General features: G+C 36.2%; 4 protein-coding genes across 8 annotated transcripts; 2 read left to right on the top strand and 2 right to left on the bottom strand.

Moving 5' to 3' along the window:
* Window positions 1-5,057: 5,057 nt before the first annotated feature.
* Window positions 5,058-5,573, bottom strand: LOC136068033 (uncharacterized). Its single transcript, XM_065774654.1, has one exon. It carries the CDS (start codon window positions 5,571-5,573, stop codon window positions 5,058-5,060), a length of 516 nt encoding a protein of 171 aa, XP_065630726.1.
* A 1,897-nt stretch (window positions 5,574-7,470) lies between these two features.
* On the top strand, window positions 7,471-14,041 carry LOC112023499 (nuclear transcription factor Y subunit A-3). Of its 5 annotated transcripts, none has more exons than XM_024056100.2 (6): window positions 7,471-7,948; window positions 11,077-11,459; window positions 12,078-12,118; window positions 12,263-12,334; window positions 12,705-12,860; window positions 13,326-14,041. In XM_024056100.2, the coding sequence occupies exons 2-6, from the start codon at window positions 11,210-11,212 to the stop codon at window positions 13,686-13,688; spliced, it is 882 nt and encodes a 293-aa protein (XP_023911868.1). In that variant the 5' UTR covers window positions 7,471-7,948; window positions 11,077-11,209; the 3' UTR covers window positions 13,689-14,041. The 5 variants fall into 5 exon arrangements, with proteins under 5 accessions (XP_023911868.1, XP_023911869.1, XP_023911867.1 ...); XM_024056101.2 differs by having other exon boundaries at window positions 7,473-7,948; window positions 11,261-11,459; window positions 12,078-12,187; XM_024056099.2 differs by having other exon boundaries at window positions 7,473-7,948; window positions 12,078-12,187.
* Window positions 14,042-32,922: 18,881 nt separating this feature from the next.
* LOC112023522 (phospholipid:diacylglycerol acyltransferase 1) lies at window positions 32,923-40,242 on the bottom strand. The gene is given in 16 exon segments (XM_065774671.1): window positions 32,923-33,042; window positions 33,187-33,237; window positions 33,429-33,515; window positions 33,518-33,619; window positions 33,622-33,678; window positions 33,681-33,857; window positions 33,860-33,913; window positions 34,509-34,619; window positions 34,622-34,766; window positions 35,805-35,827; window positions 35,830-35,946; window positions 35,949-36,089; window positions 36,092-36,126; window positions 36,704-36,987; window positions 37,207-37,429; window positions 39,237-40,242. Coding segments are annotated over 14 exon segments (2,037 nt in total). The 5' UTR covers window positions 39,725-40,242; the 3' UTR covers window positions 32,923-33,042; window positions 33,187-33,237; window positions 33,429-33,435.
* A 23,115-nt stretch (window positions 40,243-63,357) lies between these two features.
* Window positions 63,358-64,588, top strand: LOC112023525 (protein Brevis radix-like 4; the record flags this gene model as incomplete). Its single annotated transcript, XM_065774670.1, is given in 4 exon segments — window positions 63,358-63,843; window positions 63,965-64,094; window positions 64,180-64,360; window positions 64,363-64,588. Coding segments are annotated over 3 exon segments (530 nt in total), but the record flags the coding sequence as incomplete, so codon positions are not given.
* Window positions 64,589-65,243: the final 655 nt, after the last annotated feature.

The raw sequence follows: 65,243 nt of genomic DNA, 5'->3' as shown, positions 1-65,243 counted from the left end.
TTTTTTTTTTTTTTTGTTTTTTTTTTTTTTTTATGTAAGGGATTGTAATGCACTTTCTTTTTAATTAATGAAATTGTTCTTCTATTTTCTATCTTCGTCATACATGTTATGAAATTTACTATTATTGCAAATGACTGACTTGTAGTTAAAATAACATAGGCAAACTTAACAATAATATCATATTAATGATGCAAAAAATTTACTCCAATACTGGAAGAAACTGATTGTGTAAGAATTATTAATAAACATTAAAAGCGATGAATGATATGAAGATCTTACAGTTTTTCTCGAATATTTATGGAGAATACTTCTGAGCACTAACTTTGTATTGAGTGTGTGGCCGAAGAGATTTATCATAAGCTGGCATTTACTCAAATAAGTTTAAACACTTAGGAGGATCGTAAGGGAGTGTTAACTAACCAAAATCATCTAGTCCGAGAACTTCAGGCATGATTGAATTTAAGTTTAAATACTTAGGAGGTTCGTAAGGGAGTGTTAACTAACCCAAATTATCTGGTCCGAGGACTTTAGGTATGATTGGATTTAAGTTTAAACACTTAAGGAAATTGTAATGGAGTGTTAACTAACCCAAATCATCTGGTCCGAGGACTTCAGGCATGATTGGATTTAAGTTTAAACACTTAAAGAAATTGTAACTGAGTATTAACTAACCCAAATCATCTGGTCCAAAGATTTCAGGCATGATTGGATTTACGTTTAAACACTTGTCCAAAAATTTTATATAATAAATTGGCATATTGATTAAAGAAAAGGTTTGATTAATAATAGTACCTTTTGAGGTTGTTTACATTCCAAGAGCGTGGTATTACATGACTATCTAAGTCTTCCAAAAAATATGCTCCAATGCCAGCCCTTGAGGTAATACGATATGGCTATTCCCAATTGGATCCTAACTTTCCCCAAGCGGGGTTTTTTGCAGTGTCCACAACTTTCCTGAGCACCAAGTCACCAAGTTTTAGAGGTCTTAACTTTACATTAACATCATAGCCCTGCTTGAGCTTTTGTTGATAATGTGCTCATCGGACCATTACATTTTCTCTCTTTTCATCAATTAGATCCAAACTCTTCTCCAACAGCTCACCATTGCCGGTCGGACTGAATGAGCTGGTTTTCAGTGTTGGGAATCCAGTTTTCAGAGGTATGACAGCTTCAGCCCTATAGGTCATCGAAAAGGGGATCTCTCCAGTAGACCTACGAGGCGTAGTTCTGTATGTCCAAAGTACATGCGGCAGCTCTTCTACCTATTTGCCTTTTGCGTTATCTAGTCTTTTCTTTAGTCCATTTATTATGACTTTGTTAACAGCTTCTACTTGCCCATTCCTTTGGGGATAAGCAGGGGTGGAGTATCTATTCGTGATTCCCAACTCAACATAGTAATTCTTGAATGCTTTACTATCAAATTGAAGGCCATTGTCCGAGATGAGGGTATAGGGAATTCCAAACCAAGTGACAATATTTTTCCAGATAAACTTCTTTGCATCGACATCCTTGATGTTGACTAGAGGCTCAACTTCAATCAATTTGGTGAAATAATTTGTGCCGACCAGAAGGTACTTCTTATTTCTTGCGGCCTTAAGGAATGGACCCACTATATCTAAGCCCCATTGAGCAAATGGCCATGGGCTAGATAGTGGATTAAGGACTCCACCTAGATGATGTATATTTGGTGCAAATCGCTGATATTGATCGCATTTTTTAACATATTCATGGGCTTCTTTCCGTAGATTCAACCACCAATAACCTTGAGTAATGGCCCTGTGAGCCAAAGATCTACTTCCAGTATGACTTCCACAGATTCCTTCATGCAATTCTTTCAAAAGTGATTCAGCTGCTTCAAGATGCATGCATAATAAGTATGGTCCTGAGTAGGAGAGTTTGTACAATTTATGGTCCTTGGATAACTAGAATCTAGTTATTTTCCTCCGAACTTTGTTGGCTTCCAGCTTCTCTTCAGGCAAAATATCATCCTTCATGAATTTAATTATAGGATCCATCCAACTGAACTCGACTTTGATTTGACGAACTTGAACAACCTCACCCCTTGTTTCCGTAGGCTTATGTAGGTTTTCGACAAGGATAACTCTAGGCAAATCTTGCGCTGAGAACGTGACGAGTGTGGCCAAAGAATCAGCATGTGCGTTTCCACTTCTGGGGATGTGCAGTAAGCTAAAAGATTCAAACTCTGATTGCAAGCATTTAAATCGGCTTAAGTACTCCTGCATTCGTTCATCTTTCGCCTTAAATTCTCCTTGCACTTGTCCGACGACTAGCCTTGAGTTCGAGAACACTTCCACTAACTTTCCTCCCATCCTTTGCACCATAGCCATTCCCATTAGTAAAGCTTCATTCTCAGCCTCATTATTTATGGCCGTGAAGCTTAATCTTAGCGATTTTTCAATAACGATTCTTTCTGGAGATATTAAAACTATCCCTACTCCAGATCCTTTCTAGTTCGCTGCACCATCTACATATACTTCCCAGGATGAAGGGCCTTTTTGGGAGATTATGCCAACCGATTTTCCATCCATGTCCTGTGTTGGTATCAGTTCTTCTAACGAGGGCTTAGTAAACTTAGCTACTAAATCTGCAAGGACCTGCCCCTTTACGGAGGTACGTGGCATATACTTGATGTCAAAAGCCCCTAGGATAGTGCCCCATTTGGCTATTCTCCCTGTGTAGTTAGCACTTCTGAGTATGGTTTTGAGTGGAAGTTGGGTAAGAACAACCACTGTGTGTGCTTGGAAATAGTGAGGCAACTTCTGAGTGCCGAGCACTACTACCAGGATTGCTTTCTCTAATGGAAAATATCGAATCTCTACCTCATGCAATGATTTACTCACGTAGTAAACTGACCTTTGTACACCTTGGTCCACTTGTATCAACACCAAACTCACAGCATAAGGGGCCACGACAATGTAGGCAAACAAGACCTCATCTGGTTCAGAACTAGACATGATTGGCGGCCGAGCTAAATAGTCTTTAGTTGTTGGAAAGCCAAAGCATACTCTTCAGTCCACTCGAATCCTTTCCATTTGTTGATCAACGAAAAGAAAGGTTTACACCTATTTGCTGATCGAGCAATGAATCGGTTCAAAGCAGCAGTCATTCCCGTCAGTTTCTGAGCTTTTTTAGGATTCTGAGGAGCTTGTAAATTGTTGATGGCCTTTATCTGATCGGGGTTAACTTCGATTCCCTTGTGAGTCACCATGTACCCCAAGAATTTGCGTAACCCCACACTCAATGAGCATTTGGAAGCTTTTAAACGTAGCTTGTACCTCCTTAGAACTTCAAAAATGTTTTCAAGATCCTTTACATGTTTAGAGACGATCTTGCTTTTCACCACTATGTCATCTATGTAAATCTCGATACTTTTACCTAGCTGTGGCTCAAACATCCTCGTCATCATTCTTTGATAGGTGGATCCTACGTTTTTCAAACCAAATGGCATCACTTTGTAGTGGTAGTTCCCAATAGGGGTGACAAAAGTAGTTTTCTCCTAATCCTCTAGGGCTAATGGTATTTGATGGTAACCTTGGAAAGCGTCCAGGAAACTTATCCGAGGATGGCCGACAGTAGCATCTACTAATTGATTAATTTTTGGTATAGGGAATGGATCCTTAGGACAAGCCTTATTCAAATCAGTGAAGTCCACACAAACTCGCCATTTCCCATTCTTCTTCTTCACCACCACCGTATTTGCTAGCCACGCAGGATAAAAAAAACTTCTTTAATAGCCCCAGCTTGTTTAAGCTTTGTCACTTCTTCTCTTACTGCATCAGCATGTTCCTTGGATGGGCGCCGAGGAGACTGCTTCTTAGGAGTAATCAATGGATTAACCTTCAAATGGTGACATATGAATTCTGGATCCACCCTTGGGGCTTCGTAGGCATTCCACGCGAATATATCAAGGTTTCTTTTAAGGAACTCTATTAGCTCTTCCTTCTCCTGTAGAGGTAGCTGAGATCCAACTTGAAAGAACTTTTCTGGATTATTTTCGATAGTAACTTTAACTAAATCTTCGCACCTAGCGCCTTCGGCTGTATCTTCGATGGGCGATGCTCGAGGATTTAACTGCTATAAACCCCTTTCGGCCTGGGCTGAAGACTCAGTTTCGGGCTTCTGCCGAATGGCAGCCACTAAGCACTGTCTGGCCACGGATTGATCTCCCTGAATTTCACTAACCTGTCCCTCAGATGGATATTTAACCTTCTGATGTAGAGTAGAGGAAACAGCCCCTAGTGTATGGAGCCAAGGTCTAGCTACAATTGCAGTATAGGGCGGATATACGTCTACAACAATGAAATCCACCTCTACTACTTCTGCACTAGTTTGCACAGATAATCGTATTTATCTCTTCAGGGTAACAACTCTTCCTTCAAAACACACCAGGGGAGAATTGTATGGTTCCAAATCATCGGGTTTTAAGTTCAGTCCCTTGTAGAGATCATGATACATTATCTCTACTGCGCTTCCTTGGTCCACTATAACCCTCTTCACATCATACCCTCCAATTCTGAGGGTGATCACTAAAGTGTCATCATGGGTTGGATGGTCCCAACCTTGTCTTCATCCGAGAATTCTAACATCGGTTTGGTACCTGATTTAACTCTCTTCGGACCATGACTAAAGTCTCCTGCAGGTAACCGGGCCACCGACATAACCTTGGGTGGTGAGGATCCTGTTCTCCCCGATGCTACGAAGATGACATTAATAGTTCCTAAAGAAGGCTTCGAAGAATCATCTCTTCGGGGCTCCGAGTTTGTCTGACCTCCTCGGCTTCTGGAATGATGCAAAAGTTGTTTCAATCGACCATCGCGGACAAACTGGTCCAAATGATCCCACAGGCTCCTGCAATCCTCTGTGGTATGCCCGTGGTCCTGATGGTACTGGCAATAAAGGTTATGATTACGCCTCTCAGGGTTTCCCACCATCTTGTTTGGCTACTTGAAGAATGATTCATTCTTGATCTTTTCCAACACTTGATGTACTAGCTCTTTGAATACAGCGTTGACAACTTGAAGATTTGCTGATCCTGACTACTCAGAAAAATCCCTACGCTGCTTGTTATTACTGTATCTATCCGACTTGAAATCTTTCCTCTCTTGGGGGATGACCTTATCTTTTCCCTTTCCTTGCTGCTGATCTTCCTCAACTCTTTTATACTTGTCAATACGGTCCATGAGCTGACACACGTTAGTAACTGACTTACCAATTAGGGATTTCCTTAAACCATGTTCAGTAGGGAGGCCGAGCTTGAACGTATTAAGGGCCACTCCATCACAGTCGTCTTCCATCTTATTGAACATTTTCCAGTACCTATTTGAGTATGTTTTCAAGGTCTCTTCTTCTTGCATGCTCAAAGATAACAAAGAAGCTAAGGGCTTAGCCACTCTTCGGCAGGTGACAAAATGAGAACCAAATGCTTGAGTGAGTTCTCTGAAGGAGTTAATGGAATCTGCTTTCAGGCTATCAAACCATCTCATCGCAACTGGTCCAAGACTGGAGGGGAAGACTTTGCACATTAAAGCTTCATCTTTAGAATGGACCGCCATCCTTTGGTTGAAGTCGCTCATATGTTCTGTAGGGTCTGTCCTCCCGTTGTAGATAATAAATGTCGGCTGATGAAAACGGCAAGGAAGCTTTGCCTGTTCGATCCTGCGCGTGAAAGGCAATTTGGAGATTTGATTCAAAACTTTGCTTATAGCATCATTCCCTATACCCCCATGTGATGGACTTGGTGGTTGGCGTCCGTGATAGTGCTCTTCTTCGTAAGAGAAAGAATCACTAATTGGTGTTTTGGTCCTACGTCTGTAAGAGACATCCTACTCATCGTCAGAGTCATCCTCAGAGTAAGAAGATGTTCGCCTTTTCTTTGCATGGCGCAACTTTCTTTTCAGCTTGTCAATCTTTAGTTGCATGTTCTTGTTTTTCTCTGCATGAGACACGTGACTGGTTTCGATCAGTATGCGTAGTGTGTACACTACCTTCACGATCATGTCTCTACTCCAAGTTAAGAAAAGGATTAACGTGCTGGGATGCTTTAGATTCTGTTGGTTGTTGCCCTGGTTCCGCCATCATCAATCGTTGCTTCCACTCTTGCTCAAGCTCTTCCCACAGACGGTGCCAATTGTAGGGTCAAAAATTGTAACTCAAGCCCAAAACAATGAATTTATAGAGAGTGGGTGAAAGAGCTGGGCTAGTTGTGAATTTAGCAACTGTTAACTATGATATTCAGGGATGGGCTAACATAAAAACGCACTTAACAACTAAAAATATAGATGTCTGAAGAGGTATATTATTGATTGAACAGTGAATACAATTCTTAGAGCTACAGTTAAATCTTCTCCCCCCTTCTTTAGAGACCTTTCTCATTTATATAGTCTTCTTCTAAACCATCTTCATCGTACACTTGTTCTTCATCCAAGCAATCACTTAAGTACATGTCACATTAGCTATCTTCTTTAGTTCTCTAGGAGTGTTGGTAGTTGAAGTTTTACTGTTCAGGGGTTTTCTTCACATAAATGCGGCCAAAAAAGTTGTTGCAGTTCATTAAACACAGCGGTAGCAGCTTTTTCCTTTAGATATTTATCCGTTCTTATCATCTCTATACATGCTTGAAGTTTATTCTTATCATTGGAATTGTCAGGAAGATCACTTGAACCCAGGTACTTGATTGATCGAGACTCTTTATATCCTAAAAGAATACGCTCTTCGGCCCACTGATGATTTCTTCGGCTTGCCCTCCTCGATCTTTTCCAAGTATATTTCTCCCATTTGGAATCATTTTTAATTATTTTCTTCTTTTCGGACATATAGTAACCAAAAAAGAGGCCCTAGGCCCAATACACAATGCTGGTCCCCCCCCCCACTCCCACCCCAGATATTATCTTTTTTTTTTTTGTTTACTATTGAATTAATATGATTATTAAATAATTTCACAAATTGATATTATCTTTCTTTTTTCTTTTTTTTTAACAATTGAATTAATATTACTTCAACAATTGTAAAATAAAAAAAATAAAGAGTAGGGTTTATAGACTTATTGAAAATAAAATCCTATGGGCAGGCAAAAATTCAAAAAGAGGAAGGGCATTTCCGAAAATAAAGCTACCAAATGTGGGCGAACTACAACAAAGTTCAGATAATTTTTATTATTTCTAAAATCTAGTACTACAGTGAGGGAATAATCACACGCGGTCAATTAGCGCGTGAAGAGTACGGCCAACAGCAAAGAGCCAAAAAAGTGTTTAAAGTAACCTGGTCCGAATGTGACGTAGCGCGTGTGCATAGCGCGTGGGATTGTACCGCATAGTAAAGGGCGGCTATAAGAGTAAGAGAGAGAGTGTGGACAAGGCCAAAAATTAAGGACGCGTTTGGACGTTAGCGTGGGGCCCCAGTAGTCAGAAAACGACGTTAAATTAAAAATTACAAGCAAAGAGCCAAAGAAAGAGAACTTGCACCCAACCAAAGTACCAAACAGAACACAGAGAGAGAGAGAGAGAGAGAGAAATGGGAAAGTTGGAGAAGATGTAAAGGTTGTAACTTGTAGTGGTAGACCTGGCTGGCAATGGTGGGTGAGAGTGTTCGTGTTCGTGTTCGTATGTGCTGTGTACTGTTCATATTGGAAACTAAATATTTGTGACTTTGTTGAGTGAAGAGTCCTTTCTTTGTGGTTGTTTTAGTTATAGACTTATAGCTTACACAGCAAAGCCAAAGATCAAGGAAAGAGAGGGACTTGTACGGACATAGATTATAGATACAACCAAAGACATCCTAAGACATATCTAGTTTGAGAAAGAAAAAGAGAGAGAGAGAGAGAGAGAGAGAGAGAGTGTATTGTGGGGGGTTTCAAGAGAGGAAACATGTCCAAGTTCGTCCCAACACCACTGTTCTTTGCTTCTTCTTCATGTCTTGGTAGATCCTAAAGGTCTCTCTCTTTCTCTTTCCTTCTTTTTTTTTTTTTTCTCTCTCTCTCTCTCTTTCTCTCTCTCTCTCTCTCTTTATTTTTACTTATTATCTTGTCTCTCCACTATGCATCATTTGCTATAACTCTCTTTGCTTTTGATTCTTTCCTTACTTTCTATCTCTAGCTAGTGTTTTTTTTTTTACCCACTCTCTTTAATGTACTTTTCCTCTTGTGCGAGGTTCAGTTATTGGCCTAGAATCTTAGTGGGTTTCTTTTATTTGATGTTTTATTGGGTGCATGTGGGGTTTTAGATCGTAGTGATAATGATGATGATGGTGGGAAAGTAGTTCTTGGTGAAGTTGTTGCTATTGGTTGTTCTGACTGTAGAGTTATGCTTTTGGAAGTTTTCTTTCTCGGTTTCTGGTTGTGGGTGTTTCATACTTGAGCATTTCCATTTCTTGAAATGGGTTTTTGACTGCATTTGGTAGGTGTTTCCTTTTTCTCTTGTTCCCACAGGATTAGAAATTTTACCTACTTTTTTTTTTTTGCTCTCTTTTAATTGTTTGCCATTTTTAGTAATGGGTTTTTGTGTATGTCCCTTTTGATGTTTGATCTATTAAGGTTAGGCAAGCCATGAATCTCTCTCTCTCTCTCTCTCTGTCTTCTTCAATGACTGAGCTCCAAGGACTCTGAAGGAGTTATATATTGATCTAGGTGTCTCATGTATTACCGTGATTCATGTGATGAATTTGTGTGATTGAACTTGCCTTTGAGTTTTGTTGTGTGTCTGATTGTTTGGTTTCTACTTTATAGAAATTAAACCTCTCCAGTCTTCAGGGATCTATGCCTCAAAAGGTTTTTATTTTAATTATGTTGCGTACTTGCATGTAGACCTCGTTAGTTGTTTCTAATATTTGACTGAATGTAACTCTGACGGCATTCCTCTCAAGGTCTTCTAAAGCTAGGGTTTCTTTTGTTCTTGAAACATAAAACAACCAAGGTAACTTTGTCACCATGACCTTTTTATGGCATTTCATGGATTTTGAGTTACAGTACGGAATTTTGTAGTGTTAATTTGTAGCCTGTGACCAAGTTCTTACTTGAATATTAAATTATGCATGTATAGGATCATGGGTGATCTTTGACTAATTAACTTGGTGAGCACATCCAATTTGCAATTACATGTTGTTTGATAAATGTTTTCAGTAACTGTTATGATTACGGCTTGACTGCTTCATTCTCTTTCCACTGTAGAGAACTTCTATTAAATAACAAAAGTGGCTTGGTTCTTCCTAATTGCATTAGATATTAAGAAGAGATGTTAATGAGCTTCAGCTCAAATGGCACTTCCACCTCCCTTAATAATGGGATGGAGGGTAAGATTGTTGGTTCAAGAGGCATAGTGTGTGTCGGTAACTTACCAATCAAATAAAGATATTAAGAATGGATGTTGATGTATATTGGAAAAACTTATGGCATGTTTGGATGTTTAAAAAAGGAGGGGGAGTAGAGTAGAGGGAGGGAGAGTAATGCAATTACCTTATTTGGAAGTTTTTTAAAGAATGAGGGGGAGGGATTTGGAGGAGTTTGGAGGGGTTTGGACTCCCTCTAGCCCCCCAATTTTAATTCCCTCAAATTGGAGAGATTTGGAAGGGGAGTAGAGTACATAAACTATTGACCAAGTAAATTACCTAATTTACCCTTATTATATTAACAAAATTATGCAAGGGGAAGGGCTAATTACTCCCTTCCCCCTTACTAATTTTAAAAACATCCAAATAAGGTGGAGGTGAATCATTCTCCTCTACTCTCCTCCCCACTGCTCCCCTTCCTTCTACTCCTCTCTACTCTCCTCCTTCTCTAAACTTCCAAACAAGCCATTAGATTAGTAAAAGGCAATATGGTCTTTATTCTCACGATGTGGTAGTGAATGCTGAGGTGTGTTTTCTCTTCTCTCTTGGGACTTTGTCAGATTATGTGCTTGCATTTCTACAGTGCTGGTATAATGCTAGGGTCAGCATAGTAATAAAACCCCTATCAAATTTATTTATTTTTTTATAGATAAGAATATGAATTAACCAGCGATTTAGTGTAAATTTTGACATTGAATTGTGGTTGTATTAAAGGAGAAAAGGTGGTTGAAATTGAATGAATTTATGATGCTTTAAATAAGATAGCTGGTGTGGTGTTTATTCTTGAAGCGTGTGTGTGCTGGTCCTACTGGAATTGTGGGTAAAGCAATAGTTTCTCTATGTGATAATTTAGACATGACTTATTACAGAAAAAGCCAAAGAGGGTGTCACACAGTTCCAATTTTCATGGTATGTGGTATATGGAATTCATGACATTTCACTTCCTCAAGGAAATGAATTAACTGAAACTTGTAATTGTTGTTGTATCTGATTTAGGTGAATTTCTTGAAACTATATATTGTGGCTTTGTAAAATTTAAACAAAATAAATAGATATCTATATTTCTTAATTAGATAAAATGGGAGAGATAACAGTGAATAGTGTTTGGGCTGTAATGGGTTTTTTCCTTATAGGATTTCTGTGTGGTCATCATCATTTTTCAGAGAGCTCAAATGGGTTATTTAAAGACACCACCAAAATTCTAACGTTCAATTCTGTTCCTACAAATTAGGATATGAACGTTAAGCATTCCCATTCAATCCACAAAATGTTATTCATTCATGATATGTTGGGTTTAATTGATAAAAGTAGTACAATTGGAAAGAAAAAGATCATATATGGATAATGAGAAAAATGGCTAACAGTGGCAAACCTTGATAACAAATTCTTTGTTATTAAATGAGGATCTTACTGCTTTGGGAGTTAGGAGATTCTAATTTATAGGATTGTTTTCCTTACCATGAAATCATTTTATGTGTAGTCAAACATTAGGTATGGCTTAGGTTACTGTAGTAGAATACAAGTGGTGCTCACTTTCAAAATTATGGGTACTAAATCCGTAAAGAAGAAATAAATTAATGCATTCAATCCTCTTCTTGAGTGCTTGGAGGCTTTATGTTGATGTGTTCTTGAGTCCATCTTTTCTATTTTTGAATGATTGCAAACATGTCATTACATGCATGTATTTACATGATTTTATGAAAATTACTCATTGACTTTTGTGTTTTTCATGAGTAGCTAATCTCAAATTGAGCCAAAGTAACCTGCTCACAGTTAAGGATCTTTTGGCTTTGGCATCAAATTCAGAAAAAAAATTTGACCGACATCTAAACTTTCCCAAGAAAAATTCTTGACAAAACCTGTTCATGCAATGCCCCATCTCACTGTTAAATGCTCATCGTGGTGGAATTCAAATGAACAGAAAATTCCATCGTCTTCATCCAAGACTGCAAGCTTGAAAATGGATTCTCCACCACAACAAATTCATGAAGCAAAACATTTAGGTCTTCAACTACCAGACCAGGAATCATCCACAATTCAATTTACTGGTCAGTCTCACCATGAAGTGGGTGCTGTGGGAGGGACCAATTCTCAAGGTCAATGCATTTCATCAGAATCAGGTATTTATTCAATTGATTCCGTGATTCTGTTCCACATTTTTTGTATAACCCTTGTGAGGTGCAGACTTTTACAGTGATCTTAAGGTGAGGCAGAAAATAAGAATTCAATTATTTTTTGCTAGGTGCAATTTTTCAACAAGTTAGGTATTCTGGAGACTAAGAACTACATATACAAAAGATGTCTTTAAACTTGCTTTAATGTGTGTATTGTATGCTATTTTTTTTTTTTTTTTCCCTGTACTTTCTGTTCATTGTGAAAGTTGGCTAGCAAGTGTCTTCTGAAGAATTGGTTAGGAAATTTTATTTGAAGCAAATTAAATAAAATATAGATCTCTATTACTAGAGATTTAAACCATGATAGGTTTACACATATGGTTCAATAGAAATTTTGGCTTGGAAAGTTCAATTGAAGTAAATTAAATGAAATAGGGATCTACAGCAGAACAAGTGTTGAAAGCAGTACCTCCTTTTATCCTAATCTATATGGTCATTCCTTGCATATGTCATGTTAATGTTCTATGTTTTTATTTAGATCTGGGGTCATAAGGGTTTCTTTTTTGCACTAGTCTATTGGTAGGCTAGCCTAACATGTGATGAATTGTTTATATATGTATCCAGATCAAGATGAAGGTTGTGGCAATGCCAAAGGTCAAATGAAGGCAGGTTTTTTGTTGAATAATTCAGATTTTATGTTCAATCCCTCACAAGTTGCTCGTAGCTATTCAATGGTAGGTTGAGTTGTAGACCATGGAACCTTGTTTGTAGGCTATGCTGTAAAACTCATGCTTCTTCTCCCATTTTAGGCTCGTGTTCCATATCCCTATGCTGAGCCATGCGTTGGTGGGTTGTTGACTGCTTATGGACCACAGGCAATTGTAAGTTCCACTAAGTTCAATGTTTGAGGATCCCTTTGATCTATGTATACCAATCTTCTGCCTTGTTAATTTTATCTTGTGGAGAATACATAAATTGGGAATCTGTATACTCTAATTTGCTAGATAGTGTTGGAATACATGAATTAGCACAAAGCTATTATTTTGCTATTTTCCATGTTGAGGCCAACTCTGACTATTTTCTTTTTTGGATCAGTACAATTGCAACTCTGACTAGGGACAATGGAGCTTTATCTACTTTATTATTAATCTGGGCTTTGTCTTAAACTGTTTTTTCCTTTCACGTATTTGTTGTGATTTTTACTTCTTGATATGATATGTATGATTGAAAATTAACCGGATTCGGCTGCAGATGATGGGGATGGCACCAGCACGAGTCCCGCTGCCACTTGATTTTACGGATTATGGACCCATTTATGTCAATCCAAAACAGTACCATGGAATCCTCAGAAGGAGACAGTCACGTGCAAAGCTTGAGGCTCAAAACAAACTTGTCAAAGCTCGAAAGGTATGTATGTCCTTTTGCTGCATTTGGTTCCTTGTGGAAGTGTATGTTTTAGTTTTGGAAAAATCTGTATGATCTTTGCTTTGAATCTTTAATGAATTGATAATTTGCTTGGGGAAAAAGAACAGATAAAAATTACACCTACTTCCCTTGAGGTTTCATAAAATGAAACTGTGCAAAATGACATCTTTCTTAGGGTTTGTATAAATACAACAAAAAAGTATGCCCTCCCACGGTGGCTTACTGAGGGATATTCAATTTCTTTTTTAATAATAAATATTCCTACTTATTTACAAATGTCAAGGGAAATGTCATTTCATCCATAACCTCAACGGGTGGGGGGTGTCATCTCCTATATAGTTTGGTGTCATGCATTGATTCATCTGTTGTATTTATACAAACCTGAAGGGTGGGTGAGAGTATCATGTTGTCCATATACTGATCTTCATCCCTTTCAATTAAATGCAGCCATATCTTCATGAGTCTCGGCATCGTCATGCATTAAATAGGACTAGGGGAACTGGTGGACGCTTTCTCAGCACAAAAAAGGGGCAAAATCCTGATCCAACCGCCACTAGTAGCAACCATTATGTCTCGGACACTGAAAATATATCAGACTTTGATAGTAGTCAATTTGGAACCCGTCAACATGTTGGTTCCATTACAGCCTGCTCTGACATCACTAGTGTCTCCAATAGAAATGGTAACAATGCCTATCAGCAGCCGGGTCACAGGTTCTCAGGCCTGTCTCCCCACTTGGGTGGAGCCATGCAATGCAATGGGAGCCTTGTGCCCGGTGGCACCCAACACTGTGCTTCAGTCGTCCGGTGAGGATACACTGTGCTTCAGTCGTCCGGTGAGGATATTGGGAAGTACACGATTACCATTTCACTGGTCTGGCAATTCATCCTTGGCTTTGTCACTTAACTTTCTATATGCTATTATAGTATGCTTGATTTCAAATTGCGTAAGAGACGCCACCATGTACTAGGTTTATTTATCTGCTTCCTGCCTCTTGCGTTGCATGTATTGTGAGAATAATCACATTGGTGTAAGGAGAGGCTGTGCTTGTAATCCTACTTTGCTAATACGTCACTTTGGTTGTTACTATGTAACTCTTTGCATAAATGGGAGATCATCAAACGCAATATATATATGATGCTTCCGGCTATATTCTCCTAGAAGGCTAGAAATTTGATCTATTTTTTTGCGTTTTCATACCATGTATGTCCATAATATATCATCCTCTTTATGTATGCTACAAATGAATTATGTGAGATGTACATATGAATTAATCTACGTGCGTGAGAGTGATGCATATGCATGTTATGGTACGTCGTCTCATCGTATAACGATTTGTATCAATATTTTTTAAGCCTTAAGTATTAGGTAAAGGAAGAAAAATATAATTGCATATATGATATGTTTCCGATGATTAAACAAATGTGTGTTTAGTTTGGGTTATATCATATGTGAAGTATATATAATTTATTTGTTTATAGTACACAGGTTTTTAGGGATAATTATGTTTTTTTTAAGCAACAAATTAACAAGAAAGCAAATCCAAACCAAACCAAACCAAACTAAACTAACATTTGTGTGCTTAATGTTTTATATAACAGAATCGTAATTCTCATGAAGAAATTGGCCGGTTTTGCAAAGATCTGCCGGCCATGTAGGGAATTATTAAAAGTTATAAGACCAAATTAACAAAGAAGAATGTAACAAAGAGAAAGAAAAGAAAAAAGGGAATCTTATCTTACGAAAGAGAATTATACAGGTCATAAAGGGTTGCACCAATCCTCATAGAAAAAAAATAAAAAATAAAAAATAAAAAATAAAGAGAAGGAAGAAGAAGAAGAAGAAGAAGAAGAAGAAATGCACCAACATGGATTAAAGGTGACATCACTTTTAATGGCCTACGGCTCCCTCCCTAAGAAAAGCCCCCAATATGCGGGGGCAATAAGTGAATTCTATTTTATTAAATATATATTTCTTTTGTGACATTAAAAATAAAAAAAGTTGTACCATTTTTTTTTCCACTTTTATTCTAAAAAGTATGGAGGACCTCCAAAGGTGTGCAGATTGTAGATCTAAAGGAAAATATTTTTCTGTTCAAGTTTGCTTGTGAAGGAGATAAAAAGAGGATCCTAGAGCTGGGGCCTTGGAATATTGAAGGTTTTCCTCTTGTCCTTAAACAATGGCACCGGAATATGTCAATTGAGGATATGGATTTCTCAAGTATCCCTCTATGGGTTCAAGTGCATGGCCTTCCCATTGAGTATATGTCAAGGATAATGCAAAGGAGATTGGGGCTCTAGTGGGAGAGGTGTTAGAGGTGGATATCACTGGTAGTGGGAGAGTTTGTATGAGCAAATTCCTAAGAGTAAAGGTTGAATTAAAGGTTGAAGACCCATTAATGAGTGGATTTGTTCTAGATAGAAACACATAATCGAATCTTTGGATTCGGTTTAAATATGAGAGAATTGTAGAGTTTTGTTTCAAATGCGGTAGGCTGGGTCACTTAAAAGTAAGATGCCCTTGGGCAGATGTAGAAGTGCAATTAAACCTCAAGGAACCGTTTGGATTTGGGCCATGGTTAAAGGCAAAATCATCTAGTAAAAGAACTTCACGGTGGGTGGAATTCATTGCTGATAGTACTCAATCCAATGATGAGGAAGATGAGGGAAGGAAGGAGGCAGTAGCCTAGGAGCAAGAAGAGCGTAGAGAGCATGCGCTGCAGGACGCTAGAACCAAGGAACAGTCAGGCATTAGCATAACCCAAGTAGTTGGCTCGAGGAATAACCTGACAAGGTTTGAAAATCTAGATGCTCATGTCACTTCAAAACACTTCTCTCTAAGCCACTACCCAAACATTCCCACCTAATCCCAACCAGATATCCAACCACCCAACCAGATATCCAACCAAACTTTAGAGATCAAATCTCTCTCAACCAATTCCCTGACCCCACAACTCTAAACTCACTTACCCCCATGGAAACAGACTGTCCAGATGCAACCAACCCCTTCCTATTAATCCAATTCGAGCTTAGTACAAATTCCCAAGAACAAAACAACCTAATTATCCCAGTTCTTGAAAACCGCAATACTTACCCCGAAATGAAACATGATTCAACTACTGAAGGTTCCAGACTATCTCAAGAACCCTTTGGGGGGGGGGGGGAAGCCCAGCATTGTGTATTGGGCCTGGGCCCCTTTTTTGGTTAAGGTATGTCCAAAGAGAAGAAAATGATTAAAAAAGATTTCAAATGGGAGAAATATACCTTGAAATGATCGAGGAGGGCAGGCCGAAGAGATCATCAGCGGGCCGAAGAGCGTATTCTCTTCGGATATAAAGAGTCTCGATCAAGTAAGTACCTGGGAGGTTCAAGTGATCTTCTTGGCAATTCCAATGATAAAGATAAACTTCAAGCATGTATGGAGATGATAAAAACGGATAAATATCTAAAGGAAAAAACTGCTACTACCGTGTTTAATGCACTGCAGCAACTTTTCTGGCCGCATTTATGTGGAGAAGACCCCTGAACAGTACAACTTCAACTACTAACACTCCTGGAGAACTAAAGAAGATACCTGATATGACATGTAATCAAGTGATTGCTTGGATGAAGAACAAGTGTACGATGAAGATGGTTTAGAAGAAGGCTATATAAATGAGAAAGGTCTCTAAAGAAGGGGGAAGAAAAGATTTAACTGTAGCTCTAAGAATTGTATTCACTGTTCAATCAATAATATACCTCTTCGGACATCAATATTTTTAGTTGTTAAGTGCGTTTTTATGTTGGCCCATCCCTGAATATCATAGTTAACAGTTGCTAAATTCACAACTAGCCCAGCTCTTTCACCTACTCTCTATAAATTCATTGTTTTGGGCTTGGACTACAATTCCTGACCTTATAATATCAATTTGTGAAATTATATAATAATCAATAAGTTGTGGGCTTCTCTCAAAAAAATAAATTACGGTCTTAACAATTGTGAGAAAAATTTATGAAAATTATTGTATTTGAATTGTGAAACATTACTCTTTTAGTTTAGTATTGAAGTTTAGTTTAGCCTTCTTCTTTTTTTAACATGGTATATAATTTTATAAAATATTTTTTAATCACGTCCAATTTATTTCTTTAAGCAAAATAAGTAATTAAATAATATATGTATATATACACACACATAAAAAATGTCAAAATACAATAAGAATTAATAATAAATAATCATAATTCTAAGTAATATTAGTTAGATATGATAATATTAGATCTAATTGATCTTGAATTTAATTTAATATATTTAATTAATCACTTTTTTTTTTTTTAATGAGATCAAATATGGATGGAAATTAAAAGAATATTGTTTCCCTTCAATTAAAGGGAAATCAATTAAACATTTAGGGATAAGAGGATTAAAAAATTTTGGGAATAAACTTACATTTTGTTATTATGGCCTAATATGGGAATGGGAGAGTGGTATTGTGACTTGAAAGATATGCGGTGGGACTTCACCAGCTTGCCATAGGTAACTATTAATTACAAAATCGAATTGTAACAGAAAATATAAACTATCTTGTTTTAGTCTCATAAACCTAATATAGAAAAATAAATGTGGATGTATTGGACTTTTTGGTTAAGTCACAAGAGAATTAGATCATTTGAGTCTTGTTTTATTATATTTTGCTATTTAATTGGTTAAAAAAAAAAGATTGTGAATTATAAATTATTATAGAAAAAATTTCAAAGAGATATTTGGTGACCGACCGTAATTTCAAATACTACACTTGGAAATCATATAAATTAAATTGGGGATGACCCGCTTTGGCCCTTCAATGGTTTCTCATGTATATTTGGAAATAGGGAGGGAAAGAAAAAAAAGGAAAGAGATGATGCTCCTCTTTCCTTTGTTTGGTTTGCAAAGAGAAATAAAATGAAAAGAAAAATGTATGTATTTTGCTTTTATGCCCACGTGAGATGGATGAAAGTTATGGTAAAAATGGGACAAAATTGGGAAATGCCCTGTTTGGGTAAAAATAGCAGCATAATGCCATTTTCTCCAAACTATATAGGGAAATGCCCCTCTTTTGTAACTCGATTTTCTCAAAATCGAGTTATAAAAAAAAAAAAAAATTGGAGCCCTATAGCAGCGTTTTTAAGGACTTATAGTGACATTTTCAGGATCTATAGTGACGTTTTGTAACTCGATTTCCATAAAATCGAGTTATAGACAATTTTTTTAATTTTTTTTACCTATAACTCGATTTCTTATAAATCGAGTTGAAAAACGCCACTATAGGTCCTAAAAACGTCACTATAGGCTCCTAAAAAACGCCGCCATAGGGCCTAACTCGATTTTGCAAAAATCGAGTTACAAAAGAGGGGCATTTCCCTATATAGTTTGGAGAAAATGGTATTATGCTGCTATTTTTACCCAAACGGGGCATTTTCCAATTTTGTCTGGTAAAAATGTAAATTTAGGGCAATAAAAGTCAAATATGTTATGTGTGGGCTCTAACTTTTTTATTCCATTATTTCTCTTCAAATCTGTCCAAATTGGGTCGATTGCAAAATGCAAGCCTACGAGATGTGCTCTCTTTGCCTTCCTTTACTCCCCAATTATCCAAACAGATTAACGGAGGAAATAATTGTTTTTCCCCTCTTTTTCCCTTCTCATCCTCAATTTCAAACACAATGTTATTGCTACAATTTTTTATGACTCTCTTCTTTCTTTCTTTCTTTTTTTGTTTTATGTTTTTATAGCTCATTGCATTGCAACGAAAAAAAAAACATTATAGGAGTTTTATTAAAAATGAAATAAAAGACAATAAATTATGTATCAATTAAATCCTTCCAAGTGAAAAATTATCTTATGAGATAGTCTCATGAGATTTCTTTCTCACACTATGTGTCACGTGTGAGTCTAATATGTTGTGAGAGATGTCTCATGAGATACCTTATCCTTCTGAGGACATATTTAAGAAATAAAATTATATGTGTATATATATATATATATAAAAGGAATCATATACTAAATACAATGGGATATAATTTGACCCCTTAAAAAATTAAATAATAATTTGATCATGTCATCACGTTCTTGGAAATCTATATATTTTATTTTAATCATAAAAAGTTCAAAACAAATAAACAATCGAGATTTCTTTCTCAAAAATAAAATAAAATAAATGATTTAGATTTGAATTTTGAGATTGAATGCAATTATAAAAGTAAAGGGAATTGTTGTCCTTTTTCCATTCTTTTTGTTCTATTTGTCTCCTTTTTATTTTTCTTATATGAAAAAAAAAATCTAGTTTTTTTTTTTTTTTTTTCCATTCTTTTTGTTCTATTTGTCTCCTTTTTATTTTTCTTATATGAAAAAAAAAATCTAGTTTTTTTTTTTTTTAAAGAATAAGTTAAATCTTTTTTTTCACACATTTATCATAAAAGTTATTAAAAATTATATTTATTTTATATTTAACAAATAAGCTACCAAAAAACTATATGATACCTAATGGACACTTCAAATTTTCACACACCCCTAGTGAATGGTCTTAGACTTGTAGGCTTGAAGTTGCCCATTGACCGAGCTCACGAGCCATTGAGTGGACAGTCTTACCAGGGGCGGCTCCACTTGGAGCGCAAGGGGTTCAAATGAACCCCCTAAATTGAACAAAAAAAAAATTATTATAATATTTTTTATTTTATTTTTCTTGTTTTGAAACTTAAAATAAAAATTTGAACACCCTAACCTTAAACCCAATTGAAATAAACTTAAATATAAGCATCTTAACAATATCTTGACCCTTTTAAACACAAAGAAAAATTTCAATAACAAAGCAATTTGATCTAAAATCTGGGAAAAAAATTTAATTAGCCCAACAACAAAAGTAGAATTTGCTAATCTTAAACCTTAGAAAAAGCTCATGTAAATCTTAAGAAATTTTAAATAATTCAATCATTAGTGGATGAATGATTGTTTAACTATATACATTAAAACATATGTAGCTAGTAGGATTGATAATGAAGATATCATGCAATAATTTCAAAATACGAAAAATTGTAGAAGACAATTGTAAAACTTTAGTATTAAAGATTTTTTGTTTGTTTGTTTTTTTTTTTGGATGTCGATATATTTAATTTATCTTTTGTTTAAAATTTTGTATAATTTATGTTTCTTATTAAACCCTCTAGAAAATAATCTTGGAGCTGCCATTGAGTCTTACTCTTACTAACTCTATTTAAATAAGCAAAATTCGAAATCTAGGGTCTGTTTGGATACTGCTTATTATTGAAAACTGAAAACACTTCAAATTTTCACACACTCCGAGTGCATGGTCTTAGACTTGTAGGCTTGTAGCTGCCCATTGACTGATTTAATAAGTCATGCGATTAAAATTATAAACTAATAGTCTATTCAATTGCTACATAACACATGGTAAGTTATAGGAAAATAACTCAAAACCGTTTGACCCCAAACTTTCAGATACCCTCCCAAATGAACATTTTTCTCTTACAAATTCTCAAAATATTTTATTACGGTATATTACTCATGCAAACAAGGAATGTACCTTAGATATGTTCATGGAATTTGATGCATCTAATACTGTGTTAGATTATATTACTAATGCAAACAAGGAATGTAATTAGAAATTTTCATGGGTTTTGATGCATCTAATACCATGTTAGATTATTAAATTTGTTTTGATGATTTTGAGGAAGATGCCTTTTATGCCTAGTGCCAACTGCCAGCCCAACCTCACAAACTATCATATCATATCATCTACAGATGAATCAATTTACTTAGCATACAATTACTTTAAAGAAAAAATATAATTAAATATTAAAAAAAACTTAGTTGTGTCTAAATCATATGTAACATTTTGGATTATTAAATTGATCTTGACGTTTCTAAGGAAGTTTGGTCATTTTTACAAAGTTTTGGTGCAATTGAACCTCAAGTTCAATTGGTGAAGGTATCATTCTAATTTACAGGCTGTGCTAAGCAATAGTGTGTTGGATTGTAGGTGTGAATTTGGAAATCGCGTTTTACACGTTTTCCAACGGGTGCATCTTTTTAGTGGGTCCATGAGCACTATTTATTAGACTCATAAGAACGAAAAATATAAATTAACTTTAAAATTGGGTCCCACAGTATTATTCACACATTTAAAAATTATTTTGTTACAATGTTTTCAATTTTAAGCAATAAACGGTATCCAAACAGACCCTAGGTTTCGAATCTTGCTTATTTAAATAGAGTTGGTAAGACTACCCACTCAGCGTCTCATGAGCTNAGGTTTTTTTTTTTTTTTTGTGGGGGTGGGGGGGGGGGTGGTGGATTGATAGAGGAATGAGTAAACAATTTACAATTGATAGATACAATGTCATTTGGAATGAGTAAACAATTTACAATTGATAGATACTGACGAAAGGATTATATTGAAATTTGAAATCAAAATCATTTTCAAGGGCATTAATGACAAGTTTTCATAGTGACAATAGAAAGGACCCAAAGTTATAGGGTGTAAAATTCATTTTTGTCAAAAAATTAAAATTATTAGGATGGCTTATACAATTTGAAGGCAGTGGCACTGCCACATTTATGCCTCAAAAGAATTTCAAAATATAACTTTAAAAAAAAAATTGGTAAAAAAATAATTTACACCTGCTAACTTTACCCAAAAATTATTTTGGCTCTTTAAGCCTAAAGTTTGTCATTTTAGTTCAATAACTTTACGCAAAAGTCATTTCAGTCATTTAAATTTGAAATTTGTCATTTTAGCTCAGTAACTTTTCTTAAAATAATTTTAGCCCCTTAAGGACTCACTTAGTTAGATAAATTTGCTCAAAAATCACTAAAAACAACCAGTTTATGGTACTAAAATAATTTTCGGCAAAGTTTTTTAAAATGATAATTTTCAAACTTATAAAACAAAAATAATTTTGGAAAAAAAATTATTAGATTAAAATGACCAATTTCAAAATTAAAACATAAATTTGCTCAAAAATCACTAAAAACAACCAGTTTATGGTACTAAAATAATTTTTGGCAAAGTTTTTTAAAATGATAATTTTCAAACTTATAAAACAAAAATAATTTTGGAAAAAAAATTATTAGATTAAAATGACCAATTTCAAACTTAAAACACTATATGCACACTATCAATCCATTGTCAATTTGAGAACTGAGACATTATCTTTGAACTATATTCATGAACATTCGAAATCTATCAACACGAATTTTTTTTTTTTTTTGACATCAATGATAGAAAACATGAATTTTTTTTTACTAAGAGCATTCTCATCAGCTCTCTCAAATGTGCCAAATACCAAATATTTGGCACATTTGGCACACTAATCACAAAAACAGACCCTCATCAGCTGTGCTAAATGTCTCAAAATTTTGAAACATGCTACAGTACGCTCTCAAATATGAGAGCGTACGGACAAGAATGTCAAACACTGTTTGGCTTATTTAATTCGTTTTTTCTCTCTCCTCCTATCAAATGTCTCTCTCCCATCTCACCCGTCTCTCTCTCTCTCTCCGTCTACAACCCATCACTCTCTATCTCCGTTTGGCATTCTCATCTCCGTCTGGCCACGTTGATCTCGCCATCACCAATCTCGCCACGCTGATCTCACCACGCCAAGAGATAGACCGCCCAGGCTCGCCACTGTTGCTTGCCGTGTGTCGTGGGTGAGATTTTCTAGCCATGGATGGTGGGCTTTGCTCGTCGTGGGTCTGGGTTTTGCCGTTGTGGGCATGGGTTTGTTGAATCAATGTTTGAGGCTTGGGTTTGAATGGGTTGTGGGTCTTGGCTATGGTTTTTCTGTTTTTTTTTTTTTTTTTTTTTTTTTTTGGCTTTGGTGATTGGGTGGGTTGGGCGATGGGTGGGCTCGGATGGGCAGTGGTAGTGGTGTGCTATGGGCAGTGGTGGTGGTGTTATGCTGATTTTGGTGGTTTGGTTGATTTTGGATTTTAGCTATGGTGGTTGGTGGTAGTGGGTTGGTTGGTTGATTTTGGGTTTTGGTTATGGTTGTCGGCAGTGGTGGATTGTGGTGGTTGTAGGGGTGAGCTACTATGGACAATGGTGGTGGTGGTGGTGGTGGTGGGCTGTGTAGTGTATATTACTATTTGAATTTTTTTTTAATGATATTTTAATGTGTGTATATATTATTTTAATGTTTAGAATAGAATAATAGAACATCTGATAAATGGTATGTTGTAAAATGATGTGCTAAAATGATAAAGTAGGTTTTTAATGTGTTAAAATGACATTTTTTTAGAGAGCTGATGAGAATGCTCTAAGCCATAACTTTTTCTTTAATTATCTATTTGAAATAACTCTAAAAAATATATTTAATGTAAGTTCCTGACATAAAAATATAAATTAAATTTGAGAAATTAATTTAGATTGTAATAATTATTTATTAAAATTTTAAAAAGTTTACCAAAAAATTATATTGTGAAATTACTAATGAGAGAGAGAGAGAGAGAGAGAGGGAGAGACGTGCATCCCGTTGGGTTTAATAAGCTTTTGCTTTGGGTCGGTGCCTTGTGGGCTTTAAGGTAATAGGAAGACTTGGGCTATTTAAATAGATAAAAAAAAAATATGGGCTGGCTTACAGGCCCAACAAGGGAAAAAGGAAGAAGAAAAGAGAATTGTAAAAATGGCACGTGAAAGACAAGCATTGTTATATGGTTCACTAGTCTATAACAATTAACAAAAAGTGTTTTGTATTTCAAAAAAAAAACAAAAAGTGTTTTGAATGGACATTCATCAATCAACTATGGACAACAACTACTACGGGGTCATTTTTGTCAAAAAGCTTGGTATTGTGACAAAACCAAGCTTTGTCTTCAAATTAATTTTGTGTAAGACCTTTCTCAAAAAAAAAAAAAATATATTTGTGTAAGACCATTCCCATCTCTTTAAAAAAAAAAAAAAACAAAAAGCCAAAATAAAACATTTTTTCTCGATTAAATGTTGGCCCCATAAATTTTGTATACGGGGGTCATTAATAAATTTAAATTAAGAAAAATTTAATAAAAATAAAATTTGAATATATTGATAAAAAAGACGCAAATACATAAAGTTTTAAAAATTATTTGTACGAGTTTTTCATATTTTGAATTTGTTTTATGATAGTTTCATTACTAATGTTATCAGCTACATTTTTTTTTCCCCCAATATACACAACATAATAATTATTAAACTACTGATTTCTCTTTCAATTACCAATATCTTGCCTAAATAAGTAACAATATAAACAAAATGCATCATCCTTTTTTATGATATGTTCCAACCAATATTTTTGTTTTCTTTAAATTAATCAGGATTAAATCAATGCAATGCTCCACTAATTTCTTTTTTAGAGAAATCATGGCTAAGTGGTTAACAAGAACATCTTTGTAAATATGCTTTTTTTTTCCCTCCTAATAATTAGGATGAAAAGATGAGACATTTTTTCATAGCTCAAGATCTAAAAGAAGATTATTCAAGGGAATACGAATTTTCTTAGAAGATAAATTTTGCAATAAAAGTGATTTCCTTATAAGAATTTTGTCCATAGTGCTAACAAAAAAATAAAGGGTAAACTATAAGTTCATTCAACATGTTCAACTTAGGCATTAAACGGTTACATTAATCATGTTTAATAAAGTATTGAGGTATTATTTTAGTGCATATGTATATGTACAAGATGTATCACATAAATCTGATAGATTAAACTAAAGACTAAAGCAAGCACTAATCAATTAGCTATTGGAAAATATGCATTTTGAAAACAAAATTTAAAATATCACAATTAAACATTTGATTTGGGCTTTTAGGCTAATTTGTTTGTTTGAATTTTTTTGGAGAAATGCTATGCCCACAATGTTTTTACAACAAATCCTAGTTGGCAATTGTTACTGGTTCTAATTTACATATCACTATTTTTTTTTTTTTTTTGCCTACCGGTATAACCTGCCACTTAAGATTTGTTATGAAAGTGTTGAGGAAATGTTGTGAGCATAGCATTTCTCGTAACTTTTTGGTTCAATCTTCAATGGGCCAAAATTTTGGAGATGTCAAATTTTATTTTTAATGGGCAAATTTTATTTCAAATGTTTAAGTTTTTTTTTTTTTTTTTTTTTTTTTTTTTTTTTTTTTTTTTTTTTTTATGGTGGCTAAGTATTTTTTCTAGGGTGGTCAACAACTCATATTAATTTAGAATTCATTTTTTAAGGTATAAAATTTATTTTTTTCCAAGTTCAAGACCACCCTCAATTATATATTGTGCCGCCCCAATTAAATGTCACTTTATTTATTTTATATAATCATTTTTACAACACACCTTACATTATATTTCTTATTTTACAATACATCCATTAAAATAATATATTTTTCTTCTAAAAAAATTAATACATATTTTGCACCTAACACAAGTCTTGCATGTTTGAGATTGACATAAAAAAGTTAAAAAAAAAGAAGAAGAAGGATTTTACTTGTTTAATTAAGAGGGAGACTGAGTAAGAGAGAGAATAAAAAAAATAATAATAAAAGGAAGAGAGAATGCATTGGTTGAGTATCAAAATTTTTTTTTTTGGGATATATTGGTTGAGTATCATCTAAAAATAGATGATACTATGGCAATATTTTAAAATTTGCTAAAGGAATGGAGGACCGGATGCAAAGGCTCTTTTTGCTTCTTTATTTTTTATTTTTAAATTTTATAAAATGAAAATCCTTATGTATTTTGCATTTTATCTAGTTTTAAAGGACCGATTGAGAATGTTCTGACAAGTAACAACCACCAATGAGTGTTAAACAGATTGAGATCAAGTGTAATGCAATTATTCTTAATGGCTGAGATTGAAATTTAAAAAACAAACTTTCAATCTCAATTTTTGAATTAAAAAAATTTAATAAAACAAAGGTAAAAATAAAATAGAAGGTCGAGGGTAATAGACTAATAGTACACCATGAAATATCCTAGATATTACACGTGATCCTAATCTATAAAAATTAAAAAGAAAAAAAGAAAAAAAAAAGAAGGTAGACTAGAATGGATACATCATGGTTTTCAAATGTTAAGTGATTTCTTACTAAATTTTTTGCATGAGCATTATTTTATGTGTATCGCGTAATCTCCGTCTCATATATATTGGATAATTACAATGCCAAATTGTTTGGGAATTGGAATGGTAAGAGCATTCCTATCGAACATTCTAAAAAATTTAGCATTTACCATCTCAAAAACCAATATTATAACATATAACACATCACTTTACAATATCCCTTACATCAAAACTTCTAATTTTTAACACTTCATTTAAATATTCTTTCTTTATCATTTTTTACTCTTCCTCTCTCTGTCTCTGGCTCTCTCTCCTCTGTGTCTCTCTTTCTCAATCTAGCGCTGCCGGCCACCATATTCACCCACCCATATTACAACCACCACATCCACCCACCATCACCGCAACCACAAACAACAGCAAAAAAAAAAAAAAAAAAAAAAAAAAAAAACCTCCACATCCAAAGCCACCGAATCAAAGAATCACCCCAATCAAAGAATCATCCAAATTATCCAAATCAAAGAATCACAAAATCACAACAAAGACCCAAAACCACCCCAATCAACCCACACCTAGCACCCAAAGCCACCCGATCAACCCACGAACCCAGCCATTGAAATCAAGAACCCACCAAAATCAATCAAAACCACTGAAATTAAAACTCATCGATATCAAATCACAAAACCCACTCACCGAACCACCGTAGAGACCCACCACGAACCACCGTAGAGACCCACGATCCACAAAAAACCACCGCAACCCAACCACACCCAGCATTGCATCCCGGCCACAACCAAGACCCACGAACTCGAGATGCAGAGAGAAAGGGAAATAGAGAGGCGGAGAGAAAATGAAAGAAAGATCGTGAAGGAGTGGACGGAGTGCACGAAAGAGACAGTGAAAAGGAAAGAAGGAGTGGACGGAGAGCATGAGATCGGCGGTGGCATTGGGTATGGAGATAGTGTAGAGATCGGAGGGTAATAGGAAAAAAAAAAAAAAGGAACAAGGTTTTTTTTAAAGAATAATTGTGAAAATTAAAAATTTTATTAATTAAAAAAATTGAGTTCCTTTCCTTGTGGAAGAACCTACGTCAACTACCCATCAAATCCATCACAAAGCTATTTTAAAGAAACTTAAGAACGTAAAATATTTTTGGATAATTTGACTGAATTTTAATTAAAATCATGATCACTACACAAATATAAATTTTTGTGAAGATAGTTATAGTTTGTGTAACAACCCACTTTTTTCCCTTTCCTTTTCTAATGGTCGAAGTCGTCCTCCTCTCTCATTTTGTAATAGCCCAACCACAAGAACGGTTTCACTTTTTGTTGTCACACTTTGAATTACCCCATTGTCTTCTTCTTCTGATGAACTGACCTCAAAGAAAAATATAATATGGATGATGCTAGTATATGTTAACCTGAGTGTCTTGATGGATATGGGGTCAGATGGTGCCATTTCGGGAATTCGAAGAACCATAGTCCACGTCTTTCGTTCCAGACTTTTGATCTTTGTTAACGTGTGTACCATACTCGTAAGGAGTACCCTACTGGGCTGTAAGACACTACCGGCATATTGAGCTTTAATATAAAACTCTGTTATCATTCTTCTTTTATTGGTGTTTAATCATTTAATGCTTTCGCAATTTTCTGCTTCCTTTGAGTGCTGGCAACATCAAAGATGCCTTGGTGTGAAAGCATATATAGGTCAAAGATGCATATCAATTTTTTAATAAATGTACTATGAGAATGGGAGTTGATCTCATTATATGTTATGGTATGACTCCCACCCTTTCACTTTGTTTCTTACTTCATCTTTTGCTCAATTGAAGCTTTGGATTTTTATTTCCTAAAAAAGTGGGGGCTCAATTAAAGAAGCTTAGGATTTTTATTTTGATATACCTTTTTTAATGTCCTTCCAGAAACCTAAAAGCTTTTCAAAAAGTAAAAGAAAAAAAAAAGAAAAAAAAAAAAACTCTTAGGTTCTTAAAAGCTAAAAAAGTTGACTTGGTTGATGTTTATTATATGATATACCCTTTAGTGATAACTGATAAGGATAATATATATGATTGTGTGTACCTTGTGCAGTTACAAATATACAGGTCATATATCTTTTTAGTAAATAATATTGACATTATTCACACAGATTTTGGTACATGATTTGGGCCAATTGGCACTGCTGCGGCTCTGTCCTCCATAAATATAGGTTAGTATGAGTTTGTGTCCTCTCAAATGCACTTGAGTGTAGTACCTGGGAAATGAATTTGGCTTGATGATGTTATTGCATAAGGGCATATTAAAGTGAGAAAATTCATTGGGAGACTATATGTCTATATGCAATTAGAGAATGATTTCTTATTAGTTGGTTGTGCCTTTTATTTTGGTATTGTATTGGTTTGTTGTTGTGGTCTTATTGGATTTTAAAGATATTGTTATTGTTTATTTGTTGTGTTTGTGGCTGGATTTGTTTAAATTTTTTGGAGTTTAGTTGTGTTGTTTCACTTGTTTGGTTGTTGAGAAAATTTGGGGATCATTTGGTTTTATGACAATGACTTTGAAATCGGCAATCACCACAAAAAAAGTAGTTTTGGGCATACTCATATGTGATTTTTAAAGATATTATGCCTCCCACCACTTTTGTTAAGTGGAATGATGACTTGACTAGGCAGTATGTTGTGTTGTATATGATTGATTTGTTGTTGGAGAGACACAAGATTGTGTCACCAATTCATTTGCATGAGAGATTATATAGTTGTATGTTTTAGGCTAATAAAAATGTGAAAATAACATTTCTTGCTTGCTTGAAGCTATGACATCCCATCCATCCTATCCGAAAGGATGAGATCATTGAGTTGATGTTAGGCTAGGGTACCGTAATAGGAGAATCATTTTGAAACACATCTTCTTCCAAACTTGCTTCCCCGGTTCTGGAATCAATCCTACTAAACAAAGAGGTTTTCTTCAAAGGGTATGCAAAAGAGTGGGGCTAGGATTGGTTTTTCTTGACGCATGGAACTCCTTTTAGGTTCAAACTTTTGGGGGTTCAAGCCCAAACCTTCAATGTCTCCCCCTTAAGGCATCAATTGGGTGTCAGATTTGATTCTATCAAAGAAAAAGAAGAAGTACAATCTTTGATAGGGCATCCAAAAAAAAAAAAAAAATTCCAGCTGTCTTAGAAAGTATGCCAAAATCAATCTAAACCCACACCACAAATCTAAACTCATAACAGCCACCCACATCTCAGATCTAAATCCACCACAGCCACACCACAAATCTGAACCACACACACATACCCATGTCTCAAAAATCAAAACCCTATAACCATATCTCAAATCCAAACTCCGCACCCATAAGATAGAGAGAGAAAAAAAATTTTGATCTTGCCAAGGAGATAGAGAGAACTCTGCAAATCCAGTGGAGGGTAGAGAGGTGCAGTGAGAATCACCTAAGATGCTTGGCAAATCTAGTGGAGTGTGTTGTGTTCATCGTAAAGAAGAAAGAAGAAGCACCGGTGTGAGGAGTTAGAAAAAAAAAAAAAAAAGGAAGCTATGGAGAGAAAGCAGAAGTGAGGAAGAAAGAAAGCAAAGGTGAAAGAAAGAAAGAGAAAAAGAAGGAGACGTTGGTGTCAAGAGTTAAGTGTGACAATACAATGTAATGGGTCCCACCATGTGAATATAATTACGAAAATGCCATTAGAAACTGAGTTTTGGAAACAGAAAACACCTAAAATGTGTTTTTAGTTTCCATAACTCATCACTCAAAAATTAGAAAATTGAGTGATGGAAGCAAAAACTGGAAACAAAAGCCAAATACACTTCTCAGTCGTGGGTCCCACCATTTTTGAGTTACGGGTGATCGAAATAGAGTTATGAGTGATGGACACACAAAAACCAAACAGCCCCTTAGTGCTTCGTAATTGTAGCAAATTTATGGCCTTTGATTTATAATGTTTAATAATGATGCCACCACCAATTTAAAAAAATTAAAAAAANAAAAAAATTCCAGCTGTCTTAGAAAGTGGTATAATCTTTGAGTCAAACTTCTCATGAAGATGATATCATATAGGTCCCTAGCAATTTTGGAAATTTCTCAACAAAATAAGCTTACCGGATAAAAAAAAAAAAAAAAAAAAAAAAAAAACCAGCACCAATGTACCGCAACAAAACACATAATTTTGCTGCAATTTACCCATCTAGCCATGTGTTAAGTTGGGAGTAGTGGATCATGCTAGTCTTATGGTCAAAATGGGCATTTGCCCCTTTCGCCTAAAAGATGTAGTAAAATGCCAATGTTCTGAAACTATCTAGCAAAATGCCCATATTTTGAAACTCGATTTTTAAAAAATCAAGTAATATGAGAAATTTTACATGGAACTTGAGTTCCATGTTTTTTTTTTTTTAAAGTTTGATTTCTCATAACTCGATTTTCTAAAAATCAAGTTTTTCATTGAAACTCAATTTTTAGAAAATCAAGTTTAAAACATGGGCATTTTGCTAAATAGTTTCAGAATATGGGTATTTGTTGGAAAGTTTTGGCGAAAGGGGCAAATGCCCATTTTTGCCCTAGTATCAGCGTACCACGATGAAACACATAATTTTGCTACAATTTACTTAAGTGTTGAGTTGGGAGTGGTGGATCATGCTAGGACCAATATACCACAACAAAACACACCATTTTGCTACAATTTACCTATGTGTTCGTGCTAGTACCCAGTGTACTACAACAAAACACATAATTTTGCTACAATTTACCCATGTGTAGACAAAATGGAAAGTTATATTAAAAAGTTGTCGGTTTTATTGTGATATTGGCATTATTCTTATAATGTTAGGTCAGAGTTTGGCTCCAAATTGGAACTATCTTTTCTAATCTATTACCGTAATTGGAAAAATATAATATTATCCCTAAGTTATTAAAAAAAAAATCATATCACTAACACATAGATGGTATCTTTAATTGCCAAATAGTAGGTCGGAGTAAAATAACTTTAAATATGTTTGAAACCAAACTTTTTCTATGATAACATTTTTGTTACATTGACTAATATTTTACATCAAATGATACTATATAAGGACACAATATTATTTTATTTTTTTAATTTTAAAAAATCTATATATTTATTGATGACAATCTATGTTAAGTTGTCTCTAATACTCTTAAATTTAAATATTTAATATGAAATGATTTCTTTTTGGGGTATTTTTCAAGGAAGGTGCAAACACTAATAATTTTATCATCACCTTTGTTATTAAAAGAGAATAATCTAGCTAGCATCTTTTAGCATTTTCAACAAAAACATCTAGAATTCAAATCTTATATCAAATCCTATATATATATAGAGGTTAGAGTTACCCCCTAAGTGATGTTTTTTATCATCACCTTTGTTATTAAAAGAGAATAATCTAGCTAGCATCTTTTAGCATTTTCAACAAAAACATCTAGAATTCAAATCTTATATCAAATCCTATATATATATATATATAGAGGTTAGAGTTACCCCCTAAGTAATGTTTACATCACTCAATAATTTGTTATAGAATTCATATTTTGAAAATCCCACCATTGAATTACATATTCTATATGTTCTTAACAATCATGCCAATTTTCATGTCAATTGGATATTATTTACCATTTGATCCATCAACTCATTTTTTATGCATTATTTTAAACTACAAAAACTTGAATTTAAAAAATTGATTAATGACATGGTTATTAATTTTTTATTACCTTGAAACTTTGCAAGTATGAAGAATATATCAAGATAATGTAATCTGACGTTAAATTTATCAAAATTTGCATCTAATTAAAAAATATTGAGTAGTTGCATCAAATTTATCAAAATTTACATCTAATTAAAGTTACACTAGATATAACTCTAATTAATATTACACTACCCAATCTTATTATAAAATTCATAGTTTGAAATCTCATCGTTAAATTACATGTTTTACATGTTCTTAATAGTCATACCAATTTTCATGTTAATTGAATGTTATTTATTATTTAATCTATAAACTCAACTTTTATGCATTATTTTAAATTACAAGAACTTGGATTCAAACAATTGATTAATGACTTGGCTATTAATCTTTAATCACCTTGAAATTTTGCAAACATAAAGAATATATGAAGATGTAATCTAACAATAAATTTGTCAAAATTTACATTCAATTAAAAAATAATGAGTGGTATAATATTGCTTAAAATTATACCAAATGTACCTTAAACTTAATCCATGTATATATATATATATATATCTCTTATATATGGCTTGCTTAAGTGGCAGTAGCGTTGAATAGATTCAACCACATCTGATTCATTGCCTGTTAAAGGATTTCTAACTCAACCCTTTAAACATAACCATACACTATAAAAAAAATAAAAAAATAAAATAAAAAAGAAAAAGAAACCAGCCAATTGGAAGTAACACCAGACAAAAAATGAAAAGCAACCAGGCCCAAGACCCAGCAAAATTTGGCAAGAAATCATATGATGTTTGTAGTCAAATTACACACCCGTTTTCAAGGTAAAAGATGTCTTACAGTACAGTTGGGTCACACTCACACATACCAACAAGGAATCCACTATTTGTTCCATATTTCCTTTCAACAATCATGTGATTCATCAGCCTGAAGTCCAGCAAATCTCTGTAGTCTGTATCATTAACCTTATTAGGCTTCGTGTGAAGGCATTAGAGCATAGGTGATTCAGTCTAAAAGAGAAAAAAGCTGTCGCCAGCCAGAGAGAGAAAGACCCACAAATAATTACAAAGTAACATGCACAATTACAGTACGTTTATTGACAAAAAAAAAAAAAAATGAATATCAAAAATTTCGGGACCTATGGACTCTACAAGTTAGTGCACCGAAAACAACAGGGAACCAGCAACGTGGGATACCAATTCATAAATCAAACTCGGTGCTTCCTGAAAGAATGCAGACTACACATACAACATTATATATATATATATATATATCTATGCATTTTTGCTTCAGCAGCCAGCACCTCAACTCTTAGGCTTCAATGAGAGCAAAAAAGTGGTCTGCTTCAATTGCCGCCGCTAACATGGGAAGCAGTACCTCATCAGGTCCCTTGAAGCATAGTAAAAAGCTAATATGCTGAAACAAGGTGGGAAGAAAATTAAACGAATGTATGGTATTAAGGGCAAAATATAAGAGTATGAAAATGGAAAACAAATTTACTGAGATGCTATGATTGAGAATGTAACACCAAGGACAGAAACAAAAATAGAAGTGGATTACCTCAATATATTGTGTGTCTTTTGATTATATTATATTAGTCAAGCATGATTTCTGCCATTCAGAGAAGATAAGGCTTCAGATTAATGAAAACAATTCGTGTAATCAAAGACCTAAAGCTCGAGAACTTGGGATAAGGTTTATTTTTAGGTTGAATCCCAAGGTTAAATAAATTAAAGTTGCATTCAACAATATATTGCTTCAAACATTTAGGGAAATTGTATCGATAAACTTCAAATACTCACCATGAATCTAGAGTTGTAAGTTGATGTTTTCGGACCATTTGAAAATATCAGAGTAAACTCGATCCCCACCCAAGTCCTCTCCAGTGGCCCTGCTGCTACTCTTATAATATCTTCTATCAATGCAAAATTACCCATAATATCAACATGGGCACCACTTTGGGTGCCCCGCCCTCTAGAAAATAGCGGAGGGCATGATTGTACTCCCTTATGTAAGTATGAATGCCTGAAGGATTGAAACGGGTTTGTCCCGCCAACCTTTAGCACACATAAAACCTGAACTTAAAACAGGCACAGTTTCATCTCCGTCAACAGAAAAAACACCACCTTTTAGACAAGAGTCCTCACTTCCACCCTCTGCTGAGGTATCTATCTGAAATGGAATGTAACATTCTGATGGAGGAGTTAACTTGTACACATATGCTCTTTCCGTGGAACTCCAACACCATACATAGAGTAGATTTCCATGTCTGGAGCATTTGTAATCTGCAAGGCAGTACAGAAGTTTAATCAGCAATATTAAAGGGAGTTCACTTGAACTATAGCCAACCTAGAACAACTAAAGAACGTTCATTGCTATTATAGTGATGAATAAACATATCATATAATCAGCCTAAACATAATATTTTAAGATCAAGAAGAGATGGAATTTCCAACACATTAGATCATTTGCAAAATTTCAGAGATCAATTTCTCCAGTAACTATAATATAAGATGGATTTTAACCCATTTTCCCAAGCTTCTGTACCAAAAAGAGGAGAACCTTCCAACTAGATTACGTAACTCTTTTTTTTGTTTTGTTTTGATAGGTAACTAGATTATGTAACACCATGCTCAATGTGTCTACAAACATATAAATAGATATGCATACATGTGCATATTTATATACACACACTGCAGAGAATGATGCATGCTTGGCTAATTAAAAGCCTTAACATTGATCAGTCACATTGGAGCACATACTTTGTACAACTTAAATAGCACATCATCAAAAACATTTGAAGAAAAAAAATTATGTCAGGACAATTCATTGCTCATAAGAAACAAACCGCTAAAACAACAAAGAAAAGTTGAAAAACTCACTTTGTTTCTAAGGGTTTGACCAATATTTGTAATGTTGGTATTTAGGGTCATCCAAATTGTCAGCAATTCCATATGAAAAATGAGCGTCTCCACGTGCCATCATCTTGGGGCAACATAACGAAGCAGATCCAAAATTGACCCAGCTGTGTAAACTTTGTAATCTGCAATAGCTTTTACACCCTCAATACCCATTTCATGGTACTCTGTCCATACATCACACTTGGTTGCATTTATAAGGTTACTACCCTTGAAAGCATCCTGCCAGTAAGCCAATAAAAGAGAAAGTAAGCACATAGAACTCCAATCAATATACTTCAGACAAATAACAATTGCTAGTCTAGGTAGCAAATGCCTCAAATTAGTGAGTATCTCAGGGCAGATGTACAATATTTCAGTTACTGATTACTAAAATACAGTTAGGAATTTTTTGATTGTTTATTTATTTATTTAAAAAGCTTGGACTCTAAAGAAATCAGCACTCGTAGAGTGCAAAAAACAGTAGTCTGCCTTTCATACGATTGATTGTGCATTCTAGCAAATGATATGTGACAATACAGGCTTGCATTTGAAATAACAAGAAGAAAGCATTAGTCCTCCACATAAAACATAGGAAAAACAGCAGTCTATCTGTGCATAATCTTGCAAAGCAGTTGCATCACTCCGTAGCTACAAAATCTTACCTAGAAATTTGATACTAGAAAGCAGATATAGTGTAAATTACAAAGTATTGATACAGATGAAATGGATCAATCAATAAGACTAATTCCTTGCATGCAGACTGGTGGACAGGAATAAAAAAACCCTTCCATTTAAATAATTAATTTCATATGAACCATGGGCTATCTTATGGCTCATCAATCATATGGATGTTTTTTTTTAAATAACTTTTCAGAAAATAAGCTACTTGTTAAAAAAAGGAATGACTCGTTTCTTGCTACCTATTTATTCCCAGACATAGTCATCTCATTCAATCAACTAGACCATCTTCTTGATTCTCATTTGTGAGATTCATTATTATTATCATCATTTTTTATGCATTCTACTAATTTTTTGTTTAATAAACTACTAAAGTATCCTTTTTGTTAGTTACAATACACCACACTTTTTCTATCATCCTCTTGTTCTATATAAACTTGATTATAAGTGTATAACCTTTCACAGGTGGAGATAGAAATACACTTTGTATACTTTTTAGGTATGCACGCGCACACAGAGGCAGTGGGGGAGAGAGAGGAGATATGTTTACTTTCAATGGAAAGAAACTTATAGCAATCAAACTAAAACCCAGAACATTACCCTGAAATCCACCATCTCAATCTCGAGGAATGTATCTCAGCTACATCTTTCCCAAATGAAATGATCCTCCCATAATTTACTCTTTTTGTAGAACCCAGACCTCCCTTTCCATTATGGTCTGCAGTGTTAGTATCATTATTTTCAATTTCTTTGCACTACAGTTGAAGTATCCTTCAGGAGACCAATCAAGGCCACCCCAAATGGTATCCCCGCCTTTTGGTATCATTGACATGGTTGAATCCCATGTACGGGTCATCCGCATCATATGTTGTAGAGTTTGAAGACAAAAACATCCTTATCCAAAACACCTGGTGCGAAAGCCCTGTTTAAGGATTAGCAGTTCATCAAAAGCAGAAAAGATGTATGGAAACATGCATGCCAGTATTGGTGTCCAGATCTGAATTTGGGTGTTCAAGTAAACAATATTTGAACACAAAGTTACCCAAAGATGAGTCAGAATTTTGGAGAGCAAGATGAATTTTATCCGGACAGTAAAGCTTAAAAAAAAAAAAAAAAAAAAAAAAAAATCCCTTTAACAGAAAAACATCTCTCTTTTTATTTCCTTACAACAAATTTTTTTTTTGGGGGGGGAGGGGGGATCAGGAATCAAAAAAGATTCTCCCAGGCAATGCCATGAGAAAGGATGTTTGCAAATCAAAGAATACAAAAAACATTGATAACTTGGACCATCAGCTAGAATGGAGTCTTCATGCAATCTTTATCCTGCACCAAATTCATAATAAAAGAAATTGGTGCCACCCTATTTCCTTTGAAATGATCCTATACATGCTACAAAATATTCTTTGTTTTGAAGTAATTCCGAAACTGAGGTGATTAAGACAAGAAAAGAAAAGATTATGACCTAGTCCTATTCATATCATGACAGTTGAAATATAAACCTGGCAACAGCAACATCCTTCGCTTCAATAGAGAAAAGTCCAGAGACTGCTTTTGGGACGCCTAGAAAGGGTGCACCAATATTCATCACTGCTTTGATATGCTTAGCACACCAATTCGACCCGCCACCACCACCCATTGGAGCTGGTGCCTCAACCCATTTCATGAAATGCAGAAAGTAGATAACACCCATTGAATGTGGAATAACAACCACCTTTTTTCCTCCATTTGTAGCTACCATGAGTTCTATATTGCTTTTTATCCTGCTTAGAGATTGGTCTCTGACCTGATCAATCCAATTAGGCAGCGAATCATAAGCAGATTTGAGACAGGATGTATACTATACTACAAGAAGATGACAAAAACTTCTGCCAATACCAGATAGTTAAATAATGATTTTTTTTTTAATAATTAATGAAAAATTACATAATGAAATTTTAGCAACACAATTTGAGTTGGTGAAATTTAAGTCCAGGAAAAATTAACTCGTAATTGAAATTTGTACCTCAGTGTTTTGAAACGACAATCTCCAATCATATGCAGCCATATACATGGTTTTCTCCTCATATCCAATGCGAGCCAAATTGGCAATTAAGACTGCCCAGACAAAATAACCTGGTGCAAAGTAATCAGCCGCCACAAGTCCAGATACAGGCCTCACCCTTATACCAGGAGAGTCCAGTCCAGTTTCATTGTCCAGTGACATGTGCTCAACCCAGCATAATGGCCTGCAGAAACAAAACACACCCCTTAAGGACTCACTTCCATGGTTCCATTAAGATAATCGCAAAACTTCATAACAAATGAGCAGCAAACTGATAAACATTCAGAATATAGGCATATTTAGCATGATTTAATTCTACCTGGTGTCTTATTTTTTTGATAATATAATTCTACCTGTTGTTAATCAATCAGGAACAGATATAATTGGTCAATTTAACGTATATATCATGGATCAAAAGCAATATGAGGTATAGTTAGTCCACTTTCATATATCTCTAATTAAATTTTGTGCTTAGTCGAAGGAGATTAATTTCTTATAAAAAAAAAAATTAAAAGAAAAAAGTTCTGTCTTATTAATTAAGCAAGTTCATGGCAAGGATTATGGTCCATTGATCATGCACTTTTCCATGCTAAAACGCTATTTTAAGGACACCATCTTTTGCCCACAAATTTTCTCAATTAATGCCAACTCCTATGCCTCAGAAGTACTGCTTTATGCATTCAAACAATTTTATAGGATACAGCCACTAAATTTATGTGGAACAAATGCATACACATATAAGATAGTATGAAAAGGGTTGAAGGACAGATTTCGCAAGTTCACAGTCGATAATCAATCCATTTCAAGCAGAAACACCAAAAATATTCAATAAAGGCTTGAAAATGGTTAAATTGGGTCTTTTAGAGGGCAATATGGCAGCTTTAACAATTAGGCCATTTAGTCAATAATGGTCCATCATTATCTAATCGCCCCATATCCCGTTTGTTTTTTAAGGATATCTTCTAAAAACTTATCATTTACACAACACCTTCTGGTTCAAAAATTGTCAAATATTTCAGACCTAAATCAAATATTATTAACACAAGTCAGTCTCCAGCAACCTCACCAATTTCCGTTATAAGCTAAGAACAACATGATATAAACTATTGCATTCTTACAACCACTCGATCAGCTATAAATACACATTCCTCAAATGTCATGATCTCAGACCAATACATGACTTATGGTTGAATTGGCTAATGCTTCATCTTATAGACCGCATCATTCACCTCCAAATCCAGCTCATTTCAAATTCATCAATCACTTAAAATACTTCCCCGAAACATGCCTTCCCATAAAACGAAATGGCATTGCACAAATAAGTTCTAATCCAAAAGAAAAAGTAATACTCCCACACTTCTAGCATCTTCATTTTAGGTTTCTTCCTTAGAAAAAAAAATCACCCAAAAAAATAAAAAAACCATTTTCTTCACTTGCCTATGACAATGATCCAAGAAACACCCAAGTTTAAGCAACCTCACCCCCTAACTTCTCACCTAAGCAAAACAAACATAACCCACTTTTGCATTGTTATAATAAATAAATAAAACACCCTTTGAAGTACCAAACTCACTTCCCTCACATGTCACACTAATGGAAGTTCCAGGCCCACTTGGCCAAATACACTAGCACATGTGCATTTATACTACCCTTTAAGTGTCCCTTTGTATAAGCTTAAAAAGTTAAAATACCATTTTCTAGCTTATAAGCTCAACTCTTGGTTTTTATATATAATTTTTTAAAATTTCAAATTTTCTTACATTTTCAGCAAAAAAAAAAAACTAAATAAGTTATTGCCCACTTTAGAATCTATTTATTTATTCAAAAATCTCATTTTAAGCTATATCCAAACCAATTAAAGTACAGTGCTTTTCTGCAAGCATAATAAAACTCTATACCAAAATTCTCATCACAAAGCACAAAAATTACAATAAATTAAAAAAAAAGAAAAAGAAAAAAAAGAAGGTGCAGAAACCCGAAAAGGACCTTACCTTTTGTACAATTCACCAAATGTGCCACCCCAGAGTCTCCTCCTAAACAATCCCTCGGCGCACTGGTGCCCCTCCCACAATTCGAGCCCGCCGGTGACGATTCCGGGCACGAAAACGACCGGATGTTGCGCCGTTAACCCTTCCTTCCTCAATTTGACGCCGGGAGGGTCAGGCAACGGCCCCGTTATCGCTTCCGTTACGTACTGAGGAAACGAAGCTGGCATTGCGTTGTACATGAATAGCAAGAACCACCAGATCGAGCATATGCACCCAATGAACCAGCAACAGCTGTCGACGCAAGTCCATCTCCTCGAAGAACTTCTTCTTCTCCTTCTAGAACTTTCTTCGCCTTCGTGCTTTTGAATAAGCTTCTGTTTTTTGTTATCGCTATCAACAACGTCGTCGTTTTTTGAGGCGGTGTCAATCTGAGGGCCTTCTGAGTTGTTCTCCTCGGCCTTCGTGGCCTTTCTCCGCCGCAGAAACGACATCGTTTCGCTCGGGGTGGGGAAAATCAAATAAAGTACATAAATAGAGAGTTTTTTTTTTTTTTTTAAATAGAAATTTTGAGCTACGTTGCTCCGGCGGAGTATCTGATCAAAACCCTAGGTTTCCCGGCGAGTGAAACGTGGAGGCACGGGATTGCCTGGGGGGTTTTGTGATTTTATTTTGTTCGCATTGGGAAGGGAGGCTCTGGAGGTTAAAGTATCTTACGTGGGCCCTGGAGGAAAACCAATGGGTTGACACGTGTCTTTGTACCCTGTGGGTTCAGACGGTGGTCAGCGAATCGGAGGGTGGAAAGTGGGTGCGTTGGAGTTGGAGATGATCAACGGTGAGATAGTAGGGGATGGGAGGGGTGGGGAGAGTGACGATGTTGTGGCGGTACTGGATAAGAGTGGTGTACTCCAATAAAAATGGTTGGGATGGGTTTTTGGCTTTGGTTGGTTTGGCTTTTTGGAGGCCATCCTAGCGTGTTCCTTTCATCAATAATAAAAATAGTAAGTATTCTAGTGGTTTCCTTTCCTCTAATGGTATTAAAGCTGCTTCATGCGTCATGGTGCATGCCATGGCCTCGTACTAAGGAAAATTATTGAGGAGTCGGTATGTACTTCTTCCTCTCGCATGGCTCTCTCACTGGCGGCTCTGCATAGAGTTCAGGCGGTCACGGACCACTTGACCTGAAAAAAAAAAAAAAAAAAAAATTTATGATGTATAAATTTTAAAAATTTATAATTTTTTTACTCTTAAAAAAACTTTGTAACAATTTTAAATTTTTTTTAGGGCCAACATAATTAAATTTTTGACAAAATTTGGCAACAAACTTAGTATCTATTTGGATTGGGTGTCTGGGGCGTTTGCATTTCCATGTTTGCGTTTTCCCTTTTTTTTTTTTTTTTTGGTCGCACGCGGCTAAGCTTTTAGAGACAAGGCACTGCTCACGCATTGTAACAGCATTGTTCACGCGATGTAGCAACAATATTCACGCACTCTTCATAGAACCCACATTCACTTTATTCAAAAAAAATATTAAAAATAGGTCCTGTGACACTATTCATACATTTAAAAATTGTTTTGTTATAGTATTTTCAGTTTTTAATTTTCAATTTTCAAGAAAATAAGTTGTATCCAAATGAACCCTTAGGAGCAAACCTACAATTTCATTTAATATTTTTTTATTGGATATGAATTTTCATAAATTCATTCTTTAATTACATTTTCATTTTATATCCTCCATATTTGCAAAATTTTAAAAATATTAAAGATTAATAGCCATGTCATCAATTAAATATTTAAATTTCAAACTTTTGTAGTCTAAAATTATACATAAAAAATAATTTTATGGATCAAATAGCTAATAACATCCGATTGACATGAAATTTAATATGTATTTTAAGAACATAAAGAAAATGCAATTTAACGGTTAAATTTTCAAAATATGTAGCAATGTTAATTTGTTTAGTAAGAGTTGTAGCATTGTGTTACAACTTAGTTTGTAGTCAAACTTTGTCCTTAAACTTTAGTCTCCTTAACAATATATTAGGTCTTTACCCAAAAAAAAAAGTTCCAGAAAAATTTTACTTGACTAAAATTTAAAAAGAGATGTAGTTTGCAATATTGAAAATGAGACTATAATGTAATGATTTCAAAATAAGAAAATTCGTAAAAGAAAATTGTAAGACTTTATGTATTTGCACATGTGTGTGTGTGTTTTGTCGTCAATATATGAAGTTTTTAAATGACCACCCTCAAAAAAAATCTCTAGAGCAGCCACTAGGCTCTGTACCTCTAGCCATAAGTGAAGCTTGGGGGGCCGTAGGCCCCTAACTTTTTGCAATTTTCAACTATATATATGGTATTCAAATAATTTAAAAAGTACAAATTAAAAAAAAAAAAAAATATATATATATATATATATAGTTATTAGCCCCACAAATTTTAGAATTTAGGCTTTTAACTCTTCAATTCTTTTAAATTAGTCCAGAACACAAGTTCTATACATTGTGTAATTGTTTAGGTTTTGAATAGTTACTAAATAATTTTTTTATATTTAGCTTGGCCTCCCAGAAATTTTTTTTAGCTCTGCCCTTGCCTTAGACCCAATTAAAACTTCAATTTCTCCCAAAAATAATAATAATAATAATTGTAAGGATGCAATTTGAGTCCCTAGCCTAAGGTATGGATGAGTTTCGGCCCAAAAAGCCTAATATAATGAATTTATAGAGAGTGGGTTGGAAAACTGAGGTTTAATGAGTTAGATAACAAGTAAAGTGGATCCAGATGACAAGAAAATGAAGACAGACTGGTTTAATCTAAAGAAAATCGTGCTCAACACAATCCGAGGAGATCAGTTCTTATATATTCATTCTCAAGTTTGATTACAAGTTCCACTCTTGATTGCTACAATATTTTTTCTTAATTCTCCAATCCCCTCCTATTAGGGTCTTCTTCCTATTTTATATTATCCTCCTCCTTCATCTCTACCCTCCACATGTAGATTAGATTGCTGGTGTTGATTCTTATCCCATCAGCACCTTCTTGAAATCTTTGGAGAGTAGCTGTAAGGTTGAAAATTACTGTTCAGGTATCACTTCCTCATTAATGTGGCTAGAGAGTTAGTTGCAGAGCATTTAATGCGGTTATAGCAGCTTTCCCTTTAGATATTTCATAGCCTCCCCTTGTCCTGTTCTTTCTTGATACTAGTGAGAGTGCTTTTTTTCTTCAGCATAGCGGCCTAAGGATCCTGGGCCAAATAAATGTTCTTGGTGGACTAGGCTTGGTTCACCGCAGCTAAAAGTCTATTTAAGAACCAAGTGGTGTGCAAAGCAAGCTTCCTACAACACAAATAAACTAACAAGCGAAAATATCTGTATTGAATGACAGTTCAAACAGCAAAGAAATGCACAGTAATAAAAAATACAGTAAAACAGGGGTTAGGGATCCTCAAATTAATGAGAGACATTTTATTAATTTTCTTTGGTTATGATTATAGTACTCACTAAGACGTGATACAAGGTTCAACTAAGTTCAAAAAATACAGACTTTGATGGCTATTCAAGCCTCCAAGACTTGTAAAATTTGAATCCTTTTGAATCTGAGTATGTGCTATAGTGGCTGTCTCTGAGATACCGGGAGAAAATTCCTCTGTTTTTCCTTAAACTTTACAGAGTTTCTTTCTAAAGCTCTATTATGCTATCTTTTCTAAGAATCCAGAAAAATGGAGATGAATGAATGAATTTCAGCATGGGTTTCTCCTTCCTTTTATAGTGTGACTCTAGGGCTCCAGGGTACTAGTAATTTCTCTCTTTTGCCCCTCAGAGCTCATGCTATGTCAGTTTACCCAGGGGCTGGTCGTTTCCTTCTTTCTTATAATTTCTTCTTTTTAGTGTGACCAAGCTGAAAGCCCATAGCTGATTTTCTATTTCAAGATCCCCTCAGGTTGCTGATCTTATCTATTTGGCCATTTTCTTCACTTTTCCAGCTGGGTTGAAAGCTCCCTTCCAGTCACCTCTACTTATGGTTTTCTCATTCTTGGTTCCTTGAGGCACAACTCTTTCGTTCATGAATGTTTGCTTTGTACTTTCTGATCCCTCACTGCATAACTGGGCACTTGAGACTTGCTTACCCTTCGTCCTTTGTGCTTTTTTTTTCTTTGAGCCGTTTCACTCTTACTTAAACTGTGTTGCACGTCCCGATGATCCTAGGACTCTAGTAACCTCTGGGATCCCGGCCCAGCTCTTTTTATTGGGCTTTTCTTGGCTTACTGATTTTGGCCGGCTAGGCCTTTCCTTTGCTTCATGGATTTTAAAGCCCATTACTTCATGAGTTTTTGGATCCCAATTCTTTGGACTTCTCACATTTTTCTTCTTTCTTTTCCTCTTTTATTTATTATGTGAGCCCAGCTCCTTTATTTTCCTAGCTTCATTTCCCATGAAATTAGCTCAATGTATTATTTATTTGGGCCTTGGACTGTGATTAATTTTGAACCTCAACAAGACTTATCCTCATCAGTGGAATTATCTGGAATATTGCTCTTGATGTCAGACCGCACCTTCTGACCTCGGCTTTGCTTGGCGGAGGAAGCATTCCTTCTCGGATCACCTCCCTGGAACATCACGCCTAAATCCATTTCTTTATTTATTAATACTAACCTTTATCACATGTTTATCCATCCTCAGACTTATGAGGTGTCCTTGGACTGGGTCCCCGGCCCAATATATTCTACTGGGCCTAACATCCTTACAATAGTCTCTCGAAATTCCCCTCTTTTGCTTCTCGTGCAAAAATGAGGATTTCAATATTGCCATAACCATTCTGCCCTTATCATATATCACCCCTGTCTGCGTAGGTGCCTTTTTAGCTGCTCAACGCACGCTCCTGACGTTTCGGCATCTAAGACGCGCCCTCATTAAAGTTTTGCTGCTCCATGTTCCCCACATTCTACGGTGCGATGCGGATCCAACGACTAGAGATTGTATTGGAACTCAGGCGAGAAGTTTCCCATTCGCCACTATTTTTCTTATATAAATATTGCCCGAACACCTCACTTACCTCACTTTAGCATTCATACACTGAACCTTTGCACCCATAAACTGAACTTTCGCACTCATAAATACCAAAAGCTAGTCCGAGGAGAGTTTCCTATTTCACGCAAGTCATTTCAACCCTTTCTATTTACTTTTCCTTCTATTTTTCTTTTCACACAGTTCTTTCCTTCTCGACCCTCTTAATTTCCATTTCCCTCCTTCTCACTTTCACCTATCTTCAACTAAATGGGTAGATTCACTTACTTGGTAGACTCCACAGAAAGTATTGAGAACTTTAAAGCTCAATACAGAATCTCGTCGGGAGTCTCTATTAGGTATTGTAAGGAAGGAGAATGTCATGAGAGAAGACAAAAGGAAGGAATGGTCATCCCAATGATTATAGAGGATGTGATGAGAATTCCTATAGGAACCATCACTAGGGACTTCCTTAGGGCTCATAGATTAGCTTCTACCCAATGTGTCCCAAACATGTTTAGGATTTTAGGGAGTGTAGATGCCTTTAATGAGAAAATGGGCTTAGGCCTAACCCATCATGATGTTAATTGGATTTATAACCTCCACCACTTAAAGGGGCTAGTATTACCTGAAATCTAGGCACCCCGAGGTTAAGCTTATCCAATGCCTCCCTGATTCCAACAAAGGCTTGAACAAGGATTTCTTGATTGTTTTAGGGGAGTGGCATAATGGCCTCCCCTACCCAACGAGAGAGGGGACACCAGGTAGGGCTTTAGGTCTAGGTTAATTATTTCAAAATCACCCCCTTCCCCTTTTTCTTTTGTTTGTGTTTGTATATGAGTTTTCCTTTGATTCGTGCTATTTTTTGTTAACTATGTTTTTTGTTTTTCCTAATGGTTTTGCAAACAAGAACGTTGCTATTCCTAATTTCAGTCTTGTCAACCAACCGAGTATAGATAAGATATTGAAGGCCGAGGTGTTCATTCACAAGGACAGCCAACTAAGAGTGGCACACCTAATCCTTGGCTACACCCCCGTCTCCAAAAGCTTCCAGGCGCCGAAGTGTGTTGTAAAGGCCAAGGACCCACGCTTGCACCAGATAAGCGTTGCCATTTTAGGTTTTCTCATCACCGGTGCCATCCTAAAAGGCATACCCAAAGTACCCTTGCCACCTCAATACACAATCGGAGAGGCCACTTCTTCTCATCCTGCCATCAAAGAGGAAGAAGAAGAGATAGTAGACGTCCTGGACTCAAAGGACGACTACGAGGTTTTCAACCAACCTCAATCCCCAGAGAACCCTCTTGATGACCTCGGCCAACCTCTCTCAGCCCAATCCACTCACCACCAAGAAGTTACAAACGTACCCGACGATATAAGGATACAGCGCAAGTCGAGGTCCATTCTTTAAGAGTTACTAGAGTCCCAACCAGGGGGGAACATGCCCGGGAAGGCAGCCCATACTAGGCTTCCTACCCCTCCACCCATCCAACCCCTTCAATTTGATCCTGTTGACTACAAAAGGAAGAGGGAGCAGAAGGGTAAGGAGGTGGTAGAAGGAGGAAAACCATCCTTCCCCATGAGCCTAAGCCCCAAAGAAGGGCTAAACAAGCCAGAATAGGGCAAATGGGGGTTGACAGTAAGAGTGATTCCCAAGTCGGACCTCCATCCTGGACCTCTACTCCAATGCTGGACAAAGCTTTTTTGCGCTCCAATGCCTCTATCGGGGACTTCCAGCAAGGGAAGGCCGGCTATGTGGCCGATGCAGTGGAGCAGGCACTACTGCTCCCTGAGGACATGGCCAATCTAAGGTCCATAAGGGGGCACAAGGTATTCCTCAGTTTGAAGAGGGACCTTGCAATGGTAAGTCCTTCAATCAGCCCCCCCCTTTTTTTTTTTAATTAAAAAAAAAAAACTGCCACTTTCCTCCCCTTTCTTCCCTTTATTGTTTCCTCTCTCTTTTTTATTTTTTATTTTTTTATCTATGTTTCTTTCCTCGGCAGGCCGTTTAAGCCACATTCTGGGCAGAGGAGGAGATAACAAATTTCTGCCACCGGCAGATAAAAAAAGAAGAAGGAAGGCGTAATATGGCCGTGGAGACCTTTAATGTGGCTGAGAAAAGAATAAACGAGATGAAGAATAAACTGTCCGAAGTATAGAGGGACAAAAATAGTGCAGAGGCCGCCTTGGACAGCATTGAGAGGCAGGCTGAAGGTCAGCGAGTGCTCCTTCGTCAAGCTGAGGATCAGCTGGCCACCTCCAAAGGACAGATCATCGCCCTAAAAAAGAAACTGGAGGAAGCCAAGAAGGCAAGGGACCAAGCCAAGCAAGAAGGTTATGATGTGGGGGTGGCAGAGACCGAAGAGACCCTCAGGGCTGAGGTTTTGGGGGTATGTATAAACTACTGCCTCCAGGTGTGAAATAAGGCCCTTAACCAGGCTGGGGTTAAGGTCTCTTCTGCACGTAGAAGAGCAAAGAGTGTATACTAACCTACTGCTATCCACGCATTAGGCTCAGCTAGTTCCAAGGCTGACACCTCCTCCGAGGTGGCAAAACTTGGGAAGGGCAGCCCAACCAAGGTCCCTTCTTCCTTTGATAGCCCTTCTGATGAGGCTCAGCAGCATGGGGTTGTTGAAAAAGAAGCTGATGCTAATAAGGGAGTGGCTCTTGATGCTACCCAACCCCTAGCTATTCCTCAAGATCCATTAAAAGAGAAGGAGACGCCCGCTTCCATGGAGATCGTTCTAGCAACTCTCTCAGTGCTTGCCAAGGGTGATCTTAAAAGTAAAGACTCAGGATCTTTAGAAGTAGCACTCTCCCAATCTACCAAGGCCCTCCAAAAGAGAAGATTGTAATAAAAAAGTAGTTTAGGGTAATAGGTTTTAGTTAGTTTTTTTTGTTTTTTTGTTTTTTTTGTTCTTATTTCCAAAACTTGTAATTCAATTTGATCTTTTGTAAGCAATTTGCCTTTTTCTAAGGCTTAGATCAATGATAATTATAAGTTTTTCTTACATATTTGTGAGATTGATATTGATCCTAATATAATTTCAGTTTCTGTAATACTTAACTAACATGGAAATAAGATATAGCTCCATTTAATTATATACATAAGAGGTAGCATAGTTACTGTACCCCACATGATTGGCAGCAGAACAAGTTAAACCTACTAAATCCATGATCTCAACAAAGCGTAAACTTAACCTCAGAAACATATACAATGGTAGAGCATATATTCATATCAAACTCCCCCTAGTTCTCCACTTATCAGTAAGTTTAAAGAGATGGAGATGATAATCAATTCTTAAACAGATCATAAATATACTTTCAAATACTTTAAGTGATGCTCATGAGTGTCCATTTGATCATGTCACTACAACAAAGATCTTTTTCATTTAGCATGGCTAGCTCTGCTTGATACTTAAATAAATAATAGAAAGCATTAACTTACCTTAGGCATGTGGTCTAAGGAACTAGACATAAATAAGGTCCTATTTGATACTTAGTAAAATGATTTAAAATATCAATTTACCCAATGTATGTGATTGAGGATCCTGACATGATTAAGGTTTTGTTTGATACTTAGAAAAGTGATTACAAATATTAATTTACCCAAGGTATGTGATCCAAGGAGCCAAGCATGACTAAGGTTCTGTTTGATACTTAGAAAAACGATTACAAATGTCAATTTACCCAAGGTATGTGGTCTGAGGAGTCAGACATGATCAAAGTTCTGTTTGATACTAAGAAAAACAATTACAAATATTAATTTACCCAAGGTATGTGGTCCGAGGAGTCAGGCATGACCAAGATTTTGTTTGATACTTAAAAAAACTATTACAAATATCAATTTACTCAAGGTATGTGGTCCAAGGAGTCAAGCATGACCAAGGTTCTGTTTGATACTTAGAAAATGATCTGAAATATTAATTTACCCAAAGTAGGTGGTCCAAAGAGCCAGAAATAACTAAGGTTCTGTTTAATACTTAGTCAGATAATAGGAGATATCGATTTACCCAATGTATGTGGTCCGAGGGGCCAAGCATGATCAAGGTTCTGTTTGATACTTAGCAAAATAATATAAAGTATTAATTTACTCAAAACATGTGGTCTAAGGAGTCAGACATGACTAAGGTTCTGTTTAATACCTCGCCAAAGAATAAGTAATGCGTAATGTCATTGACAAAAACATGGCAAAAAAGACTTTCATTAATAATAACGCATTCGCAAGTTATTTACATTCCAAGGGTGTGGTATAACATTTTCATCTAGGTCTTCAAGATAATAAGCACTTATTCTAGCCACCGAGGTGATCTGATATGGCCCTTCCTAGTTGGGTCTCAATTTTTCCCATGCTAAGTTCTTTGCAATTTCCAAAACCTTTCTTAAAACCAAGTCCCCAGGCACTAGCGGCCTTAGCCTTACATTTGAATCATGCCTTTGCTTGAGCTTATGTTGATAGTACGCTAGCTGAACCATCGCATTTTCTCTTCGTTTTTCAATCAAGTCTAAGCTCTTTTCTAACAAGCTATCATTGTTGCTCGGAGTGAAAAAGCTCATCCTTAATGTTGGGAATCTAGTCTTGAGAGGAATTACAGCCTCGACCCCATAAGTCATTGAAAATGGGGTCTCCCCAATGGACCTTCGAGGTGTAGTCTGATACGTCCAAAAAACGTGTGGCAACTCTTTCACCTATTTTCCCTTTACATCATCTAGCCTCCTCTTGAGCTCACTTACTATGACCTTATTGACATCCTTGCCTATCCATTCCCCTATAGATATGCTGGGGTGGAATATCTATTAGTTATGCCCATATCACAACAATACCTCCTGAAGGCTTTGCTATCAAATTGAAGACTATTATCCAAGATAACGTATGGAGGATCCCAAACCGTGTGATAGTATTTTTCCAAACAAACCTCTTGGCATCCATATCCCTGATGTTTGCTAGTGGTTTAGCTTCAACCTATTTAGTGAAGTAATCCATACCGACTAGTAACCACCTCTTATTCCCTGCTGCTTTAAGGAATGGTCTTACAATATTAAGCCTCATTGAGCAAAAAGTCAAAGGCTGGACAGAGGATTAAGGACACCTCCTGGTTAATGAATGTTTGGGGAAAATTTTTGGCATTGGTTGCATTTCTTCACATACTCTTGTGCTTCCCTCTGCATATTTGGCTATCAATATCCCTGAGTGAGGGCCTTGTGAGACAAAGACCTGCTCCTGTGTGGCTTTCACAAATCTTTTCATGTAACTCTTTTAAGAGTAGCTCAACTGCCTCAGGGTGTATGCATAATAAATATGGTCCAGAAAAAGAGCGCTTGTACAACTTTTGGTCCTCGGATAGCCAAAATCGAAGAGCCTTTCTCTGTACTTTGTCAACCTCGGACTTACCCTCGAGCAAGATGTCTTCCTTAAGGAATAGCATAATAGAGTCCATCCAGCTAAGACCCACCCTAATCTGATGAATATGAACCACGTTTCTCCCTATTTTAGTAGGTTTACATAAGTCTTCCACAAGGATCACCCAAGGTAAACTTTGTGCTGAGGAGGTTACGAGCGTGGCAAGAGAGTCGGCATGTGTATTTTCACTTCTAGGGATTTGTAATAAAATGAAAGACTCAAATCCTGACTGCAAGTGTCTAACCTGATTCAAATATTCCTGCATTCTGAGATCTTTGCCTTCCAACTCTCCCTCTACCTGGCCTACAACTAATCTCGAATCTAAAAACATCTCCACTACATTTCCTTCCATTTTTTGAACCATAGTCATCCCTACCAATAGAGCCTTATACTCGGCCTCATTATTAATGGCTAAGAATCCCAACCTTAAGGATTTTTTAATAATGATCTTCTCAGGAGAAATTATAACCAGCGCCACCCTAGATCCCATTTGATTTGCTGCGCCATCCATGTATACTCTCTAGGGTAAAGGCTTTTGCAAGGAGATCTTACCAACTAATTTTTCACCCATGTTTTGCTTTTCAACTTTCTCTTCTAAAGGGGATTTAGCGAATTCGGCCACCAAATCAGCGAGGATTTGACCTTTGACAGAGGTGCGAGGCATGTACTTGATATTAAAAGCCTTTAGGACCGTACCCCACTTGGCAATCCTCCCTATGTAATTAGCACTCCGAAGTAGAGATCTAAGCAGAAGTTGGGTTAGGACAACAATTGTGTGTGATTGGAAGTAGTGAGGGAGCTTACGCGTAGCATGCACTACTGCCAAAATAGCATTCTTCAGTGGTAGGTAACGGACCTTGACCTCATGTAGTGACTTACTCACATAATAAACTGGTCTTTGCACATCACTATTAACCTGTATCAGCACCAAGCTCACTGAATGGGAGGCCACTGCAATATAAGTAAACAAAACCTCATCCACTTGAGTTTGGACATAATGGGTGGCCGAGAAAGGTACTCCTTTAACTGTTGGAAGGCTAGGACGCACTCCTCGATCCATTCATATTCCTTCCACTTGTTCAACAATTCGAAGAAAGCCATGCACCTGTCTGCTGAATGAGAAATGAATCGGTTTAAAGCAGCAGTCATTCCTGTCAATTTCTGGACCTTTTTGGGATTTCGAGGTAGCTGTAAACTGTTAATTGCTTTAATTTGGTCAGGGTTGACTTCAATTTTGCGGTGAGTGACCATGTAACCCAAGAACTTTCCTACATCGACACCAAAAGAACATTTAGAAGCATTAAGGTGCAGCTTGTGTTTCCTTAATATCTCTAAGATATTACCGAGGTCGTTAACTTGCTTGGACTCTAACTTACTCTTTACCACCATATCATCTATATAAATCTCAATGTTTTTCCCTAGCTGTGGCTCAAACATCCTGGTTATCATCCTCTGATAAGTAGACCCTGCATTCTTTAAACCAAAATGCATCACTTTATAGTGGTAATTCTCAGTAGAGGTGATAAAAACTCTCTTCTCTTGGTCATCCAGAGCCAATGGTATCTGGTGGTATCTTTGGAAGGCATCCAAAAAACTCATCTGAAGATGGCCTACCATTGTGTCAATTAACTGATCAATCCGAGGCATGGGGAAGGGGTACTTTGTACAGGCGGTGTTTAAGTCTGTGAAATCCATACATATTCGCCACTTTCCACTTTTCTTCTTTATTACCATTGTATTGGCCAACCATATAGGGTAGAACACTTCCTTAATAGCCCCAGCCTGCTTAAGCTTGTTCATCTCCTTTTTGACAACATCAGAATGCTCTTTAGAAGAGTGCCGATATGGTTGTTTCCTAGGGAGGACAATTGGGTTGACATTCAGATGATGGTAAATGAATTCTAGATCCACCATAGGAGCTTCATAATCATTCCATGCAAACACATCAATGTTCTCTCTAAAAAACACTATCAACTTTTTCTTCTCCCGAGGAGGCAGCTGAGCTTCGACCTGAAAAAACTTCTCCAGATCACCATCTATAATAATTTCTTCTAGCTTCTCACACTTTGCCCTTTCTGACACTGCATCCGTAGAGAGGACCGAAATTCTTGATTGCTATGAACGCCCCTCAGTAGAGGCCGAGGACTCAGCTTCAGGCTGATGCATGATTGCAGCTACCAGGCACTGCCTAGCCATGGATTGACTCCTAACAGGCTCTTTAATTTGGTCCCCCGACGGATATTTCACCTTCAAATATAGAGTTGAAGAAACGGCCCCTAGGGCATGAAGCCAAGGTCTTGCCACAATGGCCATGTAGAGAGAATAAGCATCTACCACAATGAAGTCCACCTCTACTACCTTTGAACTTGCTTGCACAGGTAGTCTAATTTGATTCATTGGAATGACAACTTTCCCATTAAAGCTTACTAAAGGTGAATCATACCCTGTCAAATTCTCAAGCTTCAAGTTCAGCCCTTTGTATAAGTCAGGGTACATAATCTCTGCATCACTACCCTGGTTTACCAACACTCTCTTCACATCATACCCTCCTATCCTGAGCATGACCATTAAAGCATTATCGTGTGGCTGTATGGTTCCAATCTTGTCCTCATCCGAAAAGCTCAACGCAAGTCCGACCTCCATTCTAGCCCTCTTCGGCTTAGAATTAGAGTCCTTGGCAGGTGGCCGAGCTATAGATATCACCCTGGAGGGATGAGAGCCAGTTTTCTCATGACCAACAAAGATGACATTATTGTGCCCAAATGGGGCCTTGAAAAAACGTTCCCCTGAACCCTCGACCCTGCTTGGTCTCCATACCTATTGGGCCGATACAAAAACTGTTTTAACCTTCCATCTCTAATTAGTTGCTCCAAGTGATTCCTAAGAGTTCTACAGTCCTCGGTGGTATGTCCTTGTTCCTAGTGGTACTGGCAATGAAGACTTTGGTTGTGCCTCATGGGGTCTCCTCCCATCTTGTTTGGCCATTTGAAGTATGACTCATTCTTGATCTTTTCCAAGACTTGATGTACTAGCTCTCTGAACACCATATTGACCACCTAAGGAGTCGAAGACCCAGATTGCCCAATAAAATCCCTTCAGCGTCTACTGTTATTGTATTTGTCCGACCTGAAATCCCTCATGTCCTGAGGGATAACCTTAGCCTTTCATTTCCCTTATTGCTAGTCTTCCTTAACCCACTTGTATTCGTCAATACAGTCCATAAGCCAACGCACACTTCTCACCGGCTTTTTGGGCATGGACTTTCTTAAATCATGCTTGGCAGGCAGGCCCCCAACCTTGAAAGTCCTTAAAGCCACTTCATCAAAGTCCCTATCGATCTCATTGAACATCTTCTAATATTTGCTCGTGTACATTTTTAGGGTCTTCTCTTCTTGCATGGACATGGATAATAGGGAATCTAAGGGCCAAGGAATCCTATTGCACGTAATAAAACAAGATCCATATGCCCGGGTGAGCTCTTCAAAGGAATTAATAGAACCTGCACCCAAGCCATCAAACTGCCTAATCGCCATAAGCCCTAAGCTGGATGAGAATACCTTACACATCAAGGCCTCATTCTTGGAGTGCACTGTCATCCTCTGGTTGAAGTGGCTTACATGTTCCACAGGGTCTGTACTACTATTATACATGGTAAACGTTAGCTGAGTGAAGCATCGAGGAAGTTTCCCTACTTCCATCCTGCATGTGAAAGGTGATCTGTGGCTCAATGCCCTACTCATAACGTCGTTTCCCAGACCTTTATGGGATGGGCTTTTACCCCTACGCCTTTGGTGATGATCCTCATCGCACGAGAAAGACTCATTGGGGGAGTCCTTGATTTAGGCCTGTAGCTGCCATCTTCTTCTCCAGCAGAAGAAGAAACAGAACTTGAAGAAGTTCTCCTCCGTCGTTCACAGCGCAACTTCCTCCGCAAGTGATCAATCTCCTGTTGCATGTTTCTAGCATTTTCTTCATGAGAGACGTGGTCCTACCCTGAGACTGGCTCCTACTAGTATGGGTAGTGTGCACACTCCCCTCCTGGTCCCTTCTTTGTTTAAGATTACGGAAATGCCCTTGACGCTGAAACCCCAAAGATTCTGCCTAATTCGGACCTGAACCTACCATAGTTGAACGTTAGTCTCACTACAACATCAGAATTCCCCACAGAAGGCGCCAATTGTAAGGATGCAATTTGAGTCCCTGGCTAAGGGGTGGATGATTTTCAGCCTAAAAAGCCCAATACAATGAATTTATAGAGAGTGGATTGGAAAACTGGGTTTTAATGAATTAAATAACAAGTAAAGTGGATCCAGATGATAAGAAAATGAAGACAGATTGGTTTAATTTAAAGAAAACCGTCCTCGGCACAATCTGAGGAGATAAGTTCTTATATATTCCTTCTCAAGTTTGATTACAAGTTCTACTCTTGATTGCTACAGTGTTTTTCTCTTAATTCTCCGATCCCTTCCCCTTAGGGTCTTCTTCCTATTTTATACTATCCTCCTCCTTCATCTCTACCCTCTACGTGTAGATTAGATTGCTGGTGTTGATTCTTATCCCATCAGCACCTTCTTGAAATTTTTAGGGAGTAGCCGTAAGGCTGAAAGTTACTGTTCAGGTATCACTTCCTTATTAATGCGGTTAAAGAGTTAGCTGTAGAGCATTTAATGTGGTGGTAACAGCTTTCCCTTTAGATATTTCATAGCCTCCATCTATCCTATTCTTTCTTAATACTTATTTTTTATCAGTGGAATTGTTCGGAACGTTGCTCTTGATGTCAGACCGCACCTTCTGACCTTGGCTTTGCTTAGCGGAGGAAGCATTTCTCCTCGGATCACCTCCTTGGAACATCATGCCCAAATCCCTTCTTTTATTTATTAATACTGACCTCTATCACATGTTTATCCATCCTCGGACTTATGAGGTATCCTCGAACTGGACCCCCGACCCAATATATTCTACTGAGCCTAACATCTCTACAATAATAATAAAAAAATAAAAAAACCAAAAATTCTAGTGTTTTTGTTTATTGGGTTCTACTAACCTATGCTTTGTTTAAAAAAAAAAAAAAAAAAAAAAAAAAACCTTATAGTTTTAGAGCATCCATTAATAAACTATTTAAGGAAATCTTTTATGAGAAAATGAAAAAATGATTAATTTTTTTGGGAGTCGTTTATTTTATTTTTCATATAAAATATCCTAAAAATGGATTATTAATTTATGTTTTGAACCCTTGTTTATTTCATTTTTCAACTCCTAAACAAATGGAAGGATAATTATAACTGGTGGATTGTATACTAGAATATCCATTTGAGTAGCTTTGAGCTCAACTAATATCTAATTGCATTTCCGACAATAATGTTTAAAGTTTAAATTCATCATCCTCTCTTGTAACACTATTAAATTATAATATATATATATATATATAAGCTTATTCACTTTTAAACTAACAAGAAATAAATTAAGGCTGCGTTTGAATCGGTGATAATCAATTTCCGGAAATCATTTTCCACATTTTCCGCGTGTTTGGCAGTTACGGAAAATTCTATTTTTCGGAAATTCACTTCCTATTTTCCCTTAGACAGCGGAAATGCATTTCCGTTCCTATTTTCACTTCAATTGATTTCCGGAAAAAGAGAGAGAGAGAGAGAGAGAGAGAGAGAGAGAGAGAGAAGAAGAGACAGCTCGGCGAGACCGAGACCCATCGGCGAGACCCAGCGAGCGCCGATCGTCGATCGCCCTTCCAGACCCAGCGATCGTCGATCGTCGATCGCACTTCCAGCGACTCGCACCGCGAACTAGACCCAGCGACTCGCCGATTGTCGCGCCTTCGACCTTCGACCTTTGACCCAGCAACTCGCACCGCGAACTCGACCCAATGACTCGCCGATCGTCGTGCCTTCGACCTTTGACCCAGACCCAACGACTCACACCACGAACCCACGCCATCGCCTCACCCGCCTTCGCCTCACCACACCGACGACCTAGACCTTCGACCCAGACCCATCTCAATTTTTTTTTTTTTTTTTTTAAGTTTGATTGTTGTTGTTGTTGTTGTTGTTGTTGTTGTTGTTACCGGAATTTGCTGCAGGAATTTTTGTTGAATTGGCTGTGATGTTGAAATTTTTTGTAATAAAATTTGTTTGGATGCTGAGAAAATGTGAAAATTTTTTCGAAAAATAGCATTTTTAGAATACATCCAAACACATGAAAATATTTTCCACAACAATTTTCATAATTCAACCAAACACTTAAAAATATTTTCCTTTTCCGGAAAATAACATTTCCGGAAAATACATATTTTCCGGAAAACGTTTTACACGAAACAAACACAGCCTAACATGACCAGTGCCAAAAAAAAAAAAAAAAAAAAAGAAAGAAAAGAAAAGAAAAGAATAAGTAGAAGATCAAGGGGCATTGGTCACAAAATCTCTATTGTTTAAGTTAAGAATATATTCTTTTTTTGGATAAAAAGTTGGAGAATTTTCTAATGCTCAATCTCATATTCGGATTTGTGGCATTAGATTAACTTTATATTGTATCTTGTTGGTTGGTTATCACACACAACATTTTCTGAAATTTTGATATTGTGGTGTAGGGACTGGGTTTGAGCACTTTTTCTGCTAGACGAGTGGACTCAAAACCAACTAGCCCAATACAATAAATTTATAGAGAATGAGTTTAAGAACTAGGCCCTAGTGAGGATTACAATAACTAAACAATTTTTGCATGTGGATTGGGTAACAAGAACACAAGCTTAAGTCTGGAATTCTATTCCTCGGCGTTCTTTTTAGGGGCTGATAATTCTTTTTACCCCTTCAATGATTGGTTACAAAGGCTTTAGCTGTTACAGTATTCTATGCTTTTGTTTTTTCTGGTCCCCTTTTTTAGAGTATCTCTTACATTATATACCCCCTTTCAGTTGATCTTGGCCCTCCATTTGTTGATCATTCAGGTCGCTACTTGAGTGCCTATCCCATGAGCCGCCCTCCCTAACTTTCTGTGGGTTGCAGCAAATAAGGCAGCACTGTTCGGGAGTCATTTCCTCATTAATGTGGCCATAATGTTAGTTGTAGACATTTAATGTGGAGGTGACAGCTTCTCCTTGAATTGCTCCTCCACCATGCTTCCACGGCTGACCCATTGTACTTGTCTTTTTCTTGGGATGCTTGGGGAGGCTGCCTTTGGTGGTGCGTTGCTCTTCCCCTTTATGATCTCGGCTGGCCGAGGACAGGATCGTCCCCGGCGATATTTCCTGGCAACTTGAGCTTTATACATTAATCTTCGGACGTTTCTTCCTCCTCGGCCTGGGTCTTGGGCTTAATATAAAGTGGGCTGGGGTTGCCAGATTCTTAGGCCCCACACGTGGTAATAATGGAAATGATTATAATTGGAAGTGAGAATTTTGAGGTCGCCCAATCATTGCTCCCAAGTTCGAGCTAAAAACCTAGTAAATAGCCTCACATATATGTGGATATACCCAAATTGGGTTGCAAATATGGGCCAGTTTTGATTTAGGTAGATAACCTCGACCCTATGTTTTTTTTATTTTTTAATCAGTATTCGTTCTATTTACCCAAGGATGATGAGAGATGTTAACGTCAATACTAAATTAATTAATATTCTTTCTTCCCTAAACCCTCAAGCATTTAGTGTATGAAGAGATGTCAATTCAGTTATAAGGTCCTCGATACCTTAATGCCCCACTTAGTTACAAGCTCATGTAGTCTCGTTACTAAACTTGGCAACTGAACCTTATGTTGATTAATTATATATATTTTCAAAGTATCAATCAAAAAAAAAAAAAAAAAAAAAACAATAATGATAATAATATGAGGAAGTTCATTACATTTCAAATAACAAAACTTGTTAATAATTTTTTGTTAACAACTTTCTTATTTGTTTAAAAAGGCCTTTTTAGTAAAACTCGTCGTTTCATCCTATCCTAATCCTATGAGGGTCTTTCGGCAGGTCGGTAGATGCTCCAATTTTGTGAAAGCTTTTATTCTTTATCAAAAGTAATTGTTTCAAAACGTGCAAGTTTGATTCTCAATGGCCTATTAAAATCAGAATGAAGTTATGGTTTGTGCCTTTGTGGAGGTCACGGCAATTAGCAAAATTGTGGGCTAACTGGCTAAGGCCATAAATTTGGGTTTGAAAATTGAAACTCAGACTCTTGGGGCCGTTTGGTAATATTGTTTTAGTAATGTTGTTTGTATTTTTTAAAAATGAGAGATGCTACGTTACGTCTACAACAATTTTACAACATTTTTACAATAAACTATAAGTGGTTAGTTGTTATTGGTTCAAATTTGAAATTAACACTAAGATTACATTTTTACCTCAACAATAACAACTAGTAATAACCTGCCACTTAAGATTTGTTGTAAAAATATTGTAAAAATATTGTAGACATATCATTCCTCTTTGAAAATACGTGTAGGTGTTTAAATACTGAAATCTGTTGCTCAAAACACCGTACCAGACCGCCCCAAAGGTTATACAATTGTGGTCAACCATGATCTTCAAGATTGGAGGCCAACCAACTATTGGTTCATTTGTTTTCTTCACTTGAAAAACCAATATGGTGGGTTTCAAATTAAAAAGAAAAAAAAGATGAAGGTAACATGTGGGTTGGGTTTAGCACATCTATGGATTATCATAAATTTGGGTTTGGACCATAGACAAAGACAATATTATATTGCAACACGATTGGGATTATGGCAAGCAGTGTTCCTCATAGTTAGAGCCCAACCCATTACTAGTTAATTTACATTTATTTAGGAAAATTCTTTGGATAATAATGTTATTGTTTGTACCTCTGATTCTTTAAAAAGACTAGACAAATATTTAAAAAAGGGGGAACTAGCCAAAATACTTTATACTGCAAACTTTGTTGCACATTTTATAACATTGGGTTCTATTGCAATGTCTACTTTTACTCCAACCTATTATATATTCTTTTTAAGACTTATGTTAGTAGGTCCATAGACTAGAAGGGTTCTCTTGTCTGGTATCCATTTTATAAAATTCATATATTGCTCATCAAATAGAAGAAAAGTAATTAAGGGATTCTTTTTCTATAGATTTTGATATCATATAATTAGGTTATGCCAAATTCGTTATATAAAAAATACTAATCAGTGTATGACTCAGCAGTTGGTAGAATACTTAAAAATCGCATAACATTGCATGATTTGCACTTTGAAATAAACTAACATAAACGTTTCATTCACTTTTATTGTCTCATTTAGTGGGGTAAGCATAAGATGACACAACTCTCAAGACTTAAGCAAATCCAAACTCGCATTTGATCGAACACTTTAATTCTTGGTGAAAGACCATCTTATATAGTATCTTAATTGCTAAATTATTGACGTAACCTTTGCCAATAATATGCAAACAAAATCTTAATGCTGTCGTCAAACAAGTAAAGCCTTCTCTGGTTCCTTAAGATTGTCTTTTGTCTTATTTCTTCATTTAGTTTTTAAAGACATTGCAATAGTGTGCGATACCTTGGAATATTGGAAAAATGATAATTGCAAGTAGGATTAGCTCTTCAATTTCTGATAGATCGCAATGCTTTTTTCACGGGTATGCATAACCCCAAATTTGGTTCGTGTTAGTCTCTATTAAATATTAATATTATATAATTTCATCGACAAGCTATTTGGGTGATAATTAAAAAAAAAAAATATTGTGAACAGTAGGTTGTATATATATAACTCTACTGTTCATGAGTTGTAAAAATAAAAACACATATTGACAAGTACCAAACTTAGGTCGTCTAGGAGATAGACAACCTTAGTTACATCCAAGTCGAAGACGGGTGCAAGGGCAAGACCCGTCAGTATAAATGAAGTCAGGTCTGCATACATTGAAAGTGTAAATAAATGCTATCAAGATAGCTGACAAGAAATAAGTGCGCTGAAACAGTTACAATAGCAATGATGACCTAACGGTCATCCGATAGGTTTTAAATACAATCTTCAATGTCAATTAATGCCGCGTTTCCCTCAGGAGAAAAACGCCCAAAGGAGCATTAACAGATATAATTACACCAACACAAAATAAGTTATAAAAAGAGAATGCAACCCAGGTACAGGGGACATGAAAAATTTTGAGAGAATTGTGAGAAACTTATTTTGAGAACTTATAATCTAACTTTAGCATTAGAGTATTCTCAGCTGGCCTCACGCTAATGAAACCCTCCCTTGCCTTTCTTTTCGTAACAACAGGTACCGGAGATCGTCCATTGACACTGACGAAGAGCATACTAACGAGGTCAAGTTTCGGCTTCATCACATATTTTAATGAAGTGAGAGAGAGAGGAAAAAAGGGAAGAGAAGATGGGAGAGAAGAGAGAGAATTGATTTGTTTATATTATTTGTTGGTTTAATTTATATTATTTTAATAAATTGCATATAAAAATAGAAATTGGAATGTTGGTTGGATTGTAAAATAAGATAGTAAAAAATAAATAAAGTAAGTTTTGAGGATGTATAATTTCTCTTATAATAGACACTTCTTTGCATCCTTAAAATTAATGCTTAATCTCCACCTCAGATACCAGTAGGGTTGGTAAATGCTGTGGTGTTAAGTGCCTTGTCCTTTTACTAATGTTTCTATCCTTGTACAATGTACTACGAAAGTCCACAGCACTAAATCTTATTGGTTTTATAGTAGTTTGCTTTAGATGAGTAGGCTCTTCGTCTTCTTTCCTCTTTCTCTTTTTTTTTTTTTAAACAAATAATTTATATATATATATATATANTTTTTTTTTTTTTTTGGGTATGTTCTTCATGTTCAAGATTTGTGTGAATGAAGAGAGAGACAAATACCACTTTTTGATCTTCTTTCTCTTGCATTTTTGTGCTATTTTTTGTTTTGGAAGGAGAGAGACATAAAGCTTGAGCAAAAATACTTATTTACCCTTAATTTTATCAAAGGTGAGTTACGGATTAGTAACAGAGAGAATTACAGGTGGGTAAAGTGTCAAAATTGAAACCACGGAAGTTGTGTGAATTTTCTACAAGTGTTCAAGCTTGAGCATTAGCATTGTGGTGTATAAACCCCAATTGCTATTTTACTAACCAAGACACTAAAAGAGGGCTTTACCTGGGTGTGATTATCTAAACTTTTTTGCTAATTGTGAACAGTAGGTTGTATATATATAACTCTACTGTTCATGAGTTGTAAAAATAAAAACACATATTGACAAGTACCAAACTTAGGTCGTCTAGGAGATAGACAACCTTAGTTACATCCAAGTCGAAGACGGGTGCAAGGGCAAGACCCGTCAGTATAAATGAAGTCAGGTCTGCATACATTGAAAGTGTAAATAAATGCTATCAAGATAGCTGACAAGAAATAAGTGCGCTGAAACAGTTACAATAGCAATGATGACCTAACGGTCATCCGATAGGTTTTAAATACAATCTTCAATGTCAATTAATGCCGCGTTTCCCTCAGGAGAAAAACGCCCAAAGGAGCATTAACAGATATAATTACACCAACACAAAATAAGTTATAAAAAGAGAATGCAACCCAGGTACAGGGGACATGAAAAATTTTGAGAGAATTGTGAGAAACTTATTTTGAGAACTTATAATCTAACTTTAGCATTAGAGTATTCTCAGCTGGCCTCACGCTAATGAAACCCTCCCTTGCCTTTCTTTTCGTAACAACAGGTACCGGAGATCGTCCATTGACACTGACGAAGAGCATACTAACGAGGTCAAGTTTCGGCTTCATCACATATTTTAATGAAGTGAGAGAGAGAGGAAAAAAGGGAAGAGAAGATGGGAGAGAAGAGAGAGAATTGATTTGTTTATATTATTTGTTGGTTTAATTTATATTATTTTAATAAATTGCATATAAAAATAGAAATTGGAATGTTGGTTGGATTGTAAAATAAGATAGTAAAAAATAAATAAAGTAAGTTTTGAGGATGTATAATTTCTCTTATAATAGACACTTCTTTGCATCCTTAATGAAGAACATACCCAAAAAAAAAAAAAAACCTAGATCAACCTACACAAGATCACTGACTTAATGACTCAGATTGTCTAATTTCTAAGCAAGAATAATGCATCTTCCATCTAAATTCTATTAATGTTATCATCTAGTTCTTCAATTGAAAACTTATCTTGATTTTAAAGATGTATGTGAACCCTTCCTTTTTCAAACAAAGGGGTACATGACAAACTTCAAGCTTTCCACTTTTTAAAATTCGGTGTCCATTTCCAAGTTGCCATTTTTCTCACTCTCATCCACGGTTACTTTATTTCCACTTCAAGCTTTCGAGTAGCTTTGTCTGTAATTTTATTGGTCCTTTCAACTCTGTCCCTAGTTCAAGCTGAAAAAGAAGTGTCCTTGTTTGATTTTACTCTAAAGGTTGTAACCACCATTTCATGTTTTGCCGTTAAAGAATTTCATTCTATTTTGTTTGGTATCGTAGCTGATCGATCACTCACTTTTATTATTCAACTTCGAATAGATAGAATTTTTCTAGATGATCGATCTCCTCTGGTTACCTCTAACAGTTTGTTACAATCCAATTAACACCATCCTCCAAACTGGTCCAATCTTCCCGCTGATATGATTTGCGAAATCGTAGATTGATTACCTAATTTCAAAGATATTAGAGCGATTTCAGCTGTTTGCAACCCTTGTGTAGGTTGATCTGGGTTTTTTTTTTTTTGGTATGTTCTTCATGTTTAAAATTTGTGTGAATGGAGAGAGAGAGACAAATACCACTTTTTGATTTTCTTTCTCTTGCATTTTTGTGCTATTTTTTGTTTTGAGACGAGAGAGACATAAAACTTGAGTAAAAATACCTATTTATCCTTAATTTTAACAGAGGTGGGTTACGGATTAGTAACAGAAGGAATTACAGGTGGGTAAAGTGTCAAAATTGAAACCACAGGTTGGCAAGTCAAATTAGAGGCAAATTACAGATGGGTAAAATGTAATTATCCCCTCCCAAAAAAAAAGAGGCTAAAAGACCATGACACAAGCAAGTCAATTCTTTATTATAACATTTTTACAATTTTATCAAGAAAAGGAAATAGGAGGTAAATATTTAAGTTTTGTTGGCAATGAGCAATGTTTCATGCAAACAAAACGTCGGCACTCGGTACTACTCTACAATGCCATCGTGAGGCATATTCACATGCCATAGTTGTGATGTTGTTGTTTTTGGGTATTGGCACACATGCATGTCTTTTCGTTGTGATTTGTGGGAAAGACTCCTATGGGCAGAATACTTGGTTCTAAAATACATATTTAGTAAATCATCTAACAGTTTACCCTATATTTGAATGAAGGAAAATGAAAGTAGAGTAGAGGAGTCGAGAATAATAGATAACTATAATCTACAAAATTTTAGTATATATCAATCACCTTTCTCTCTACTATCCTTTTCCCTCTCTCTATTCTAAACAAACAAACGGTTATCTCTATCCACTAGCCATGCTCCTATTGATTGTTCCACACTTAGAATACAAAATACATTGAAATTAAGCACAGTAAATATAATTTACAAATTACAATTAGGCTAAACAAATTCATTAAAGTGAAACAGAAGATTCTGTACAGTAATTCGTTCCTTAATCATATCAGCCAAAAAGAGGCAAACCAAAAAGCCCACGTTATGGCCCAGTGGGCCGTATCCAATTTCGCATTTTATAATCTTCAGCCACTCCAAACTGTCATCAACATTCAAAGTATTCAACACCATGCCTCGGACTGGCATTTTTCTTCTCAATCCCCCACCACCGTTCTAGCCCGTTCCCACAATGCCAACGAACACCCATTCCGTACACCTGATAGCCGGTAAACACCCGGTAGCGCGTCACACACAGAGACACAACAGTCACTGAAATGAAAACACACACACCCAAAGCTTACCATTATAGCCCAGCCATTACCACCATTTCTCAAAGCAAAACCAAACCCTTCCCACCAAAACCAAAAATCTCTGTAACTAAAAATTCTCATACCATTAACTCCGACCATTTTTTATTTTGAACAAACAAAAAAAAAAAAAAAATAGTAATTCCCTTCCATTATTAATTTTTTTACTCTATTTTATTTTTAATCTGTTCAGACTTCAGAGAATCTCTGTATAGGTCATTTCAGGTAGCATTTAAAGCCGAGCTCTTATTGCATAAACCCAAACAAACAAAACAGACTAACCGCTCCTCAGGTTTTTTTTTTTTTTTCTCCCTGTAATATTTACTAACTTTACTGTTTGTACGCACCGTTTCTTTCTTTCTGCAATGTAGAGAATTCTGATCCGAATGTGAATTCTGTTTTATGAATCGCAGAGAAAGAATGCTGACGTGTATAGCTCGTCCTAAGAAACTCGGGGATGACTCACTGAGTCAACCAGAAGAATCCGACTCCACCAACACTCCCGGCACCAAAACTCAAGCTATCAAGTCCCTCACTTCTCAGGTACTGTATAAAGTGCTTCACCCCTAGGCAATTTCTGTAACTGGCTCTAATTGCGAGGGGCAATTCCGTCATTTTCTTTTCACAGCTTAAGGACATGGCGTTGAAGGCGTCAGGGGCGTACAGGAACTGTAGCCCGTGCACGGGGCCGCCGACGTCGACGACGGCGGCGGCGAGTCAGGCACAGAGTCGACTGAGGGTGATGGGCGAGTCGGACGCGGAATCGGAGAAGTTCCGGTGGTCGTACAAGAGGACGGGGAGCTCGAACTCGGGACGAGGGTTTGGGGGAAGGAGATGGAGGCGAGGCTGAAAGGGATATCGAGCTCGAGCGGAGAAGGGACGCCGAGTTCGGCGAGTGGGCGCCGAGTCGAACCGGTGGTGCTGTTCGTGGAGGAGAGCGAGCCGAAGGAGTGGGTGGCTCAGGTGGAGCCCGGCGTGCTCATCACCTTCGTCTCGCTCCCGCGTGGCGGGAACGATCTCAAGAGGATACGCTTCAGGTAGGTCCCACTAACACCACCATTGTTTTCTAAAAGTTTGAACGGTCATGATTTTTTTAATTTATTCAATGTGATTGGGTATTTTGTTGATTGATTCTGATCGGACGGCGATCCTGATTTTAGCGTGTAATTTACTGTTGTGCCATCATCATGGTATTTGCCAACTCTGTGGTGTGACTAGTGATTGATAATAATAAATAGAGAAATATAAGTGGTTCTCTTGGTGGGTGTACACGTCAGACTTGGGGTGTTTTAGTAGATATGTTTTAAAATTTTTTTAATATATAGTAAATCAATGATTCTGTTTAGTTAAAAGTAGGAGATGTTTGGATGCCTTTTGTTTTTGTTTTTTTTTGGCTTTATGGAAATAAATTCTTTTTGTAGAATATTTGGTTTAAGGGTTTGGTTAAAAAGCATGTTTAAAATATTTGTTAATGAATAATTTTAGAAAAATTTTGATAGATGAAAAATAGAAATCTTATAAAAAATAGAAAAACTGTCAATTTTTTTTTTATTAAAACTTTCTGAAATTAATTCACTAACAAATGCCTTAAAGCAACTATTAACAAAATCTTTAGTTTAAACTTTGGTTATGTAGTGCTAGAGAGTACGCTATTCTTTAATCTCTTAATAGTTTTTTTTTTTCCTTTTTTTT

Source organism: Quercus suber, unplaced genomic scaffold (genome assembly GCF_002906115.3).
Source record: "Quercus suber isolate HL8 unplaced genomic scaffold, Cork oak 2.0 scaffold_96, whole genome shotgun sequence".
NCBI lineage: Eukaryota > Viridiplantae > Streptophyta > Magnoliopsida > Fagales > Fagaceae > Quercus > Quercus suber.
The sequence above is the reverse complement of the archived record's forward strand: the minus strand, read 5'-3'. Positions and strand labels throughout refer to the sequence as shown.

Coding starts and splice junctions, on each gene's coding strand:
- LOC112023499 (XM_024056099.2), top strand. CDS start 11,210: ATGCCCCATCTCACTGTTAAATGCTCATCGTGGTGGAATTCAAATGAA. Junction 12,188..12,262: donor TTGCTCGTAGCTATTCAATG/GTAGGTTGAGTT, acceptor CTCCCATTTTAG/GCTCGTGTTCCATATCCCTA. Junction 12,861..13,325: donor AACTTGTCAAAGCTCGAAAG/GTATGTATGTCC, acceptor AATTAAATGCAG/CCATATCTTCATGAGTCTCG.
- LOC136068033 (XM_065774654.1), bottom strand. CDS start 5,573: ATGGCGGTCCATTCTAAAGATGAAGCTTTAATGTGCAAAGTCTTCCCC.